The sequence below is a fragment of the Pocillopora damicornis genome, chromosome 5 (genome assembly GCF_964200805.1).
Source record: "Pocillopora damicornis chromosome 5, jaPocDami1.2, whole genome shotgun sequence".
In the NCBI taxonomy this organism is placed as follows: domain Eukaryota; kingdom Metazoa; phylum Cnidaria; class Anthozoa; order Scleractinia; family Pocilloporidae; genus Pocillopora; species Pocillopora damicornis.
The window spans coordinates 7,868,953-7,937,931 of NC_142674.1; the positions used below are offsets into that span (position 1 = coordinate 7,868,953).

The 68,979-nt window shown below is 37.6% G+C and overlaps 9 protein-coding genes and 1 pseudogene across 12 annotated transcripts in view; 8 read left to right on the plus strand and 2 right to left on the minus strand.

Annotated features, from left to right (window-relative positions):
• The first annotated feature begins 3,685 nt into the window (after positions 1 to 3,685).
• On the plus strand, positions 3,686 to 5,654 carry LOC113671971 (uncharacterized). Its single transcript, XM_089207361.1, has 3 exons — positions 3,686 to 4,260; positions 4,626 to 5,030; positions 5,235 to 5,654. Exons 1-3 carry the CDS (start codon positions 4,132 to 4,134, stop codon positions 5,589 to 5,591), a joined length of 891 nt encoding a protein of 296 aa, XP_089063487.1. The 5' UTR covers positions 3,686 to 4,131; the 3' UTR covers positions 5,592 to 5,654.
• A 6,945-nt stretch (positions 5,655 to 12,599) lies between these two features.
• On the plus strand, positions 12,600 to 15,682 carry LOC149044964 (uncharacterized). Its single transcript, XM_089207362.1, has 3 exons — positions 12,600 to 12,803; positions 13,132 to 13,536; positions 13,760 to 15,682. The coding sequence occupies exons 1-3, from the start codon at positions 12,675 to 12,677 to the stop codon at positions 14,114 to 14,116; spliced, it is 891 nt and encodes a 296-aa protein (XP_089063488.1). The 5' UTR covers positions 12,600 to 12,674; the 3' UTR covers positions 14,117 to 15,682.
• A 1,689-nt stretch (positions 15,683 to 17,371) lies between these two features.
• On the minus strand, positions 17,372 to 22,108 carry LOC149044965 (uncharacterized). The gene is made up of 3 exons (XM_089207898.1): positions 21,905 to 22,108; positions 18,005 to 18,352; positions 17,372 to 17,917 (listed from the first exon to the last, which is right to left on the minus strand). Exons 1-3 carry the CDS (start codon positions 22,106 to 22,108, stop codon positions 17,819 to 17,821), a joined length of 651 nt encoding a protein of 216 aa, XP_089064024.1. The 3' UTR covers positions 17,372 to 17,818.
• A 161-nt stretch (positions 22,109 to 22,269) lies between these two features.
• On the plus strand, positions 22,270 to 24,087 carry LOC149044966 (uncharacterized; annotated as a pseudogene). The gene is made up of 3 exons (XR_016186879.1): positions 22,270 to 22,397; positions 22,762 to 23,169; positions 23,406 to 24,087. The product of XR_016186879.1 is annotated as an uncharacterized LOC149044966 (transcript).
• A 7,745-nt stretch (positions 24,088 to 31,832) lies between these two features.
• LOC149044967 (uncharacterized) lies at positions 31,833 to 34,622 on the plus strand. The gene is made up of 3 exons (XM_089207364.1): positions 31,833 to 32,169; positions 32,592 to 32,999; positions 33,231 to 34,622. The coding sequence occupies exons 1-3, from the start codon at positions 32,041 to 32,043 to the stop codon at positions 33,588 to 33,590; spliced, it is 897 nt and encodes a 298-aa protein (XP_089063490.1). The 5' UTR covers positions 31,833 to 32,040; the 3' UTR covers positions 33,591 to 34,622.
• An 8,488-nt stretch (positions 34,623 to 43,110) lies between these two features.
• LOC149044968 (uncharacterized) lies at positions 43,111 to 45,868 on the plus strand. The gene is made up of 3 exons (XM_089207360.1): positions 43,111 to 44,009; positions 44,375 to 44,779; positions 45,241 to 45,868. Exons 1-3 carry the CDS (start codon positions 43,881 to 43,883, stop codon positions 45,595 to 45,597), a joined length of 891 nt encoding a protein of 296 aa, XP_089063486.1. The 5' UTR covers positions 43,111 to 43,880; the 3' UTR covers positions 45,598 to 45,868.
• A 9,635-nt stretch (positions 45,869 to 55,503) lies between these two features.
• On the plus strand, positions 55,504 to 57,927 carry LOC113671933 (uncharacterized). The gene is made up of 3 exons (XM_089207356.1): positions 55,504 to 55,678; positions 56,043 to 56,447; positions 56,661 to 57,927. Exons 1-3 carry the CDS (start codon positions 55,550 to 55,552, stop codon positions 57,018 to 57,020), a joined length of 894 nt encoding a protein of 297 aa, XP_089063482.1. The 5' UTR covers positions 55,504 to 55,549; the 3' UTR covers positions 57,021 to 57,927.
• Positions 57,149 to 59,555, minus strand: LOC149044969 (ubiquinol-cytochrome-c reductase complex assembly factor 6-like). 3 transcript variants are annotated; one of them, XM_089207357.1, is made up of 3 exons: positions 59,414 to 59,555; positions 58,386 to 58,597; positions 57,149 to 57,664 (listed from the first exon to the last, which is right to left on the minus strand). In XM_089207357.1, exons 2-3 carry the CDS (start codon positions 58,491 to 58,493, stop codon positions 57,581 to 57,583), a joined length of 192 nt encoding a protein of 63 aa, XP_089063483.1. In that variant the 5' UTR covers positions 58,494 to 58,597; positions 59,414 to 59,555; the 3' UTR covers positions 57,149 to 57,580. The 3 variants fall into 3 exon arrangements, with proteins under 3 accessions (XP_089063483.1, XP_089063484.1, XP_089063485.1); XM_089207358.1 differs by having other exon boundaries at positions 59,389 to 59,525; XM_089207359.1 differs by having other exon boundaries at positions 59,376 to 59,513.
• A 92-nt stretch (positions 59,556 to 59,647) lies between these two features.
• LOC113685282 (G/T mismatch-specific thymine DNA glycosylase) lies at positions 59,648 to 64,061 on the plus strand. The gene is made up of 7 exons (XM_089207366.1): positions 59,648 to 59,817; positions 59,971 to 60,157; positions 60,399 to 60,468; positions 60,944 to 61,076; positions 61,670 to 61,752; positions 62,229 to 62,302; positions 62,979 to 64,061. Exons 1-7 carry the CDS (start codon positions 59,717 to 59,719, stop codon positions 63,132 to 63,134), a joined length of 804 nt encoding a protein of 267 aa, XP_089063492.1. The 5' UTR covers positions 59,648 to 59,716; the 3' UTR covers positions 63,135 to 64,061.
• Positions 64,062 to 65,350: 1,289 nt separating this feature from the next.
• The window catches only part of LOC113685272 (unconventional myosin-If), an 11,805-nt gene continuing 8,176 nt past the window's right edge, over positions 65,351 to 68,979 (plus strand). The window contains exons 1-9 of the mRNA XM_089206658.1: positions 65,351 to 65,443; positions 65,660 to 65,796; positions 66,209 to 66,442; positions 66,988 to 67,076; positions 67,637 to 67,727; positions 67,825 to 67,914; positions 67,995 to 68,072; positions 68,184 to 68,268; positions 68,625 to 68,731. Of these exons, the coding sequence (XP_089062784.1) occupies positions 65,683 to 65,796; positions 66,209 to 66,442; positions 66,988 to 67,076; positions 67,637 to 67,727; positions 67,825 to 67,914; positions 67,995 to 68,072; positions 68,184 to 68,268; positions 68,625 to 68,731 (888 nt within the window). The 5' untranslated portion in view covers positions 65,351 to 65,443; positions 65,660 to 65,682. The remainder of the gene's footprint in view (positions 65,444 to 65,659; positions 65,797 to 66,208; positions 66,443 to 66,987; positions 67,077 to 67,636; positions 67,728 to 67,824; positions 67,915 to 67,994; positions 68,073 to 68,183; positions 68,269 to 68,624; positions 68,732 to 68,979) is intronic.

Sequence of the window (68,979 nt, forward strand, 5' to 3'; positions counted from 1 at the left end):
CAACTTTGCACGCGTGTTACAGGAGAATGCAATCGTTATCAGCTAATCAGAAGCGCGGAAATTTTTCAAGTACATTATTAATTGGATTAAACGCCGCGGCGTTTATTACATTTTTTGGGATTCGAGTGCGGCGTTTAATTTATACAAGGGCGGCGTTTATTGAAAAACCAATTCATTTCTTGCAATCAATAGTATGGTAACTGACCATTTTAATTTTTTAAAACAGAAACATGTTTTAGCGCTTTTCTCATATCCATGGGAGATATTGTTATGAAAATATTTGATACATGCTTAAGAATATATTGCACAAAGAACACAAAGTATGCGCGCAAAGAAAAAGGAAAAACAAGGCGTGCAACTTCCAGGGCCGTCTGGGCCGAAAGCCTCCAGAACTTCGTCGAATTTCTTCCGCTTCCAAACGTCGCTCACCTCCCAGCTTGGGGTGCGTTAAAAGTCGATAAACGTGTAAGATCCAAGCAAAAAATCAGTGCAATTGTCCGCCTCTAACTACCTGAAAAGCGTGCTCGATTTCCGACATACGCTTATCATCCACCGTCGACACATAATGTAGACCGAAGAGGTCGATCATAAATCTTCGATTAATCGTATTACAATTCAAATTAATCACTAACCAAGCTCACATTTCACCCGATCCTCCCCACACCAGTGCATAGTGTGTCGGTCGAAAGACAGTATAAACCAGCCCTCCCCTGAGGCTATTTTACCACCTTTATTCCGCAACCGGAAAAAAATTAGCCAATCAGAACGAAGCTGTCAGTAATAGCTTCGTTCCGATTGGCTAATGTTTCCTGCCTTTGAAGAGGCATCAGTGCAAAGTGGGGAATTAACCGTCTCAAAACCCTGCAAAATCACTCGAGACAACACAGAAAAAGGAAGGTAAGTGAATTTTATTTATCTGATTGTCATTAAGCGGATTTTAGGGAAGAAATGTTATGATTTGCGGCATTTCTGAAACATTTCTCGGGATCACTTGCGTCTTGCCGAGATCGACCGCTGCAAATTAAAAACAATGTAAGAGTCCAACTAGTGTATCAAATAACTGACGTCACGCGGCCTCAAACCCGCAGGGTTGTCTGCCTGTGGTAATATTGTGGGAATATTCACTGCTCCAAGGTGCATTCGTCAGGTGAAAAATTTATTTGTTCTGGCTAAAATATTTTGCATCATCATCCAACAGAAATTGCTGCTCTGTCTGAACAGACAAGCAAATATAGCAATGAACATCTAGTACGTACACCCAATCATTATATACACTTTTTTTCTTATCAGATATCCATCTTTGCTCAAGGATATTCTGGCATTCCAGGATCGAATGGCATGCTAGGAATGCAGTAATTCCTGGCGCCCCAGGGCCGCAACAACAACAAGGAAAAGATGGAGCTAAGGGGAAGGGACCGAGAGGCATGACGGGGAGGAGAGGGGAAAAAGGAAATGATAGGTCACGTGGTAATAATGGTGCACCTAGAATGAAAGGATTAAAATAAAGTAATCGTAATGTAGGTTGTTTTGGTGGTAGATGCTTTAGAAACTCTTTAAGGTGGCCAATTTACATTTTCAGTTCAGTGGATAAAACCAAATTATCTTGCAATACCCCTCACCGACGCAGTATCACAGTTACAAAATTACCCTTTTTGAACATCTAAAGGTCTGGCCGCCTCTCCCTACTGCATTTTGCTGCTTAAAACACAGGGGTCAAGCCAACGAATGCTATCACCTATTTCCTAAATCAAACACGTTATTACGCCAGTTTAATTAGATGCTCAGTTAGACAAGTATTTGAACGTTTGGGGGAATCTCTTGAGCAAACTGTGTGGAAGGCACCATAAATATTGGATCCCAAAATCTTCTTATTTTATGTAACATGTCTTCCTGCTACAACTTTAACCCTAACTAACTCTCACTAAATAATATCACCAAAAAGATATGCAAAGATATTCTCACTTAGTTGTGTTTTCTTAACCTTGGAAGATGACACCACACCTGTGCTCTATGCGAGATAGCGGCACATAAGACTATGTAAAGTAATCTGAAGCATTGAAGGCTTATATTCTGGAGTTAATTCCGTTATCCGTTAAAAGTAACAGATGTGACCCTTACGCTGATAAAAAACCCTGATAAAAAAAGTCTTTTAAATAAATCAAACACCTAAATTAGTGGTAATTATAAAAACATTAGTTCCGAGAACATACCAACAAGAGACAAAAATATCGCTCTTAATTTTAACTTCACAAAGGCAAATCTGCAATTTGCACCATTAATACACAAAAACAGATTTTGGAGATGAAAATATATCTCACTACCTCAATATAAGTATGAATACCGTAATCGACCATAGAACAAATAAACATGATATCAGGCGCTTCAGATTCCGCAGAAACGCTATCTAAATATCAAAGGGCTTGACCGCTTTTATCCTGCTGCAGTTTGTCAATTACAACGCTGTGATCTATGATATTTAAAAGTGTGAATAGTACATTGTCACAGATCAACTGGATACTGTATGTGTGGAAAAATCTGCATGATGACAGAGATAGAGGAACGATTTAGGTACAGAAATATCGAAAAAATGCAATAAAAAATAATGTAAGCGTTAGAGCCAGTTTGTCATGGCCATCTCTGAAAGAGACGTTTGAGAAATGCCGCTAAACTAAAAATACCAACTAACAATTCTGTGCATTCTTGCAGGCAGGAAGAGTACAAGGTCATCATCAAATTATTTCCTGTAACACCCTTATCAAACATTTTTCTGCATTAAGACTGTCTTCGGCATTTTTTATAGGATTATTCATTCAACAAGTTGCAGTCTGATAAAGCTATTAAAGTCTCATTCCAGCGAGATAGCGGTACATAACACTGTGTGAGAAATAATCTGAAGGATTAAAGGCTTACATTCCAGAGATAAATTCTGTTAGCCGAAGACAGTGACAGATATGACTCTTACGCTGTTTAAAAAACCTTTAAGTCTTGTAGAAAAATGAAACACCTAAAATAGTGGTAATTATGGTCTGCTATTTGTACCATTAATAAACAAAAACAGATTTTGGAGATGAGAATATATCTCACCGCCTCAATATGAGTAAAAAATACCGTAATCGACCATAGAAAAAATAAACATGATATCAGGCTCTTCGTTTTCAGACCCATTGCTAACAGAATTTGCCTTCCACTGTTGAAACTTTCTTCACTACGACACTGGCCTACGGTCTGTAAGGTCATGTCGGTATTTCTAGAACTGCAGATGACATCGATCGTCTTCCACTGACGATATCGGCACAGATTATAAGTGTTGCTTAGAATTTCTCTCAGCACTCACAGTCCGAAGATGAATTATCTAGCTTTACCACGCCTACTTAAGTCTAAAATAAAAAATTTCTCTTTCAAAGAGAAAAAAAGATGAAACGAAACATAGAAACTTCAGTAAAAATTGGCTTTACCAAAGTTTCTCTTGCTGCCCAAAAGATCTGAGTTGCCCAAAATTGGGAGAGGGAGGAGGAGGGGGGGTTTGGAACTGGGTGCTATCACCTGTTTCTTAAATCAAACACATCATAGTTTCAGTCAAATTTGATATCACTGAGACGGTCTGTAATTTGTACCACTATTAAATGTCGACAAATTTTGAACACACTCATCAGCTCATGATAAGTTTGAGTCTAACACGCGGCGTTCAAAAAGGTTTATACTGTTTTGGAATGGATCCAATAACATGAATACCAAATCGAGCTAAGGACAGCTGCACATATCATATCACAGACCATATCGAACTTTCCTTCTCAAAATTTCTTGTTTGATCAGAGTAGGTAGATTTTGTGGCCCAGATTTTTGTGCGTAATTCCTCTGAATCTGAGTGAAACATTGGTCTGTCGGTCAGTACGTGCTTCATTAGTGAACTGATAAGGATATCGCAGTCAAATTGTTTACCAGGTGTGTGGGTTCGAGTAGTTTCAGACATTCTTATCATTTAGCTCCAGCGCTCTTTAATTAAGGTTGTCATTTTAACATGATAACTAACAGTTTGTATTTAATGACATTCAGTAGGATATAAGTAGGCACGTACATAAGAAGATATTTTACAACAACCACAAAGCATTCGCGCGAAACAACCATCGAGGTATGGCGAAACTTCTGATCCTCGCTGCTTTGTTATTTTTCTCATCCAAAACAGGAGCAAGTTCCATGGGAACAACCACCAGTCCTCAACAACAGAATCCTCAAGCTGGCGCTGACAAAGACCCATGTGAGGTACTCTTAAGCATGCTTTATCCACGATTATTTACTACAAAATCGCATTTACTTTATGACGCGTTCATTTGTCATACCTCAGTTTACCATTCATGTCTACCAAGCAAAGCAAAAAAAAAAATCCCTTATCAATCATAAGTTTCAAAGACAAAGGAGAACATTGCTTGAAAAAGTTTTCTTTTAGGAATATCTTCACAACGGTAAGAGATCATTCAATGTTCCGAGCTGTTTCTCCTAAAACGAAGCTAAATTCTCAACATGATTAGCTTCTGAAGAAACTGCTGTGCTACTTCGGCGGACACGTAGATATCAATAAACATCAAGTACTTCCATTCAATGATTACATGTTCTTTCTTCTTTTTCAGAAATCCATTTTTGCTCACGGGTTTTCTGGGATTCCAGGATCGAATGGCATACCAGGAATGCCGGGAATTCCTGGCGCTCCAGGGCCGCAAGGACAACAAGGAAAAGATGGAGCCAAGGGGGAGCCTGGTGTCAAGGGACCGAGAGGTATGACGGGAACAAGAGGACAAAAAGGAAATCCAGGGTCACTTGGTAAAAATGGTGCACCTGGAATGATGGGAATGAAAGGAGATAAAGGTCATGAAGGGTCACGTGGCAGCAGTGGACCGCCAGGAATCAAGGGCGTGAAAGGAGAGCAGGGATCTAAAGGAGAGAAAGGAGAAATCGTGAATAGTGCAGTGTCACAGACCATCTGGAAACAGTGTGTGTGGAAAAATGGAGATGGTAGCGATAGTGGAAAGATTAAGGTACAGAAATATCTAGAAAATGCGATGAAAAACAAAATTGAGCGTTAGAGCCAATTTGTCATGGACATCTCTGAAAGAGACTTTTTTTCAATTCTGTTCAATCTTGAAGGCAGGAGAAGTACAAGGGCATTATTAAATAGTTTCCTATAATACTCTTTTATGCATTTTGTTGCACTAAGATTGTATTCATGGGATTTTATTTAGGATTGCTTATTCAACAAGCGGCAATCTGATACAGCTATTAAAGTCTCATTCCAGGGAAATATGAGAGTCATTGGTACAAGGAAATGCAACCGTTGGTTCTTCAAGTTTAATGGAAATGAATGCAGTGGACCAATGACAATTGAGGCTGTTGTGTACAACGTCTGGCCATCTGGGAGTCCTAATCTGCTTCATCACAGATCATTTGAGGGATACTGTGAAAACATTCCACAGGGCAGGGTTACTGTGGAGTTATGGGTAGGACAGTGTCACGGTGGTTATACACTGGGTGATGCTCACACTGGATGGGAATCAGTATTCCGGATAATGATAGAGGAAGTGTCTAGAGCCCAGTCCTGATTACTCCTGTCATTTTCATACAAGGAATGGTGCGCATTATTTAATTTTTCTATCATCCTAGCTTTTAAGATTTCCCCTACTATCGACATGCTAAAGTACGTAATGTTTTACTTTTTTCAACAAACATCTTATTCTTCTCTTTTCATTTCCCCTACTTTTTGTGTGCTCAAAAACTCACAAATATTTTCCAAAGTAGAGGTGGCTGGTGGAAGATATTTCCCGAGCTGCGAAGCGGCGAAGAAAATATTAACCCTTGCCACCCACACTAAGTTGAATAGCTGTTTTAGTAAATTAGTATATACCAAAGCAGTGAGGCAATATAGCACAAAAAGATCACTCATTTATTCTTGCAATGACTAAAATAAATTTCAGGTGCAAATTCGGCGCGCGTTACTTAGAGTTGAATAACAAAGGGAATTCGGAATTTAAGTAGCCAATCAGAGCGCGATTTCAACGCTATCCACTATTTTGGTACATACTAATAATAATTTTTTTTTAATTTTATCATTGTAATTATCGGTACTATTATTACCATTAATTTTAATATCGAAGAAGTTTTTCAAATAATTATCAAGAAGTGGGTGCCTATCATTAGCTTCAATTTGTTCGTGTTCAAATATTCTGCAGGTAAAACTGAATATTTCAGCCATTATTCATTGACTGGCTGACTTAGTCAAGTGACAAGTAATTAGCAGTTCCGTTTATTAATTAGAACTTACCTCAAAGCGTTTGTCACAGTGTGCTATCAACTTCTTGGAAGCTAGTTTTTGAAACATAGGCGGAGAGTTACTATGCTCATTTAAGAAAAAAGCGTTTATCATGGAATACATTTACCTTCAAGCTTCATCAGCCAAATCTGTAATTATCATTTCTCTGCTAAATTCATTATTTTCGTGGCACTGAGTAATGCTTATATATTTCACGGTAAGGAAATTTCTCTGAGTTCCAAATAAGAATTAGGCCACAGTAAATACTTTTCACCTCTAAAGAACATTGGTTAGGGTCAGATAACTTATACCGGCATAATGTTGGGCATAATGTCATAATAAATTACTTCATGAAAATCCCTTGATGTTACAGTTTACCAAGAAATTAATTCCATCCTGAGTGCTGTCAACAGAAAACCTGCTTTTCTTGCTTGCGCTTGAGGAATTTGTTCAGTAAAATGTTTGTTTTCTGAACCTCGGTAAGCATTTTATTGTTAGCAAGTGTTACCTGTTGGTGGTAGGAATACGGTGGGGAGGGACGTGAGGTCGAGGGGTTCTTAAAAGCTGTTATTTTGAATTATCGAATTGAACAGAAAGAAAAATTTAAGCATAATTTTCGGCACGATGCCATGGGTGACGGTCAGAACGATAATAATGATCAAGTTTTCGCGCATAATTTATGTGAAACTTACTCCAGCTAAAAAAGAACAAAAACACATTTCATCACACTCACTGGCAAATATGTTCATGTGACAATGCAATAATAGAAAGAAAAAAATAAATGTATACATGACGTTTTTTCTGTTGTTGTTTTTTATTTTACTGATAATGAAATTGACCCTTTTGTGAAACCAATTTAAAAGAAAAACAACCAAAAAAAAGCACAAAAGCACTCCGCCTTCGGTCTCTTGCTTTTACCAGTTTCCTCGTGTTTAGAAACCCTAATAAAACACTCCCTCGTTTATTAATTATCACATCGCAATCGAAAACGGACCAACAAGAACCAAATGCCGCTCTAAATTTAAACCACACAACTCAAGTCTACAATTTGCTTCATTAAAATGTATCAACAGATTTTGAACATGAAAATCTATCACGCCGCCTTATGGTAAGCACGGATCAAACAAACGCTTTTTAAAACATTTTGAGCAATTTTGGAGTCGATCGAGAATGTACATGAATATCATAATGGACCGGAGGACAAATGAACATCATATCACAGACCATATTAAACTTACTCTCCTTCTCAATATGGCAAGTTTGATCACAATACGAACATTTCGAGGCCCCGATTTTTCTGACTAATTTCTCTAAAATTACCTTTTTTATATATGTAATAACATGATTTCGAGTATACATTGAAATGATCGATAACTGTACTCAAATTCCTACCACGCTTCAGTGCGAAGACCATGTTAAATATCTTGGCGTCCTATTGGACAGCAACTTAAGCTGGAAATTTCAAATAAATAATGTTGCATTAAAAATAAGCAGAACTGTTGGTGTTGTTGCCCGTCTTAGGCACTTCGTCCCACGTACAACCCTTTTAAATATTTATCAATCATTGATCTTGCCTCATCTGACATATGGTTTGGCGGCTTGGGGTCAAGCTGCCAAAACCCATTTAAAAAAAATCCTCGTGCTTCAAAAACGAGCCCTTCGTTTGATGTACTTTTCTGAACCTAGAGCCCATGCTGTGCCTTTATTTATTTCCTCAAAAATTCTACCCCTACAAATGTTATATGCTGAAAAAGTATCTTCTATAATGTTTGACGTTTCCTGCATGAATGCTCCGTCTAACATCTGTGATTTCTTCACTAAAGCTAATTCAAAGCACAGGCATGAGACCAGGTTTTCTTCGTCTGGAAATTATTATGTTCAAACTTCAAGACTGAATTTAAATCAAGATTCTTTTTCCAGGTTTGGAGCTAAACTTTGGAACGCAATTCCTAACGAATTTCGTCAACTCTCCAAAGGAGCTTTTAAGAAAAATTTTCATGACTTTTTGCTCTCGATAATGGAAGCAGAGGACGATTATGTTGAAGTGCCCATTCTCCTACAAAAAATGGCAAATTCTGCATCCTCGACTCAATGTATATAATTGATAGTTCTGTTAGTAGTAAATTTGATTGTAATATCATTCTGTAAGACTATATATTTTGTAACTTTAGCTTGTTTTTTTTTTGTTTTTTTTTTGTTTTTTTGTTTTTTTTGTTTTTTTTTTTGTTTTTTTTTTTTCTCAGTAGTTCTTATTTATCCAGATAGTTTATTTAGTTACTTTACAATTATTATATTATCTGTTATGACTGCTGTAACCTTTCCTCTCCGCCTGCCTCGTCTAGCTTTTGCTATTTGCGGGTGGAGATGGCAAAATGATTTGCATGAAATAAAGTATAGTGTGTGTGTAGTTTGGTTGAAATAATTTGCAATTTGTAGTCTTTGAAACATATTGACACCAAATTGCAAGAAAAATCGTGTTATTACTTTTTAATAATGTACATGGAGAAAAAACGCAGAAAGTCAAGACAGACGAAATTTTGAAAGCGTGCGCGCTACTTGTAATTTGCACTCGTGTTACAACTTAGCAATCGTGTTACAACTTCACAGGCGTATTACATGAGAATGCACTCGTTTCCAGCTAATCAGTGCGTAATTTTTTTCTGTTTAAGAATTGATTCAAAATACATGAATACCGTAATCGACCAAAGAGGCAAAGAATGTTGGGAAGTTAGGGAGAAACTAGCTTAGGCAAACTCGCTGAGCTTATTGGCAATAAGATTCTTGGATCACAAAAGCTTTCGTCTTTGATGTATCATGCCTTGCTGCTGCATCGTTTACGGTATTTTCTCTCTAATTAACTCCAACTGTAACTGTCACTCTATCTTCAACTACTTTCGACTACAACTCTACCTACAACTTATTTCTATTAACCAAAAGCTACGTGCCTATATTCTAATTTAGTTATTATATTATAACCTTAGGAGTCATTATTAAGAAGATATTTCAAAGAGAACACAAAATATTCGCGCAAAGTAACCATCGGAGTATGGCGAAGCTTCTGATCCTCGCTGCTTTCTTTATTTTTCTTGTCCAAACCAGGAGTCAGTTCAGTGGGAACAACTACGAGTCCTTAACAACAGAATCCACAAACTGGCACTGACAAAGACCCATGTGAGGCACACTTGGCGCTTAAAGCTCGATTATTTATTTTAAAAAATCGCGGTTTTCCTATGTTTACATCACGAATCTTTCAATTGTAAAATCTTTACCACACATATCTGCCAAGCTAAATGCTATTAAAAGACAAAATTGGCATCTGACAAGAATTTTCTGTGTATGTGTATTAAACTTATTTAAGTGTTGGAAAATGGGTGGAAATAATATATCGTCATAAGCCATTCAGTAAAAAAGGGCATCATGAATCTTGGATCCCAAAATCTTATTTTATGTAACATGTCTTGCTGCCACAACTCTAACCCCAGCTAACTCTCACTAATTACTGTCACCAAACAGATATGCAAAGATATTCTCACTTGATTGTGTTTTCTTAACCTTGACACCACACGTGTGCCCTAGGCGAGTTAGCGGCACATAAGAGTGTGAAAAAATAATTTGAAACATTGAAGGTTTGCATTCTAGAGATAAATTCCGTTATCTGAAAAAAAAAACAGATGTGACGATCACGCTGATGGCCTTGTAGTAAAATAAAGCACCCAAAATAGTGGTAATTATAGAAACATCACTTTCGAGAACATACCAAAAAGAAACACAAAAATATCGTTCTTAATTTTAACTTCACAACACAAGTCTGCAATTTGTACCATTAATACACAAAAACAGATTTTGGAGATGAAAATATATCTCACCGCCTCAATATAAGTATGAATACAGTAATCGACCATAGAACAAATAAACATGATATCAGGCGTTTCAGAGTCCGCAGAAACGCTCCCTAAATATAAGAGGGCTTGGCCGCTTTTATCTTGCTGCAGTTTGTCAATTACAACGCTGTGATCTGTGATATTTAAAAGTGTGAATGGTACATCGTCACAAACCAACTGGAGACTGGATGTGTGTAAAAATCTGCATGATGATAGAGATTGTGGAAAGATTAAGGTACAGAAATATCTAGAAAATGCAATGAAAAATAAATCAAGTGTTAGAGCCAATTTGTCATGGCCATCTCTGAAAGAGTCTTTTGAGAAATGCCGCCAAACTAAAATATCAATTAACAGTTCTGTGCATTCTTGCAGGCGGGAAAAGTACAAGGTCATCATCAAATTATTTCTTACAACACTCTTATTATTAAACATTTTTCTGCATTAAGACTGTCCTCTCGGCATTTTTTATACCATTGCTCATTCAACAAGTTGCGGTCTGATAAAGCTAGGAAAGGCTCATTCAGCGAGATGGCGGCACATAAGACTGTGTGAAAAATAATCTGAAGCATTGAAGGCTTACATTCCAGAGATAAATTCTGTTATTCGAAAACAGTTACAGATGTGACCCTTACGCTGATTAAAAAAACCTTTGAGTGTTGAAGAAAAATGAAACACCTAAATAGTAGTTATTATGGTCTGCTATTTGTACCATCAATACGCAAAAACAGATTTTGGAAATGAAAATATATCTCACCGCCTCAATATAAGTAAAAAAACCGTTATCGACCACAGCAAAAATAAACATGATATCAAGTTGCTCAAATTTTTATGTAACAATCGTAGAGTAACAAGGGTCATACGATAAACTAGCATAGGCCTACATATGAAATAAATGTGTTCTTACATATAAATCTATCATATGAGCCTTTAAAGCACGCTAAAAAAGCAGCTGTCTCTGCCGTTTCGATGGCCGAAGATATCAATGATACCATCCATTGTTGACTACAGAGTTGGCATATTCCCTTTCAATGTTAATAAGTGTGATGTTACCCGAGTTATATTTAAACAGAAAGTTTTCAATCACCACAACGTACTGAATGATCAATCTTTGGAACACGATGTAGCAGGTATCACGGCAACAATATGTACCACTTTAGAACACTTTGGAAACGTACCAAATAGATCATTCTCGTACATTACGCTAAGCATTTCTGAAACAGTCTTGTGGCCTGATCCGCGCACACGACGAAAACTCGCGTACATTTTCTGCTCTGCTTCCAGAATCTCGCTGTCGATTTTGTTAAAACTTAGCAACGCGGGAGAAACTTTCCTTATTAGGTGTTTCACTGTGACAGAGTTCCCAAAGCACAGGTTATTTCATGTTCATTTCCATTGAACCTGAGCTCAAGTTCGGTTAGCACCTTGTCGATGGACACATAGTAAGTGTTCTTATGGTGGTGCAATTCCGATGTCAGCTGCGTTTGTCTTTGCACGTGATCATGTACAAGGTCTTAAGGGCTGCGCGATAGAGTTTGTCTGAGTACCCTGGCTTCTCGTAACTCAAACTGAAAATTGGTTAACCATTACTTAATTTTCAAGATCTATTGCTAACACTGTCTGCCATACGCTGTTGGAACTTTTTTCACTACGACACTGGCGTACGGTCTGTATGGTCACGTCGGCATTTCTACAGCCGGCAGATGACATCGACCGTCTTCCCCTGAAGATATCGGCACAGACTATAAGAGTTGCTCAGAATTACTCTCAGCACTCACAGTCCGAAGATGAATTATCTAGCTTTACCACACCTACTTAAGTTTAAATGAAAAAATGTCTCTTTCAAAGAAAGATGAAACGAAACATGGAAACTTTAGTAAAAATTAGCTTTGCCAAATTTCTCTGCCCAAAAATATCTGAGTTGCTCAGATTTTTTTTCACACTATAGTTTCAGTTAAATTTGATATCACTGAGACGGTCTACAATGTTGAAATGTCGACAAAATCTAACACACCACCTCATGATAAGTTTGAGTCTAACATGCGGCGCTTAAAAAGGTTTATACTATTTTGGAATGGATCCAATAACAGTGAATACCGAAATCGGGCTAAGGACAAATAAACATCCTACCAAAGACCATATCGAACTTTCCTTCTCAATATTTCTTGTTTGACTAGAATAGGTAGATTTTGTGGCCCAGTTTTTTCTGCGTAATTCCTCGGAATCTGACTGAAACATTGGTCCGTTGGTCAGTACGTGCTTCATTAGTGAACTGATATGGATATTACAGTCAAGTCGTTTGCCCGGTGTGTGAGTTCGAGCAGTTTCAGTCATCCTAATCATTTAGCTTTGTGCTTCTTAATTAAAATTGTTATTTAACATGAGAACTGACAGTTGCATTTGATGAAATTCAGTAGGATATAAATAGGCGCGTACATAATGAGATATATATTTCAGTCATAGAACACGAACTGTTCGCGCAAAGTAACCATCGAAGTATGGCGAAGCTTCAGATCCTTGCTACTTTGTTACTTGTCTCATTCAAAACAGGAGTAAGTTCCATTGGAACAACCACCAGTCCTCAACAACAGAATCCACAAACTGGCGCTGACAAAGACCCATGTGAGGTACTCTTAAGCATGATTTATCTGTCATACCTCAGTTTACCACTCATGTCTGCCAAGCTAAGCACAAAAAAATCCCTTATCAATCATAAGTTTTTAAAGACAAAGTAGAACATTGCTGAATTAAGTTTCTTTTAGGGATATCTCTACGTACATGTATAAGACGTTAAGAGATCATTCGATGTTCCGAGCTGTTTCTCCTAAAATGAAGCTAAATTCTCATCAAGATTAGTTTCTGAAGAAACTGCTGGGCTACTTCGGCAAACAAGTAAATTTCAATGAACATAAAGTACGTCCATCAAATTAAAATGTGTTCTTTTTGCTTCCTCAGAAATCCATTTTTGCTAACGGATTTTCTGGGATTCCAGGATCGAATGGCATACCTGGAATGCCTGGAATTCCTGGCGCCCCAGGGCCGCAAGGACAACAAGGAAAAGATGGAGCTAAGGGGGAGCCTGGTGTCAAGGGACCGAGAGGTATGACGGGAACAAGAGGACAAAAAGGAAATCCAGGGTCACTGGGTAAAAATGGTGCACCTGGAATGATGGGAATAAAAGGAGATAAAGGTCATGAAGGGTCACGTGGCAGCAGTGGACCGCCAGGAATCAAGGGCGTGAAAGGAGAGCAGGGATCTAAAGGAGAGAAAGGAGAAATCGTGAATAGTGCAGTGTCACAGACCAACTGGAAACAGTGTGTGTGGAAAAATGCAGATGGTAGAGATAGTGGAAAGATTAAGGTACAGAAATATCTATAAAATACAATGTAAAATAGAGCATTAAAGCCAATTTGTCATGACCATCTCTGAAAAAGGATTTTGAAATAAGCAGCCGAACTAGAAATATCAATTAACAATTCTGTGCATTCTTGCAGGCTGCAAGGTCATCATCAAATTATTTCCTGTAAAACTCTTATAAAACATTTTTTTGGCAGTAAGACTGTATTCGTGACATTTTTTATAGGATTGCTCCTTCAACAAGCTGCAGTCTGATACAGCTATTAAAGTCTCATTCCAGGGAAATACACAAGTCTATGGCACTTCAGCTAAATGCAACCGGTGGTTCTTCAAGTTTAATGGAAATGAATGCAGTGGACCAATGACAATTGAGGCTGTTGTGTACAGCATCTGGCCATCTGGGAGTCCTAGTCTGGTTCATCACAGATCATTTGAGGGATACTGTGAAAACATTCCACAGGGCAGGGTTACTGTGGAGTTATGGGTAGGAAGGTGTCCCAGTGTTACACTGGGTAATGCTTACACTGGATGGGAATCAGTATCCCGGATAATGATAGAGGAAGTGTCTAGAGCCCAATCCTAATCAGCCTTTTCATCCTCACCTATGGACTGGAGTAGAATATTCTCTTTTTCATTCATCCATTATTTTAGATTTCATGATTTTCTCACATTTTCCATACAGCCCAAAAATTTAAGTTACCATATGTCACAAGTACTATTTTCTATCACCTTTTTTTCAGTATCTTGAAAAATAGACTTGAAACCCTTTTAAAACATTTAATGAAAACAAGAGATTTGTTGCAAGATCACAATTTGAAGGAAGATTCTTTACCACTGAATCTCCCAACTGATTCAATATTTTTCAATTGAATTGTATTTACAACTAGTTTCTTTTTATGGAAATATATTTTCTCTATCCTTTTTGTTCTGGAAAGTCCTTTGGATCTGGGGGTACATCTGGAATTTCCTTCATATAAAATGTAAAAAGAAAATTTCAAAGGGTCAGTGAGCACAGATAGCCCAGGCTCATAACAAGAGTATCTATCATTTTTCTTTTAGTCAGGAGATGAGATTTATATTGGCGGTTTCATTAGGCAAACATAACTTTTGCCTTGAGGACGAAGCCTGTTATATTAGAGAGTTTTATAGAAATTTAAATGTGTTAGCGAGCAAAGTGAGGAATTATTGTGGATTGTAAGAATTCATGACTATAAAATAAACTCCCTTTGTTTAAACGCTTTGTAAATTGTCCTACACTTGAACTCACTCATCAAATTTGAATCCAATTTGGTAGGTTAATAACACATATTATTCCCATTTTCCTGTTTCATCCTTACTTATTTCCAGTCCTTAGTCACTTTTTATCACATAGGGTAGAGGAGAATTCAGTTGGAAGCTGATTGCATACTTTATTTGACAGAATCAAAACTTTTTCATAACAATTTTGCCCCCTTTCGATCAGGGTTTCCATGCCTGCAAGTGGAAAATTTCTACTAACAAAGAGCTTCATGCAAAAATGGCAGCTCTAATTAATTATTGACAATCAGTGAAACCTACATTCAATTCCAACAAGTGATTAATGTGAAATTTCTCTCCATAATTCCACTGCATCAATCAGTAAACAAATAGTCAGAATAATTTAACTCCTCAGATACAAGATACAACTCTTAATTCTCTTAGCTTTTAAACAAATATTTTATATAGCAGCTCAGGAGAATAAAAAAAACACAAATCTTGAAAATAAAGAGTCCAGACTCTGGACTGCAAACAAACAAAAATAACTCAGCTGATCTTTCAGACCAGTTTTTTTTAGAGGTGCAAAAAATTTAAAAAGGAACTTTGCTGAAATGTAGGTAAATCAAAGGGTAGTTTTTTCAGTCAGGATCTATTATCTCCTATGTTCATGAACCAGAAAATAAACACAACAAAACATTCTCGCCAGATTTGGTCTGTAGTACAGGTTCACCACTTACTTCCTGCCAGGCAACTTGCTGAACTGACTGCAAAGAAAGTTAAATATTGAGGCCAGGATACCCCAGCAGGCATCCTCAACATCTATGGTTCTATGCTCTGCTGTTTATTTGTGTTTTCTTGTTCTTGTTTTCTTCTTATAGACATCTTTCTGACTCATTTCTGACACAAACTTCATCTGTAGGACACAAGTAAGAGGTTTGATCTTCATTTGTCAACTTTTTTGTTAACATTTTCACTCCCAAGATCTCATTAGTAATTCTCCCTACTGTCTGCCATACAATTCCTGTGATGTGAGTTTGGAGAACTTGGTATTGGATCAACTACCAATTGCTAATTGATATTTTGATATATCTGCATCACTTTTCTGCTTCACATTGTAGTGATATTGTAGGGAGAAACTCTGTTTTGGTCACTCATGGAATTTAAAGGGTTAGCAAAGTATTTTAACAGAACTGATCATTTCCATTTATCCTTTTGCATCAGCTGATTTATTTTTTGACCAAATCTTTCTCAAAGATATTTTAAAATTGAAGGAGACACTTAAAAGATTTTTAGAAGATTTTCCCACCTAGCAATACCAATTAACGTTTCTGATGGTGGCTGGAGTCCTATACTTAAGAGGCTGTCTCTCTTATTTCCACCCAGTCAATTTTGTGTCAAAAATAATTTTTCCTGAAACTCTGTCAACAGAAAGACTTTACCTAGGAAAGAACTAAATTAGATTTGGTTTGATTCGAAATAATTTTCTGACTGCATTAGGGGCCATAATTATTTTCCAGTCCGTAGGGACCGTCGCAACGTCTCGAAAATTGAAAAATAGGCATATTTTGTAACATTGTAAAATATTTGATTCGCATAGTTAAGCCACAGAATTTATATCAGATTGCTTAAAAACCTTTCTAGTGTTCCAAGAAAGTTAGAATTTTCCCTCTCAATATATTTGAAAAGGCGAATTTTAGCATATTCTGATCACTAGAAATCGCCATCGGCCGATGGCCGTAAATAACCTTGATTTAGACGTTAAGTTTTGGGATTTGGGACCTGGCTGACGATTCTATCCTACACAGCCGTTAAGTTTAGACCTGTATCGGTAAAAATATGCAAAAATCCCTGTACGTTTTCGATTTTTCAAAAGTTATGGCCGTTTGAATCAGCACATGTACGAGCATTCGCGATTTTTTCGCCTACACCAAAACCGAACCACTGGAGCAGATTTCGTCATAAATACAGCTTACCCGCTTTGCAGCCCGGCTTCATGGCTCACTTCAGAATTTTTCTAATAACCAAATTAGCGAAATCCATGATAACTTCAACAAATAGCAAGGTATTGCCTTCGAAAAGTAGGCGGCATCCATCGTGATTCGTGGTATCAAAACAAATGTCGGAATTGGCCACATTTCGCGGTGAATCACCCATTTAACATCGCCACAGAGCTTAATTTTTTTCAAAATCAGAATATAAACTCTCCATGTCTGGAAGCTGAGGGAGAAATGAAGGTTTTAGGCTTCTGAAGTGAAGAAATAATCGCTTAAATTTAGGTCCAGTTCGATGTTATACTGTTCTCACAAAGGTCCGCACAAAAGAGAAGACCGCTGATAGCTTGTGCCGTACGTTGTGCCGTATGGTTTTGTTTTGTATCCCAATGTACAATTTTGGACGAAAAGAATAAAAGCTTTTACCTGGAGTTTGATATCATATAATTAATAAATCAATTTCAAATATCCTGAGCTTGCTTCTCTCGGTTCCGCGTCGATTGTGTCCACAGAACAGCAACCTGTCAATAGCCGGAGAAATCGGCTACCAACGTGTTAAAAACTTGACACATGCTTCGTATGAACAGATGTTATAAGTGTTGCTTTTGGTAAATTTTCAATCGATTTCATCAAAACATTTCACTGACTACTAGATATTATAATATAATACACTATAACAACGCCGTCAGAACTTGATGTCGGAAGTAAAGGTAGTTTGTACCTGTAGAGCATATTCTACACTTTCAGCCACCGTATAAGACATTGTTTACATAAGTCTACTGAGAAACACATTGAAAATCACTAATCACGTCCGACAGTTTGTTTAATCACTAATCACGTCCGACAGTTTGTCTCTCAATTTTACAGGGATCTCAAAATGACTACAGATGGCTCTCAACAAAACCACATTGAATTTCTGAAGTGTGTTACTGTGGTAACGTTCACAGAGGTCCTACGTATCGTAGCAGATTGGATGTGAGACTTTGATCTCTTTGTTAACTTTGTCTACCAGATCTTGTCTCTCGGAATTATCCTGGACGCATTGGATATCTTCCTCCTCATCCAGCGATATCCCGATCACACCCTGATCTTTTCGCCGCATTGCTGCTAGCCGGGAGAAAAAGCTCTGAACTTGGCTCTCTGTCAGCCACTGTTCTCTAGTGAACAAACGTGCATTTGATTCATTTTTCGCATTTCACATGTCCACTGCAACTTGTAAACCGTGCCGTTAGGTATTCTTTTACCTTCTCTGAAAATCTAACGCTGCCCCTTGGTTTGCTTACGGCCCATCCTGTTCGTAGAGACGAGTGGGGCGAAGTATCCACGGGAGAAGTGAGTGGTGTACTGGAATCTAACGAACAGCTCGAACACTCGATACCAGCGGTACCTATCGACGAGAACTTAAGGGCCCAGTCCCTTTTGATTGCGTCATACTGGCCTAACCTGCTGACTGTATGCTTTCCAACGTCCAGGTGCAGCTCCAGCTGCGAAAAGGTTTCGAACACTTCAACACATCCGAACACAGAGCATTCAAACAATTGCGTTGTACTCTCTGTTTCCTTGCTGCCCTTTGAACGACGCTTGACTACACGCTTTTCAGGAGGATCATAAAACCCTTGAGATTCTGATTATGCGGCGAAAAGATCAGGGTGTGATCGGGATATCGCTGGATGAGGAGGAAGATATCCAATGCGTCCAGGAAAATTCCGAGGAGCAAGATCTGGTAGACAAAGTTAACAAAGAGATCAAAGTCTCACATCCAATCTGCTACGATACGTAGGACCTCTGTGAACGTTACCACAGTAACACACTTCAGAAATTCAATGGCTTGTTAGCTCAGTTGGTAGAGCGCTGCAACGGTATCGCAGAGGTCATGGGAGAGGTATCGCAGAGGTCATCGCAGAGGTCATGGGTTCAAATCCCGTACAGGCCTGAATTTTTTTTTCAGGCCTTATTTTCACTACTGCCTAAGTAGTGCATATTACTGCGAGGATCACTTTCTTTCACGACTTATAACATCTGTTCATACGAAGCATGTGTCAAGTTTTTAACACGTTGGTAGCCGATTTCTCCGGCTATTGACAGGTTGCTGTTCTGTGGACACAATCGACGCGGAACCGAGAGAAGTAAGCTCAGGTTATTTGAAATTGATTTATTAATTATATGATATCAAACTCCAGGTAAAAGCTTTTATTCTTTTCGTCCAAAATTGTTCTCCCCAAATATTACATTGGGATACAAAACAAAACCATACGGCACAACGTACGGCACAAGCTATCAGCGGTCTTCTCTTTTGTGCGGACCTTTGTGAGAACAGTATAACATCGAACTGGACCTAAATTTAAGCGATTATTTCTTCACTTCAGAAGCCTAAAACCTTCATTTCTCCCTCAGCTTCCAGACATGGAGAGTTTATATTCTGATTTTGGAAAAAATTCAGCTCTGCAGCGATGTTAAATGGGTGATTCACCGCGAAATGTGGCCAATTCCGACATTTGTTTTGATACCACGAATCACGATGGATGCCGCCTACTTTTCGAAGGCAATACCTTGCTATTTGTTGAAGTTATCATGGATTTCGCTAATTTGGTTATTAGAAAAATTCTGAAGTGAGCCATGAAGCCGGGCTGCAAAGCGAGTAAGCCGTATTTATGACGAAATCTGCTCCAGTGGTTCGATTTTGGTGTAGGCGAAAAAATCGCGAATGCTCGTACATGTGCTGGTTCAAACGGCCATAACTTTTGAAAAATCGAAAACGTACAGGGATTTTTGCATATTTTTACCGATACAGGTCTAAACTTAACGGCTGTGTAGGATAGAATCGTCAACCAGGTCCCAAATCCTAAAACTTAACGTCTAAATCAAGGTTATTTACGGCCATCGGCCGATGGCGATTTCTAGTGATCAGAATATGCTAAAATTCGCCTTTTCAAATATATTGAGAGGGAAAATTCTAACTTTCTTGGAACACTAGAAAGGTTTTTAAGCAATCTGATATAAATTCTGTGGCTTAACTATGCGAATCAAATATTTTACAATGTTACAAAATATGCCTATTTTTCAATTTTCGAGACGTTGCGACGGTCCCTACGGACTGGAAAATAATTATGGCCCCTAATGCAGTCAGAAAATTATTTCGAATCAAACCAAATCTAATTTAGTTCTTTCCTAGGTAAAGTCTTTCTGTTGACAGAGTTTCAGGAAAAATTATTTTTGACGCAAAATTGACCGGGTGAAAATAAGAGAGACAGCCTCTTAAAAACAAAGCCGTAGTCCCAGAGACAATTTACTCTTTTCGCCATTATTTTCATTATCCAAGTACTGTATGCATAATGAAGCATGGAGCTGTGCACCAAACTAAAAATATCAATTAACAGTTCTGTGCATTCTAGCAGGCAGGAAAAGTACAAGGTCATCATCAAATTATTTCCTAAAACACTCTTATCAAACATTTTTTTGCGCTAAGACTGTCTTCCCAGCATTTTTTATAAGATTGCTCATTCAACAAGCTGCAGTCTGTTACTCATTCATTCCAGCGAGATAGCAGCACATAATACTGCGTGAAAAATAATCTGAACATTGAAGACTTACGCTCTAGAAATAAATTTGAAAAAAAAAAACAGATGTGACCCTTAAGCTAATAAAAAACCTTGAAGTCTTTTAGAAAAATAAAACGCCTAAAATAATGGTAATTATAAAAAGATCACTTCCAAGAACATACCAGAAAGAAATACAAAAATATCGTTGTTAATTTGAACTTCAAAACACAAGTCTGCAATTTGTACCATTTATACACAAAAACAGATTTAGGAGGTGAAAACAGATTTCACCGTCTCAATAAAAATTCTTGCAAGTTGCCCAAATTTTTATGAAACAGCCGAAGAGTGACAAGGGTCATATAATAAACTAACATAGGCCTACATCATACGGGCCCTTAAAACACGTTAAAAGAAATAGCGGTCTCTGCCATTTCGACGGCCGAAGATATCAATGATACGATCCATCCATGACTACTGAGTTGGCATATGCCCTTTTAATGTTAATAAGTACGATGTTACTCGAGTTATATTGAGACAGTAAGTTTTCAATCACGACAACGGACTGAATGATCGTTCTGTAGAACACGATGTAGCAGGTATCGCTGCAAGGATATGTACCACTTTAGAACACTCTGGAAACGTATCAAATAGATAATTCTCGTGCATTACCCTTAGCATTTCTGGAAAAGTTATGTGACCTAATCCGCGCACACGACGAAAACTGGCGTACATTTTCTCCTCGGCTTCCAAAATCTCGCCGTCTATTTTCTTAAAACTTAGCAACGCAGGAGAAGCTTTCTTTATCAGTTGTTTCACTGCGACAGAGAGTTCCCAAAGCACAGGTTATTTCATGTTCATTTCCACTGAACCTGGGCTCAAGCTCGGTCAGCACCTTGTCGATGGACGCATAGTAAGTGTTCATCCGGTGGTGCAATTCCGATGTCAGCTGCGTTTGAATTTGCGCGTTATCACCTACAAGGTGTTAAAGGCTGCGCGGTGGCGTTTGCCTGAGTGCCCTGGCTTCTCGTTATTCACACTGAAAATTGGTTAGCCACCTCTTAATTTTCAGACCTATTGCTAACAGTATTTGCCTTCCGCTGTTGAAACTTTCTTCATTACGACACTGGCGTACGGTCTGTAAGGTCATGTCGGCATTTCTAGAGCTGCAGATGACATCGACCGTCTTCCCCCGAAGATATCAGTACAGATTATAAGTGTTGCTAAGAATTACTCTCAGCACTCACAGTCCGAAAATGAATTATCTAGCTTTACCACGCCTACTTAAGTTTAAAATAAAAAAAGTCTCTTGCAAAGAGAAAAAGACGAAACGAAACATGGAGACTTTTGTAAAAATTGGCTTTGCCAAAGTTTCTCTTGCTGCCCAAAAAATCTGAGTTGCCCAAATTTGTTTCAGTTAAATTTCTTATCACTGCGACGGTCTGCAATTTGTACCATCACTAATTATAAATGTCGACAGATTTTGAACACACCACCTCATGATAAGTTTGAGTCTAACATGCGGCGTTTAAAAAGGTTTATACTATTTTGGAATGGATCCAATGACATGAATACCGAAATCGAGCCAAGGACAAATGAACATCCTACCATAGACTGTATCGAACTTTCCTTCTCAACATTCCTCATTTGATCAGAGTAGGTAGATTTTGTGGCCCAGATTTTTGTGCGTAATTCCTCTGAATCTGAGTGAAACATTGGTCTGTTGGTTAGTACGTGCTTCATTAGTGAACTGATAAGGATATCACAGTTAAGTTGTTTACCAGGTGTGTGGGTTCGAGTAGTTTCAGACATCCTTATCATTTAGCTCCAGCGCTGTTTGATTAAAGTTGTTATTTCAACGTGATAACTGACGGTTTGCATTAAATGACATTCAGTAGGATATAAATAGGCACGTACATAAGGAGATATTTTACAGCGACCACGAAGCATTCGCGCGAAACAACCATAGAAGTATGGCGAAGCTTCTGATCCTCGCTGCCTTGTTATTTTTCTCATCCAAACAGGAGTAAGTTCCGTGGGAACAACTACCAGTCCTCAACAACAGAATCCACAAACTGGCGCTGACAAAGACCCATGTGAGGTAATCTTAAGCATGCTTTATCTACGATTATTTACGACAAAATTGCATGTACTTCATGACGCGTCCATTTGTCATACCTCAGTTTACCACTCATGTCTGCCAAGTTAGGCGCAAAACAAATCCCTCATCAATCATAAGTTTTCAAAGAGAAAGTAGAACATTCCTGGAAAAAGTTTTCTCCTAGGAATATCTCCAGAACGGTATGAGATCATCCAATGTTCCGAGCTGTTTCTCCAAAAACGAAGCTTAATTCTTAACGTGATTAGTTTTCAAAGAAACTGCTGTGCTACTTCGGCGACCACGCAAATATCAATAAACATCAAGTATGTCCATTCAATAATTATGTTCTTTTTTTCTTTTCCAGAAATCCATTTTTGCTCACGGATTCTCTGGGATTCCAGGATCGAATGGCATACCAAGAATGCCGAGAATTCCTGGCGCTCCAGGGCCGCAAGGACAACAGGAAAAAGATGGAGCTAAGGGGGAGCTTGGTGTAAGGGGACCGAGAGGTATGACGGGAACAAGAGGACAGAAAGGAAATTCCGGGTCACTTGGTAAAACTGGTGCACCTGGAATGATGGGAATTAAAGGAGATAAAGGTCATGGAGGGTCACGTGGCAGCAGTGGACCGCCAGGAATCAAGGGTGTGAAAGGAGAGCAGGGATCTAAAGGAGAGAAAGGAGAGATCGTGAATAATGCAGCGTCACAGACCAACTGGAAACAGTGTGTGTGGAAAAATCTGAATGATGATAGAAATAGTGGAAAGATTAAGGTACCGAAATATCTAGAAAATTCAATGAAAATAAATTAAGTGTTAGAGCCAATTTGTCATGGTCATCTCAAAAAAGAGACTTAAGAGATATGCTATCAAACTGAAAATATCAATTAACAATTCTGTGCATTCTAGCAGACAGGAAAAGTACAAGGTCATCATCAAATTGTTTCCTATAATACTCTTATAAAGCATTTTTTTTTCCACTAAGACTGTCTTCTTGGCATTTGTTATAGGATTGCTCATTCAACAAGCTGCAGTCTGATACAGCCATTAAATTCTCATTCCAGGGAAATATGAGAGTACACAGCTCTTCTAAATGCAACAGGTGGTTCTTCAAGTTTAATGGAAATGAATGCAGTGGATCAATGACAATTGAGGCTGTTGTGCACAACTATTGGCCATCTGGGAATCCTAATTTGCTTCATCACAGATCATTTGAGGGATACTGTGAAAACATTCCACAGGGCAGGGTTACTGTGGAGTTATGGGTAGGAAAGTGTCCTGCTTATACACTGGGTGATGCTTACACTGGATGGAACTCAGTATCCCGGATAATGATTGAGGAAGTGTCTAGAGCCCAGTCCTAATCAGCCCTGTTAACTTCACCTAAGGACTGGAGTGGAATATTCTCTTTTTCATTTATCCATTATTTTAGATTCATAATTTTCTCACATTCTCCATACCACATAAAAATTGAAGTTGCTGTTTGTCACAAATACTATTTTGCCCTGATAATGTTGGATGTTATGAAGATTCCTTTAGTCCAATTTAAACCTTCGGCTTCTTTTCGATCACATGTACCTTTCTTTGTACTATTTAGTTTATTCTATGTACCGGTACATACCTACACCCCCTTAAAAATTTTTTACAGAATTATTTTAAGTTTGTCTCTGTATTACAATAAAACTGTTTGACATATGTGTGAGTCCACAAAATGATAGTTACTTTAATCATTAGTGATAAAACTGTATGTGCTTCTTATTATTTTTGGCTACATTACAAACCAGATATAATCTCTCACTTTTTTTCCATTATTTCTATCATCTTTTTCTCCGTATCTTGAAAAATAGTTTTGAAACCCTTTAAAAACATTAAATGAAGACAAAAGATTCATAGCATGATAACAAATTGAAGGGAAAATGTTTATCATTGAATTTTAAAATTAATTCAATATTTTTAAATTAGATTGTATTCACAGCTAGTTTCTTTTTATGGAAATATATTTTCTCCATCGTGTTTGTTCAGTGAGCACAGACAGCCCAAGCTCATAACAAGAGTATAAATATTACTCTTGCCTTTCAGATGTCTGTTGTATTACAGATTTTGAAATATTTTAAAGGGTTTGAAAAAAGTAAAAAGATTTATTGAGCAAAGTAAGGTTTTATTGTAGATTTTAAGAATACATGACCACAAAATAAACTCCCTTTGCTTTACATCACTTTGTATTGTCCTTTACTTGACCTCATTGAATGCAATTAGGTAAGTTAATAAAACATATTATTCCCATTTTCGTGTTTAATCCTTACTCTCTCTCAGTCCTCAGTCGCTTTTTGTAACATATGGCAGAGAAGAATTCATTCAGAAGCTAAATGTGTACTTCATGAATTATAGCTTGGAATAGGTTGGCTTTTCACAGAATCAAAACTTTTTCATAACAATTTTGCCCCCTTTTGATCAGGGTTTCCATGTCTGCAAGTGGAAAATTTCCACCAACGAAGAACTTCACCTAGAAATGGCGGCTCTGGTTAATTATTGACAATCAGTGAAACATACAACCAATCCCAAAAAGTGATTAATGTGGAATTTCTCTCCATAACTCCACTGCATCATTCAGTAAGCAAGTAGTACAAATGATTTAGCTTAATGGGTACAATTTTAATTCTCTAAGCTTTATAACAAATGTTAATATATACAGCAGCTCGGGAGAATTAAAAAAAGCAAATCTTAAGAATAGAGAGTCAAGTTTCTCCACTACAAACGAACACAACTAAGCTGATCTTTCAGACAAGTTTTGTTTTAGAGGTGCAAAAAATTACAAAGGAAACCTTGCCGAAATGTTGGTAAATCAAAGAGTAGTTTATCCAGCCAGGATCTCCTAAGTTCATGAATCACAAAACAAAGACAACAAAACAATCTCACCAGATTTCGTCTGTAGTACAAGTGCACCACATGACTACCTGCCGGGCAAGTTTCTAAACTGACTGCAAAGAAAGTTAAATATTGAGGCCACGATACCCCAGCAGGCATCCTCAAAATTTATGGTTCTACACTCTGCTGTTTATTTGTGCTTTTTTGTTCTTGTTTTCTTCTTTCTAGACATCTTTCTAACTCTTTTCTGAAATAAACTTCATCTGTAGGACATACAGGTGAGAGGTTTGATCTTCATTTGTCTACTTTTTGGTTAATGTTCTCACTCCCAAGATCTCATTAGTAATTCTCTTTACTGTCTGCCATACAATTCATGTGATGTGAGTTTGGAGAACTTGGTATTGGATCAACTAACAATTGCTTCTTGATATTTTGATATATCCTCATCACTTTTCTGCTTAATATTGTATTGATATTGTAAGGAGAAACTCTGTTTTGGTCACTCATGGGAGTAAAAGGGTTAACAAAGTATGACCGTCAGAAATGACAGTTTCTGTTTCTCCTTTTGCGTCAGCTGATTAATTTTTGTAGCAAATCTCTATCGAAGACAATTTAAAATTAAAGGAAACATTTAAAATTTAAAGATTTCAAAAAAATTTCAATTTTTCCCACTTTGCAAATGCCAACGTTTCTGATGGTGGCTGAAGTCCTATACTTTAAAACAAAGCCGTAGTCACAGCGACTGTCTAATCTTTACGCCATTATTTCCATTATCCAAGTACTGTATGCATAATGAAGTATGGAGCTGTGCGGAAATCTAAAGCAGTCATTTTGCGACTACGAAAGGAAAAATCAACAGCGCCCTTTCAAACAGTTTCAAAAATAGTTCATATGGAGAATTATACAAAAAATAATGACCCACTTAAATTAAAATTTGTTCGTACTGTTGATAACGCATTGATTAATTAAAAAATATATAAATAAAAGAAGACAGTACTTTTACCAGATCAACGTACAAGATTAATTATAGTTCAGCATACTCACAAAAACTTTCCTTTCCATTGCAAATCTTCATCATAAATGGCTCAATTCCAGCTACAGCAATGGGCCATTTAATGGTTTTTTTTCTTGAAACATGGAATGCTCAAAGGTAAAAAAAGCCTGCTGTAATTTCAAACGGCCGCTATGTTGAAAGACAGCATTTTGAGGTACTAAAAACCTGGAACTTTTAACCGCTGGTCTCTTTACTACTTACTACGCATAACGTTCTTGTAAACAAGAAAGAAGTCAAAGAACGATAAGCTTATGAGTCTGGTGGGTGTGTTTGTATGCTTCCCCTGATTCACGACTAAACCTTAACGCAATCGCGGATAACAGGATGCAGAATCAAGAGGAATCCCTTCGTTACAGCCCAAACTTGTGAGTGGTATTTATACTTCTGCCTTAACCAAACAAAAATTCAGGAGTTTATGATGAAGCCAAAGAGACAAATAATTTGAAAGACGAAGACAAAAACACCCGAAAAAGTCCTAAAAAGCCAAGACGTCCAGTAATAATAGTTAATATTGCCTCTCATTGGTTGGTGCCATGACTGCATCGACACAAACTTAAATGAGGAGCGAAAACTACAAATTTTTAGGTTAAAAAATTGAGTATTTTGTGGGGAGCTAAGGAAGAGCCCGATGTCAAGGTACCGTGAGGGATGATGGTAACAAGAAGAGAAAAAAAGAAATTAAGGGTTACTTGGCACCGTTGGTCAAACCTGACAAATGTATAACTAGATTAATGGTTCAACCGGAATAATGGGAATAAAAGGAGATATAGGCGATGAAGGATCACGTGGTATCAGTGAACCGCCAGAAATCAAGGGTGTGAAAGGAGAGCAGGGATCTAAAGGAGACAAATGAGAAATCGTGAATAGTGCAGCGTCACAGACCAACTGGAAACATTGCGCGTGGAAAGCAATGATAATTAATACAGTGGAACAATCAAAGAAAGGAAATACCGAAAATATCTTCAATTTATTCCCTAGTATCGTTATATGAAATTTATCTTCACTAAAACTGTTTTCTTTCGTTGTTGTTTTTTTTTTTTCCACCCAATCAGTATATGTTTTTCTGGTTCCAGATATCCATTTTTCCTCTCGGATTTCCTGGGATTCAAGGGTCGAATGCCATACCAGGAATGCTGGGAATTCCTGGCGTCCCAGGGCCGCAAGGACATCAAGGAAAAGATGGATCTAAGGGAGAGCCTGGTGTCAAGGGATCGTGGTGACCGGTGTGCCCCTGAAATGATGGGGTTAAAAGGATATAAAGGTAATGAAGGTTCACGTGGGAAATGCTTTAGAAACTCTTTACGATGGTCAATTTACATTATCAATTCAGTTGATAAAAACAAATTGTCTTGTAATACCCCTCACTGACGCAGTACCACAGTTATAAAATTACCCTCTTTGAATATCTAAGGGCTTGGCCGCCTTTTCCTGCTGCCTTTTGCTGATTAAAACACTGTTATCGGTGATATCTGAAAAAGGAGTCAAGCTGATGAGTGCTATCACCTATTTCCTAAATAAAGCACGTTATTACGCCAGTTTAATTAGATGCTAAGTTTGACAAGTATTTGAACGTTTGTGGGAAATAGGTTGAGCAAACTCGCTGCTACAACTCTAGCCCTAGCTTACTACAATCACCAAAAGATATGCAAAGATATTCTCACTTGGTTGTGTTTTCTTAACCTTGGAAGTTGACACCACACCCGTGCTTTCTGCGAGATAGCGGCATATAAGACTGTGTGAAAAATAATCTGAAGCATTCAAGGCTTACATTCTAGAGATAAATTCCATTCTCCGAAAAAAACAGATGTGACCCTGACGCTGATAAAAAACCATTAACTCTTTTCGAAAAGTGAAACACCTAAAATAGTCGTAATTATAGAAACATCACTTTCGGAGAACATACCAAAAGAGATACAAAAATATCGTTCTCGATTGTAACTTCTCGACACAGTTCTGGAATTTGTACAAATAATACAATATCACAGATTTTGGAGATGAAGATATATTTGACCGCCCCAATATAAGCATGAATACCGTAATCGACCATATCAGGCGCTTCAGAGTCTGCAGAAACGCTCTCCTGAACATCAAAGGGCTTGACCGCTTTTATCCTGAAGCATTTTGTTAATTACAACACTGTTATCTGTGATATTTAAACGACTTAATAGCGTGAATGGTACATTGTCACAGACCAACTGGGTGTGTGTGGAAAAATCTGAATGATGATAGAGATAGCGGAAAGATTAAGGTACAGAAATATCCAGAAAATGCAATAAAAAATAAATTAATTTGTCGTGGCCATATCTGAAAGAGACTTTCGAGAAATGCCGCCAAATATATCAATTAACATTTCTGTGCATTCTTGCAGGCAGGAAAAGTACAAGGTCATCGTCAAAATTTTTTTCCTACAACACTCTTATTTTGCACTAAGACTGTCTTCTCGGCATTTTTAACGGGCTTGCTTATTCAACAAGCTGCAGTCTGATACAGCTATTTAAGTCTCATTCCAGCGGCACATAAGACTGTGTGAAAAATAATCTGAAGCATTGAGGCTCACATTCTAGAGATAAATTCCGTTATCCGAAAACAGTAACAGATGTGACCCTTACGCTGATAAAAAAAACCTTTAAGTCTTGTAGATAAATGAAACGCCTAAAACAGTGGTAATTAGTAGAAACATCACTTCCGAGAACATACCAAAGAGAGACAAAAAAAAAAATCGTCTGTAATTTGTACCATTGATGCACAAAAACAGATTTTGGAGATGAAAATGTATCTCACCGCCTCAATGTAAGTATGAGTACAGTAATAGACCATAGAACAAATAAACATGATATCAGGCGCTTCATAGTCTCCTGAACATCTAAGGGTTTGAGCGCTTTTATCCTGCCGCAGTTTGTTAATTGTTTCTGTATCTGTGATATTAAATGACGGGTTAAACTAACCAATGATATCATAGGTGCAGGGGCCACTTCGTAATTTTCAGACCCATTACTGACACTATTTTCCCAAAATTTGGGGGGGGGTGAGGAGGGAGTGTTGCCAGCCCCCAATTCCCTCGGCGCCTATGGGTGCTATATCATCTGTTTCTTCAATCAAACACATTAAAGTTTTAGATAAATTTCATATCAGTCAGACGGCTGGTCAAAGCGTGAATGCTACTTTGTCACAGACCAACTGGAGACTGTATGCGTGGTACAAAGTCTTAATGATGATGGAGGTCGTGGAAAGATTAAGGAACAGAAATATCCAGAAAATGCAGTGAAATAAAATCAAGTGTTAGAGCCAATTTGTCATGGCCATCTCTGAAAGGGAATGTTGAGAAATGCCGCCAAAATAAAAATATCAATTAACAATTCTGCGCATTCAAGCAGACAGGAAAAGTACAAGGTCATCATCAAATTATTTCCTGTAACATTCTTATATAACATATTTTTTCCACTAAGACTGTCTTCTCGGCATATTTTATGGGATTTCTCATTTAACAAGCTGCAGTCTAATTATTCATTCCAGCGAGATAGCGGCACATAAGATTTTGTAAAAAATTATCTGAAGCATTGAAGACTTACATTCTAAAGATTAATTTCGTTATCCGATAACAGTAACAGATGTGACCCTAACGCTGATAAAAAAACCTTTAAGTCTCGTAGAAAATATCGTTCTTAATTTTAACTTCACAACACGAGTTTGCAACTTGTACCATTAATACACAAAAGTAGATTTTGGAGATGAAAATATATCTCATCGCCTCAATACAAGCATGAACACGGTAATCGACCACATGATATCAGGCGTTCAGAGTCCACAGAAACACTCTCCAGAACATCTAAAGGCTTGACTGCTTTTATTCCGCCGCAGTTTGTTAATTACAGCACTGTTATCTGTGATATTTAATGGTGGGTCAAACAAACCAATGCTATCGTGGGGCCGGTTCGTGCCATTTTTTGCCAGGAGGGGAGGAGAGGGAGTGAACCACTTGCACAAAAAAATTTTGAAAGTTGCCGAAATTTTTATGAAACAGTCGAAGAGGAAGAAGGGTCATATGATAAACTAACATAGGCCTACATACGAAATAAATATATTTTTTCCTATTAAAATATCACATGAGCCCAAAACACACGTCAAAAGAATTGTATAGCTGTCTCTGCCATTCCGACGGCTGGAGATATCCATAATACGATCTATTTTTGACTACAGAGTTGCCATATGCCCTTTTAATGTTAATAAGTGAGATGCTACTGACACGTTGTTGCTCCATGGTGCTACAGAGGTAAGTTTTCAATCAGCGCCGGCTACGGACTGAATGATAGATCTGTGGAACACGATGTAGCAGGTAGGGAATGTATCAAATAGATCATTCTCGTGCATTACCCTAAACATCTCTGAAACAGTCATGTGACCTTATCCGCGCACAAGACGAAAGCCGCGTACATTTTCTTCTCAACTTCCAGAATCTCGTCGTCGATTTTGTAAAATTTAGCATCGCGGAAGAAGCTTTCTTTATCCGGTGTTTCACTGTGACAGATATTTCCCAAAGCACAGATTATTTCCTGTTCTTTTGCACTGAACCTGGGCTCAAGCTCGGTCAGCACCTTGCCGATGGACGCATAGTAAGTGTTCATCCGGTGGTGCGATTACGGTGTCAGCTGCGTTTGCACGTGATCACCTACAAGGTCTTGAATGCTGCGCGATGGCGTTTGTCTGAGTGCCCTGGTTTCCCGTAATTCAAACTGAGAACTGGTTTACTAGTCCTTAATTGTAAGACTCATTGCTGACACTATCTGCCATACGCTGTTGGAACTTTCTTGACTACGACACTAGCGTAAGGTCTGAATGGTTATGTGTGCAGATGACATCGACCGTCATCCCCTAAAGATATCGGCACAGACTATAAGTGTTGCTCAGAATTACTCTCAGCACTCACAGTCCGCAGACGAATTTAACTGGCTTTACCACGTCTACTTAAGTTTAAATTAATAATTGTCTCTTTGAAAGAAAAAAAAAGACGAAAAGAAACATGGAAACTTTTGTAAAAATTGGCTTTGCCAAAATTTCTTTTGCTGCCCGAAAAATCTGAGTTGCCTAAAATTTGGGAGGCGGAGAGGTGGGGGGTTGACAGCCTCCCAGCTCCCCCGACCCGTTCGCTTATGGGTGCTATCACCTGTTTCTTCAATCAAACACATTAAAGTTTCAGTTAAATTTAATATCATTGAGACGGGTCTGCAATTTGTACTATCATTGAAATGTCGACAAAATATAACACACCACTTCATGATAAGTTTGAGTCTAACATGCGGCATTTGCAAATGTCTATACTATTTTAGAATGGATCCAATAACATGAATACCGAAATCGAGCTAAGGACTAATGAACATCATATCACAGACCATATCGACCTTTTATTCTCAATATTTCTTGTTTGATCCGAGTAGGTAGATTTTGTGGCCCAGATTTTTCTGCGTAATTTCCTGAACATGAGTGAAACATTGGTCTGTTGGTCAGTACGTGCTTCATTAGTGAACTGATAAGGATATCACAGTCAAGTTGTTGACCTGGTGTGCGAGTTCAAGTAGCTTCAGACATCCTTATCATTTAGCTCCAGCGCTTTTTAATTAAGGTTGTTATTTTATAATGAAATTCGGTAGGATATAAATAGGCGAGTACATAAGGAGATATATATTTCAGTCATAGAGCACGAACTATTCACGCAAAGTAACCATCGGAGTATGCCGAAACTTCTGATCCTCGCTGTATTGTTATTTTTCTCATCCAAAACAGGAGTAAGTTCCGTGGGAACAACCACCAGTCCTCAACAACAGAATCCTCAAGCTGGCGCTGACAAAGACCCATGTGAGGTATTCTTAAGCATACTTTATCCACGATTATTTACTACGAAATCGCATGTACTTGATGAAGCGTTCATTTGTCATACCTCAGTTTACAATTCATGTCTACCAAGCTAAGCAAAAAACAAATCCCTCATCAATCATGAGTCTCAAAGACAAAGGAGGAAATTGCTTGAAAAAGTTTTCTTTTAGGAATATCTCCACAACGGTATGAGATCATCCAATGTTCCGCGCTGTTTCTTCTAAAACGAAGCTAAATTCCCAACGTGATTAGCTTCTGAAGAAACTGCTGTGCTACTGAGGCGGACACGTAGATATCAATAAACATCACTGATGTTTATTGATATTTACATGTCCGCCGAAATAGCACAGCAGTTTCTTGATGTACGGTACATCCATTCAATAATTATATGTTCTTTCTTCTTTTTCAGAAATCCATTTTTGCTCCCGGATTTTCTGGGATTCCAGGATCGAATGGCATACCAGGAATGCCGGGAATTCCTGGCGCTCCAGGGCCGCAAGGACAACAAGGAAAAGGTGGAGCTAAGGGGGAGCCTGGTGTCAAGGGACTGAGAGGTATGACGGGAACAAGAGGACAAAAAGGAAATGCAGGGTCACTTGGTAAAAATGGTGCACCTGGAATGATGGGAATAAAAGGAGAGAAAGGTGACGAAGGATCACGTGGCAGCAGTGGACCGCCAGGAATCAAGGGCGTGAAAGGAGAGCAGGGATCTAAAGGAGAGAAAGGAGAAATCGTGAATAGTGCAGTGTCACAGACCAACTGGAAACAGTGTGTGTGGAAAAATCTGAATGATAATAGAGATAGTGGAAAGATTAAGGTACAGAAATATTTAGAAAATGCAATGAAAATAAATTAAGAGTTAGAGCCGAATTGTCATGGCCATCTCTGAAGGAGACTTCTGAGAAATGCAGCCAAACTAAAAATATCAATTAACAATTCTGTGCATGCTAGCAGCAGGAAAAGGTCATCATAAAATTGTTTCCTATAATATTATTATAGAACTTCTTTTTTTTTCGCACTAAGACTGTATTCATGGCATTTTTGATAGGATTGCTCATTCAACAAGCTGCAGTCTGATACAGCTATAAAAGTCTCATTCCAGGGAAATACAAGAGTCTATGGCAGTTCAACTAAATGCAATCGGTGGTTCTTTAAGTTTAATGGAAATGAATGCAGTGGACCAATGACAATTGAGGCTGTTGTGTACAATCACTGGCTATCGGGGAATCCTGATCTGCTTCATCACAGATCATTTGAGGGATACTGTGAAAACATTCCACAAGGCAGGGTTACTGTGGAGTTATGGGTAGGACAGTGTCCAAGTGGTAATAGACTGGGTGATGCTTTCACTGGATGGCAATCAGTATCACGGATAATGATAGAGGAAGTGTCTAGAGCCCAGTCCTGATTACTTCTGTCGTTTTAATAAAAGGAATGGTGAACAATGTTTTATTGTTTCATAACTGGCCTTGCTTTCTAACTTTTTGTCACAAACATCGTTTTCACTAAACATTTTCCCTACATTTTTTGTGATTGGGGTATGAGATAATAGGGTTTCAGCATCTGAGTTCATAAGGTTACTGATTTTTTTTAATTGCAAGTCAGACTTCACCGAGAAGGAGAGACTGTTCATAGCTAGTCTATCACTAACAAATATTTATCAAAGTGGAGGTTGCTGGTGGAAGATATTTTCCGAGCTACGAGACGGGGAAGAAAATATCCGCACTTGCCACCCACACTGAGTTGAATGGTTGTTTTAGTAAATTAGTATATACTAAAACATTGAGTTAATATAGCACAAAAAGAACACTCATTTATTCTTGCAATGACTACAATAATTTCTGGTGCAAATCCCGCGCGCGTTGCTTAGAGGTGAATAAGAAAGAAAATGCAGAATTTGAGTGTCCAATCAAGCACGATTTCAACGCTATCCTCTGTCTTAGTATATCCTAATAATTTTTTTTATCATCACTGTAATTGTTAGTACTATTATTACCATTAATGTTAATATAGAATTACTTTTTAAAAAAGTACAAAGAAGGCAGTGCCTATCACTAGCTTCAATTTGTTCGTGCTCAAACATTCTGAAGGTAAAATTGAGTATTTCAGCCACTATTCATTGATCGACCGACCTAGTCAAGTGACAGATAATTAGCGGTTCCGGTTATTAATTAGAACTTACCTCAAAGCGTTTGTCACAGTGTCCTTCTAACTTCCTAGAAGCTAGTTTTTGAAATGGGAGCGGAGGGTCACTATGCTCATTTATGAAAAAAGGGTTTACTCTGGTATACATGTATCTTCAAGCTTCATCGACCAAATCTGTAATTATCATTTCTCTGCTAAATTCCTTATTTTCGTGGCACTGAGTAATGCTCTATATATTTCAAGGTGAGTCCAGAGAAGATTTAGGCCACAATAAATATTTTCCCTCTCTAAAGAACACTGATTAGGGTCAGATGACTTATACCGGCATAATGTTATAGTAAGTGACTTCATAAAAATCCCTTGATGTCACAGTTTACCAAGAGATGAATTCTGTATCCTGAGTGTTTTCAACAATACGGCCTGCTTTTCCTGCTCTTCTTGCTCGGAATTTGTTAAGTAAAATGTTGTGTTCTGAACTTCGGTAAGCCTTTTATTGTTAGCAAGTGTTACCTGTTGGTGATAGGAATACGGTGGGGAGGGGCGGAAGGTCGAGGGGTTCTTAAAAGCTATTATTTTGAATTATCAAATTGAACAGAAAGAAAAATTTAAGCATAATTCTCGGCACGATGCCATGGGTGACGGTCATGATCAGAAGCATAATGATCAAATTTTCGCGCATAATTTATGTGAAACTTCCTTTGCTACACATGGGTTAATACCAACTTTTACTCGTGTACTAGCTGATCCATTTTGTAGGAGAAATAAAGTTCTTATTATTATTATTATTATTATTATTATTATTATTATTATTCATCACACTGACTGGCAAATATGCACAAGTGATAATGCAACAATAGAAAGCAAAAATTAATTATATGCGTGATGTTTTTTCTGTTTTGTTTTTTTTTTTTGTAATTTTTTTATTTTAGTGATGATGAATCAAACCCTTTTGATAGGCCAATTGAAAAAAACAACAACCAAAAATGTGAAAAAGCACTCCGCCTTCGGTCTCTTGCTTTCACCAACTTCCTCGTGTTTAGAAAACCTGATAAAACACTGCCTCGTTTATGAATTATTACACCACAATCGAGAACGGAGCAAAAAGAACCAAATTTAAATCTAATTCATTTATTGCAAACAATAGTATCATAACTATATCAAATGAATCAATATCATTCAATTTCAATCTTACTGTCCTCTTCAAACCGAGTCCAAAAGATGTAATGTCGGATATACTTCCTTGACATCAGAACTAGTTAGTTTAAAAGGACTTGTGTCTGGTTCACTAAGAATTTCCAACAGCTATGGAAGCAATGGTCGTCCACCGCTACAAGGACTGCAATTGCGTAAGTAATGCTATCTTCGATGTGACACTCGAAGGAGTCCCAGGTTGATAGCGATGAACCAAAAACCTGCATATCATTGCCTAATTATATAAGTAGTGATCGATCAATCTGCTAAGCGTTTGTTGAGTCTTTTATTCGAATAAACGCCGCATCATAATGCGGGGTTTATTCGAGGACGGCGTTCATTAATTTTTTTTGCCTTAAAATGCAGCGTTTATTGGAGGGCGGCGTTTAATCGAATAAATACGTATGAAACATTACTCGGTACGTGCTTCACTAGTGAACCGATAAGGATATCAGAGTGTTAACTCGTGTGTGATTGCGAGTATAGTATCATTTTGCTCGACAGTTTTCTTATTAAGATTCTTATTTAACATGGTAACTGACAATAAGTCTTACGAGGTTCTATAAAGGACGTTAATAGACTTGTCATTTTTTAAAGGAAGATATTTCATGGGGAACATAAAGCATTCGCGCAAAGTGACCATCGGTGTATGGCGAAGCTTCTCCATGATACTATCTTCCATTTCCTCAATGTAACACGTTATTGCTCCAATTCAGTTAGATACTCAGTGAGATAATTATTAGGACATTAGTGGAAACTATAGCTTCAACTAATTTGATGGGCGGAAGGCACGAAGAACCTTGGATCACAAAAGCGTCTTCTTTCATTATTATGCCTTGCTGCTAAAACATCTAAAGCATTCTGTCTCTGATAAAATTCACCTCTAACCCTATCTAACTCTCACGAACTACGATTGCAAAAAAAACATGCGCACTTATATGCTCAATCGGTAGGTTTTTCTTAACCTCGGAAGTTGACACCACACCTATGCTTTATAAGAGATAGCGGCACAGAGACCGCGTGATAAACAATCTGGAGCACTGAAGGATTAAATTAGACCCTGGATAAACTCCATAATCAGTAAAAACTCAATAAAAAGGCTTAAAGTCTCATGCAAACAAATCACATAAAATAATGATGATTATAGAAAAATCACATCTAGAGATCAACAAGAAATACAAAAATAATATTCTTAATTTTAACTACACAACACAAGTCTGCAATTTGCATCCTTCAAACACTTGAACAAATATTTGAAGATGAAAATCTATCACATCGCCTGATGATCAGTGTGCATCAAACAATTTTTAGAATCCATTTTGAATACATGGGTCAAATATCTTAATCGACCAAAGGACAAAAGAACGTTGAGACTTGAGGGAGAAATTAGCTTAAACAAACTCGCTGAGCGGAAAGTACCAGGTGTCTTGGATCACAAAAGCTTTCTTCTTTAATGTATTATACTGTGCAAAAATATCACTCTTAATTCAAACTGCTCAACACAAGTCTCAAATTCTGTGCCTTTAAAAGACATTAATAGAGTTTGGAGATGAAAATATTTTGCACCGCCTCATGATCAGTGATCAAACAAACCGTGTTTAAAAAGTTTTTTTCTATTTTAAAATTGATTCAAAATACATGAATACTATAATCAATCAAAGGAGCAAAGAATTTTGGGAAATTAGAAAGAAACTAGCTCAGGCAAACTCGCTGAGCGGAAGGCACTAAGATTCTTGGATCACAAAGCTTTCGTCTTTGATGTATGATGCCTTACTGCTGCATCGTCTACAGACAGTATTTTCTCTCTAACTCCAACTGTAACTGTCACTCTATCTGCAACTACTTTCGACTACAGCTCCACCTACAACTTTTTACTATTAACCAAAAGCTACGTGCCTATATTCTAATTTAGTTGTTTTCTTGGGAGTCATTATTTTAATAAAAGAAGAAGATATTTCATACATGCCTGCGAGGATTTTTACAAAGAACACAAAATTTTCGTGCAAAGTAACCATCGGAGTTTGGCGGACCTACCGCTCCTCGCTGCTTTCTTTATTTTTCTTGTCCAAACCAGGAGCCAGTTCAGTGGGAACAACTACGAGTCCTCAACAACAAAATTCACAAACTGGCGCTGACAAAGACCCATGTGAGGTACACTTGGTGATTAAAGATCGATTATTTATTTTAAAAAATCGCGGTTTTCCTATGTTTACATCACGAATCTTTCAATTGTGAAATCTTTACCACACGTGTCTGCCAAGCTAATTGCTATTAAAAGACAAAATTGGCATCTTTATTTTACGAGTAGAGGAATTGTTATCTTTTTATCTTTTCCTACTGTTTCTTGAATTTAACACGGAGAGAGATGTTCAGGTTTTCTAGTAACTGTAATGTGTAATAGAATATTCCCATTATCTTGCGACAAGCTCAGTACATTTCAATTATGTTTATCAGGTCGATAAAGAAGTAAATTGCTCCGGTTAAAGTTGATCTCTGTACACAAATTTCCGGGAAATTACCCTTCTTATATTTTCAATCCCACTTTAATTCTCGTTTTTAGGTTAAAGCGTAAATTGGCCTTCGTCAGAGAAACTACTGGAAATAGTTTTTCTTACGGGAATTTTATGCAACATTAGGGAAATATTCACTGCTCGGTGATTTTTTTCCTTCCAGAAATCCATATTTGCTCGAGGATATTCTGGCATTCCAGGAACGAATGCATACCACGAATGCCGGGAATTCCAGACGCCCCAGGGTCGCAAGGACAACATGGAAAAGAAGTCGCTAAGGGGGAGGGACCGAGAGGCATGACGGGGACAAGAAGAGAAAAGGTCACGCGGTAATAATGGCGTACCTGGAATGAAAGGATTTTAAAAAAAAATGTAATAAAGGTTGTTCACGTGGCAGATACATAGAAACTCTTTACACTGGTCAATTTACATCATCAATTCAGTTATAAAACCAAATTGTCTTGTAAGACGTATGATGATCAGTAGAGCTTTTTCTGTAGTTGCTCCTAGGCTATGGAATCAATTTCCCCTGAACTCAGGAGTGTTACCTCTGTTGACCAGTTCAAAATGCAGTTGAAGACATACTTACTTAAATTCGCTTATGATGATTAGTTTTTAGTAGTGTAGTTTAGTTCATTTCTTTATAATAGCTATTCTCTTTCGTATTTTATAGTTTGATCATTGTTGTACAGCGCTTTAAGCAATTAGTGGATTATTATAATAATAATTATTATTATTATTATTGTTTTTATCATTATTAATACCTCTTACCGACGCAAGGGTCAACTAACGAATGCTATCAGCTATTTCCTAGATAAAACACGTTATTACGTCAGTTTAATTAGATGCTAAGTGAGACAAGTATTTGAATGTAAGGGGGAAATAGCTTGAGCAAACTGGGTGGAAGGCACCATGAATATTGGATCCCAAAATCTTCTTATTTTATATAACATGTCTTGCTGCTACAACTCTCGCCCAAGCTAACCACAATCACCAAAAGAAATGCAAAGATATTCTCACCTGTTTCCTTAACCTTGGAAGTTGACACCACACCTGTGCTTTATACGAGATCGCGGCACATAAGACTGTGTGAAAAATAATCTGTAGCATTGAAAGCTTAAATTCTAGAGATGAATTCTGCTATCCGATAACACTAACAGATGCGACCCTTACGCTGATAAAAAACCTTTAAGTCTTGTAGAAAACTGAAACACCTACAATATGGGTAATTAGTAGAAACATCACTTTCGAGAAAAATAACAAAGAGACACAAAAATATCGTTGTTCATTTTAACTTCACAACACAAGTCCGCAAATAGCGCCATTAATACACAAATACAGATTTTGGAGATAAAAATATATCTCACCGCCTCAGTATGAGCATGAATGGCGTAATCGACCACAGAAAGCTTTCTTTATCAGGTGTTTTACTGGGACAGATGTTTCCCAAAGCACAGATTATTTCTACTTAACCTGGGCTCAAGCTCGGGCAGCACCTTGGTGATGGATGTATAGTAATTGTTCATACTGTGGTGCGATTCCGGTGTCAGCTGCGTTTGTCTTTGAGCGTGATCACTTTCAAGGTCTTCAAGGCTGCGTGATGGCGTTTGCCTGAGTGCCCTGACTTCTCGTAATTCAAACTGAGAACTGGTTAACCGCCTCTTAATTTTCAGAACTCTTACGGACACTAAAACTACTGACACTAAAACTTTCCTCACTAGGACACTGGCGTAGGGTCTCAATGGTCATATCGGCATTTCTACGAGTGGAAATGATGTCGACCGTCTTCCCCTGAAGATATCGGCACAGACTATCAGTGTTGCTCAGCACGCACAGTCCGGAGATGAATTTAATTGGCTTTACCACACCGACTTAAGCTTAAAATAAAAAACATCTCTTTCGATGACAAAAAACAAAAGAAAGGAAACATGGAAACTTTTGTAAAAATTGGCCTCGCCCAAATTTCCCTTGCTGCCCAAAAATTCTCAGCTGCCCAGACACATATAGTTTCAGTTAAATTTTATATCAGTCAGAGGGGTTTGCAATTTGTACCATCATTAAAAAAAGCCAACAAACCTAGAACACGCAAATCTAACACACCACCTCACGATAAGTTTAGATCAAACATGCGGCGTTTAAAAAGGTTTATACTATTTTGGAATGGATCCAATGACATGAATACCGAAATTGAGCTAAGGACAAATGAACATCACATCACAGACAACATCGAATTTTCCTTCTCAACATGTCACGTTTGATTAAAATAGGAAAATTTTGTGGCCAAGGTTTTTTTGCCTAATTTCTCTCAATCTGAGTGAAACATTGGTCTGTTGGTCAGTACGTGCTTCATTAGTGAAATGATAAGGATAACACAGTCAAGTTGTTTACCCGGTGTGTGAAAGCAGAAATCCTTATCAATTAGCTCCAGGCTTCTTTATTAAGATTGTTATTTTAACATGGGAACTGACAGTTTGCATTTAATGAAATTCAGTAGGATATAAATAAGCACGTACATAAGGAGATATGTTACAGCGACCACAAAGCATTCGCGCGAAACAACCATCGAAGTATGGCGAAACTTCTGATCCTCGCTGCTTTGTTATCTTTCTCATGCAAAACAGGAGTAAGTTCCATGGGAACAACCACCAGTCCTCAACAACAGAATCCACAAGCTGGCGCTGACAAAGACCCATTGGGGTACTCTTAAGCATGCTTTGTCCACGATTATTTATTACAAAAATCGCATGTACTTCATGACGCGTCCATTTGTCATAACTCAGTTTACCACTCATGTCTACCAAGCTAAGCCCAAGCAAATCCCTCATCAATCATAAGTTTTCAAATTAAAAAATAGATTCCAAGTTGTCGGGCGTCTGTTCAGTAATAGATCACAGATGACGTCAAAATGTGGTAAGAACAAAAAAGTGGCACACGAGGCGCAGCCGTGTGTCACTGATTTATATAATAAAGAATTAAAAAAGTTTTAATGATGACGTCATCTATACGTCTTTCCTCCAGTAGATCATAAGTGAGAACTTTTTTTCTTTGATGAAAAGCAATCCCATTGGTCATGGGATTTTTCTCGTTAGTTAAAAATATCGTTTGACTAATCAGAAGGGTGATACGGTTTTTCTTCACAAGTGGGAAAATTGTATCGGTTTTCCCGCCTTTTGGAACGGCATGCGAAATAATGGAATGTCTGCAACGCTCCTGAAGGTAAGATTAAATTTTTCACCCGTGTTCAGTGCATAATTTTGATAGCATAACTGCATTATTATAATAGCAAGAGCACCGAAGATAATGCCGAAATAATGACATAAGTTAAAAAAAATCCCTATGGTGTTACACTTTGACAAAAAATGAATGCTGTAGCCTGAGTAATGGCCATAATGAAACTGCTTTTCTTCCTCCCACATAAAGAATTTGCAAGTTTTTCCTTCTGATAGTAGGAATGGGGAGGGAAGAGGGATGGGGAGGAGAGAGGGAGGGGGAGGGAGGGAGAGTGCACGCGCTTATTCAACTGATTACGTGATATCTATGCGCAGTGCATGATGCGCAGTGCATGATGTGCAGTGCATGGCGCGTAGTGCAATACTAAAGAATCATGAGCTAATACATTGTTATTTTGAGCTTATTGAAAAATTCTTCAGGGGGAGACACTCGAAAACAATGTTACTCGAAACTAATCTGAAACTAAATGCCACTTTCAATGAGCATACGCTGATCATACATGAGCGTGTGTACAGGAAGACGGATAATTCAGGTCTTCAAGAACGCCATACTGAACATCTAAGCTAATTAAAGTGTTGACATGTCTTAAAAGTATTGTCCAATAGGAGATTTTGTTTTAAATCGCACAAAATTTTCAGAATTTTCAACACAAAGCTAAGCAATTTCAGGCCGTGAATTCGAGTAAACAACGATTCAAGCATAGTAAATCTATTACGCGAATCTTTTACATGCAAGAAATTGGTACGTTTTTTTCGCTTCTAAGCAGTAAATTTAGCTTTCCTTTAAAAGTAGCTTTAGTCTGGAAAATTTTCTTGGTCTAGAAGCTTAGGATGATCTTAGCTTCGTCTCGAACAACTCACGAGTCTCTCGTGCTCTCCAAAACTCCCGCATGTATCCATGGCATATCTGGATATACGCACGCTAAGCATGAAGAACATGACACATCCTGCACTGCAACTGAGGCGAGCTCGTGACCGATCATCTTCCTCAGATGCCAAGTCATAAACACGGCCATGCTGGTTGTCTTCTGATGATCTTCATGGATGATCATGGATAATCACAACTTCTGGGAAGCTCTAGGAAATTCACCCAATAAGGAAACAAGGAGAGGAAATAAAGCTGTTTTCGATAACACCGTACCTTATCACATCCCTTCTGAAATCACTGGTCATTTGGTCATTTGGTCAAAGGCCAAACGGAAATCATGTCACTGACCATATCAAATATCTCTTCCTCCTTAATATGTCACGTTTGATCAGAGAAGGGATCCTACGTGGCCCGGATTTTCCGGGTAATTTCTCTGAATTTATGTAGATTACGTGCTTCATTAATGAACGTGATAAGGATATCATAGTCAAGTTATTTACCCGTGTATGATTTCGAGTAGTTTCAGACTTCCTTTCCATTTGATTAGCTCCATCGCTTCCTTGTTAAAATTCTTATTTTAGAATGGTAGCTGAGAGTTTACATTTAAAGGAAATTCTTTAGGATACAAAAAGGCACGTACAGAAGGAAATGCTTCACAACGAACAAAGTCAGAGTGTAAACATTCGATTATGGCCGTCATTCATCTGTATTCATTAACACGCCAGCCAGATACTTAACAGTTTCGTTTACTAAATTGAAAGATTTTGTTAAACTTCTTTGAGGTTAAATTTTGTAAAATAAACAAAAGGTCAATATGCTTAATTAAGAACTAAGGTTGTACTAAGAAATGTTCAATATATTTCAGAGAAAAATTTACCTCTGTTCCAGAGGAGATCTAACAAAGCAGTCATGAGGTACTGTAATAGTTCTTGACTGACAAATGATAACTCGCCCCTTCAAAAAAGCGTAAGCTAATTTAAAAAAAAAACCTCGACAATTTTCAATGAGCATGCGTTATCTATACGTGAGTTTATGTACAGGAAGATAGACAATTCATGCAGTTTTCTAATTCTCTGAAATGAGCTTGAGGTCTCCAGGAACACCATACTGAACATCTGACGGCTTGGCCGCTTTAATACTGCCGCATTTTTCTAATTACAACACGGTTTTCTGTGATACTAACGACTGGCCGGGTCAAAATAACTAAACATATCCCGCATTTCCTCAATCAAAAACATTATTGTTTCAGTTTAACAAGATTTGCAGCATGACGCGTCTGAAATTTGCACCGTTAATACATATGGTTAAGTTTGAAGATGAAAATCTATCACACTGCGTCAGAAAGGTCTAACACTCGGTATTTAGAACGTTTAATAATTAATGCAGAATACGTGAGTACCGTCCAATGGCCAAACGAAGATCACGTCAGTCACAGACTTTATCAAATTTCTATGCCTCCTCAATATGTCGCGTTTGATCAGAAAGGAACATTTCATTGCGCAGATGTTTCCGGGAAATTCTATGTATTTGTAGGGGGTACGTGCTTCATTAAAAACGCGATAAGGATATCAGAGTTAAGTTGTTTACACGTGTGTGATCTCGAGTAGCTTGAGACTTCCTTATCATTTAGCTCCATCGCTTCCTGCAGTTTACATTTCAAGGAAATTCTCTAGGATATAAATAGGCGCGAATATAAGGAGATATATATTTCATTCATAGAACACGAACTGCTCGTGTGAAGCAACTATCGAAGAATGGCGAAGCTTCTGATCCTCGCTGCTTTGTTGATTTTCTCATCCAAAACAGAAGTAAGTTCCGTGGGAACAACCACCAGTCCTCAACAACAGAATCCGCAAGCTGGCGCTGACAAAGACCCATGTGAGGTACACTTAAGCATGCTTTATCCGCGGTTCTTTACTGTAAAATTGCATGTACTTCATGAAGCGTTCATCTGTCACACCTAAGTTTACTACCCATGTCTACCAAGCTGAGCGCAAAACAAATCCCTCATCAATCATAAGTTTTCAAATACAAAGTAGAACATTACTGGAAAAAGTTTTCTTTTAGGGATATCTCGACAAGGTTATGATATCATTCAATGTTCTGAGCTGTTTCTCATAAAACGAAGTTACATTCTCAACGTGATTAGCTTCTGAAGAAACTGCTGTGCTACTTCGGCGGACAATTAAATAGCAATGAACATCAAGTACGTCCATCCAATTACTATACGTTCTTTTTTCTTTCTCAGAAATCCGTTTTTGCTCCCGGATTTTCTGGGATTCCAGGTTCGAATGGCATACCAGGAATGCCGGGAGTTCCCGGCGCCCCAGGGCCGCAAGGACAACAAGGAAAAGAAGGAGCTAAGGGGGAGCCTGGTGTCAAGGGACCGAGAGGTATGACGGGAACTAGAGGACAAAAGGGAAATCCAGGGTCACTTGGTAAAAATGGTGCACCTGGAATGATGGGAATAAAAGGAAATAAAGGTCATGAAGGGTCACGTGGCAGCAGTGGACCGCCAGGAATCAAGGGTGTGAAAGGAGAGCAGGGATCTAAAGGAGAAAGAGGAGAAATCGTGAATGGTGCAGTGTCACAAACCAACTGGAAACAGTGTGTGTGGAAAAATGATGATGGTAGAGATAGTGGAAAGATTAAGGTACAGAAATATCTACAAAATGCAATGAAAAATGAATAAAGCGTTAGAGCCAATTTGTCATAACCATCTCTGAAAGAGACCTTAGAGAAATGCTATTAAACTGAAAATAGCAAGTTGCAAATCTGTGCAAAGGAGAGAAAGGAGAAATCGTGAATAGTGCAGTGTTACAGACCAACTGGAAACAGCGTGTGTGGAAAAATGATGATGATAGAGATAGTGGAAAGATTAAGGTACAGAAATATCTAGAAAATGCAATGAAAAATGAATTGAGTGTTAGAGAAAATTTGTTAGGCCATCCTTGAAATAGACTTGAGAAATGCCGCCGAACTAAAAATAGCAATTAACGAATTTGTGCATTTTAGCAGGCAGGAAAAGCACAAGGTCATCATCAAATTATTTCCTATAACACTCTTGTAAATCATTTTTTTGCACTATGACTGTCTTCATGGCATTTTTTATAGGATTGTTCATTCAACAAGGTGCAGTCTGAGACAGCTATTAAAGTCTCATTCCAGGGAAACATGAGAGTCGCTGGCACTTCTTCTAAATGCAACCGGTGGTTCTTCAAGTTTAATGGAAATGAATGCAGTGGACCAATGACAATTGAGGCTGTTGTGTTGAACCATTGGCCATCTGGGAGTCCTAATCTGCTTCATCACAGATCATTTGAGGGATACTGTGAAAACATTCCACAGGGCAGGGTTTCTGTGGAGTTGTGGGTAGGAAAGTGTCCCAGTTATCCACTGGGTGATGCTCACACTGGATGGAACTCAGTATCCCGCATAATGATAGAGGAAGTGTCTAGAGCCCAGTCCTAATGTCCCAGTCCAGTCCCTGTTATCTTCACCTAACGACTGGAGTAGAATATTCTCTTTTCATTCATCCATTATTTTAGATTCATAATTTTCTCACATTCCCATACCGCCCAAAAATTGAAGTTGCTGTTTGTCACAAGTACTATTTTGCCCTGACAGTGTTGGATGTTATGAGGATTCCTTTATTACGATGTAAACCTTTTGATTCTTTTTAATTACATGTACTTTTCTTTGTACTGTTTAGTCTATGCTATGTACTGGTAGATACCTTCGTCCCCTCTGTTGAAGTCCTAAATGTAATAACTGTCCTAAATGTAATAAAGTCCTAAATGTAATAAAGTCCTAAATGTAATAACATTTGGTCCTAAATGTAATAAAGCCCTAAATGTAATAACGTTAGGTCCTAAATGTAATAAGCCTCCAATGCAATCGTTATGAGATGTTAAAGTGACAGCTATTGCACCAAAGAATCCTCTGACCTGTATTCATGGCATATTGCGGGCTCGCTGATATTAATCAGGGTCTTTTTATTTGCTAAAGACGTAGGTTGAGAAGCATTGGCTACAAAACCTTATACTGATGTGCTTTTGGCATCAAATTGACGGACGCAAAAGCAATGACAACGCTGATCAATAGCTCTCTTTATATCATGGGCTCAGACTCTTAATTAAGTGTAACAGATTTTGACGATATACTTGTGTGATCAGTGCTGGAGTTAACACTTCATGAACCAAATTACAAGGAAAAGGAAGTCCACTGACCTATACGTTAGACAAATTCCGGGCTCGTAAGTGCATTTTTTGTACTGTCTTTCCTTACCAGATTTGTATGGGTCTGCATAAAACATATTCATAAGTGTTATTGACCAAGCGTGAGGTCAAAATGGCTGGATATTGGGCGAGTTCTTTTTTTTTTTTTTTTTGCGTTTTTATGGCTGAGACGAAGTCTCGGTCCGTAAAAAAGGTAAAAAAAAGAACGAGGCTAACATCCAGTCATCTTGACCGAACAAGCTTGGTCAAGAGAGTTTGTATTCTCTTGGCTTGATCATTAAAGGATTCATTGTATAGAAAAAGATCTCGCTTTGATAAGAATCAAGAATGGCTTGTTTATTTCGAGAATCGATAGTGAAAGCCAACTGTGTTTGCAACACAATAAACCCAAGAGGGTCGTTTATTTTTTTTCTATGTATATGCCGACATTGTCCAAAAGTTACGAACTTTGTAAGTTTTCTTGCGTGGGGTCAATACGGGGAATCCAAAGCGGGTGAGGGTAGGCCCATCATTCCCGCTCAGGTAGCCAGTCAGAACACAGGATTCACTTCATCTTGCCCGCGCGCGCTGCTAGCTATATGATAAAGTGACTTACAGAGCAAGATATCTACTGACCAATCATATATTATTCCATTTCACGATCACAGGTCTCGACATGTTGCCTTTTTTCCACGCAAGAGCATTGAGCTACAACATTCAACGCATGATGGTCAGTTGATGGTCTGATAAACCATTCATTTTTTTCCTTTATCCCCTTATTACAGGTACATCTGTTCCCGAACCGAAATATTGGGAAAACATATATTTTACAGTTGATCTCAAGTCTACATTTCATTTTCTCTTCTCCCTGCCGTGAGGGGAGAAAATGAATAGATAAATAGATGAATGAAAAAGGAAAGCTCAACAGTTTCCATTTATAGTCATATGGTACATGAACTGATTACTGAGGTGGAGTAAAGCCATAGAGGGCTACAAATGCAATATCCCAGGTTCAAAATTGAATAAATCAAGGTAGTCATTCTTAAAAACGAACTCAAATGCTTCATTAAAATCAATTGACACTGAATAACATAGATGTGCAAAATTTCAGTAACACTATTGATGATAACACTTTTCTTTTGGATTAACATGTGACAGCGAAATCATTCAGACTGCTCTAAAATGGTGCATCAGTACTTAGGACTTTCACACGAACGATAACATCAACAATAACATGCTAGTTCATCATCAATTGTGGTAAATTTCTTTTCCAAAAAGTCCTAATGATTACGTACCAATCGATTCCATCCTATTGAGCTTCCAGCCAAGCACAAGCCTACTTTAGGCTGGAAATAATTTTTTCCAACTCGATCAATAAACCGCTCAAAGGACCATACTTCGACTGCTGATATTTCTTATGGTGAAACAGAGAATTAACTCTGAAGTGTAAATTAAAGTGCTATTTAAACCCATGAATAACCCATTGGGCGTTAGCCCTAATAAAGGGAAACAGGGAACCACACGAGGCAAAGAAAAAATCTTTTGACCTCGGTGGGAATCGAACCCACGACCTCCGGATAGATCTACCGTTACTCTGCCGACTGAGCTACGAGGTCGCACAGAGAAAGTCGGGGACGATTTAGGATGGTGAATCGCGGCGAAGAGAAAGTAAGGGTACATATGAATGTTGTGCCGCGTAGCACTGGGAACACAAATGGTGAAACAGAGAATTAACTCTGAAGTGTAAATTAAAGTGCTATTTAAACCCATGAATAACCCATTGGGCGTTAGCCCTAATAAAGGGAAACAGGGAACCACACGAGGCAAAGAAAAAATCTTTTGACCTCGGTGGGAATCGAACCCACGACCTCCGGATTTACACTTCACGACCTCCGGATTTACACTTCAGAGTTAATTCTCTGTTTCACCATTTGTGTTCCCAGTGCTACGCGGCACAACATTCATATGATATTTCTTAAGTAAAAGGACGCCCATTGATATCAGCGAGCCCGTAGTGTGATATGTATACTGGTCAGCGGTTTTTTGGTGCAACAGCTGCCACTTTAACATCTCAAGGTGGATGTCCGCCATAACAATAATGCACTGAAGGAGTTAAACGATTGCATTAGAGGCTTATTACATTTAGGACTAAATGTTATTACATTTAGGACTTTATTACATTTAGGACCAAATGTTATTACATTTAGGACTTTATTACATTTAGGACAGTTATTACATTTAGGCCTTCAACACCCTCCTGAAAATTTTTTCCTGAATTATTTTAAGTTTGTCTCTGCATTACAATAAAACTGTTTGACATGTGTTAGTCAACAAAATGATAGTTTCTTTAATCATTAGTGATACAACTGTATGTGCCTCTTTGCACTTTTGGTTACATTACAAACCAGATATGATCTTTCACTTTTTTTCCATTATTTCTATCATCTTTTTCTCAGTATCTTGAAAAATAGTCTTGAAACACTTTAAAAACATTAAATGAAGACGAGATCTGCTGTGTGATCACAAATTAAAGGGAAAATGTTTATCATGGAATCTCACAACTGATTCAATATTTTTCAATTAGATTGTATTCATTTGTCTCTATTCATGGAAATATATTTTCTCCGTCCTGTTTGTTCTGGAAAGTCCTTTGGATTTGGTGGTACATCTGGAATTTCCTTAAAATAAAAAGTACATACAAAATGTCAAAGGGTCAGTGAGCACAGACAGCCCAAGCTCATAACAATAGTATCTATCATTTTTCTTTTAGTCAAAGATGAGATGTAAAGTTGCAGTTTCATTAAGCAAAACATTACTCTTGTCTTGCTGAAGAAGTCTGTTGTAGTACATATTTTGAAATATTTTGAAGAGTTTGGAAGAAAGTAAAAAGTTTTAGTGACCAAAGTAAGGTTTTATTGTAAATGTTAAGAATTCATGACTATAAAATAAACTCCCTTTGTTTAACAGCTTTGTATCGTACTTTACTTGATCTCACTGAATGTAATTAGGTAAGTTAATAAAACATATTATTTCCATTTTCCTGTTTAATCCTTCCTCATTCCCAGTCCTTAGACACTTTTTGTAACATAGGGCAGAGGAGATTCAGTTGGAAGCTGATTATCTACTTCATGAATGACAACTTGGAATAGGTCAGCTTTAGACAGAATTAAAACTTTTTCATGGCAATTTTGCCCCATTTCGATCAGGGTTTCCATGCATGAAAGGGGAAAATTTCCGTTAACAAAGAGCTTCACCTAAAAATTGCAGCTCTAGTTAATTATTGAGAATCATTGAAACCTACAATCAATTCCGGGACGTGATTAATTAAAAAAAGAGAAATTTCGGTCCATAATTCAACTGCATCATTCAGTAAACAATTTGTAAGAATACTTTACTTTAACCTAATCAGATACAAGATACATCTCTTCATTCTCCGAGATTTATAACAAGGTGATTCTTTAGCATTGCACTGCGCACCATGCACTGCGCATAGATATGACGTAATCAGTTGAATAGGCGCGTGCATTCCGAGAACAGTATTGGTTTTCAGTCAATGGCCGAGGTAAACAGCTACTTTGATCTTTTGCTCTTGAAAAAGCACGTTGACTTATATTTTTTTATTGGATAATATTTTTGGGAGTAGAAATTATCTCATTTAAATAGGAGACACTAATAAAAATTATTATAGGAAAAAAGATATGGCTAAAAACGTACAGGAAGCCCGTTACTCGAAGATGCAAATCATGACCTTTAATGCAACGACTCGAGGAACATTTTGAGTCGATGTCGTTTAAAGTCGTTGATTTTTTTTCAATAAATTAAAAAACAAGCATAACGACCTATCTCTTTCAGTGCACTTTTCGAAATACACTTTGGTAGGGAACACTTGAGGAGAGTTTAATTTTTTTTGTTCATTCTTCCATCATCGTGACTTCCTTAGATTTTCTCCAATTTTCAATATCGTAAGATATTTATGTCTAACTTTGTGTTACTAAAAATTTCTGCTCTAGAAATATTTCCTGTTACTATTCTGTCACTCCACAAAAAAACTGATACTTTTTGCAACCTTGGCAATTTCGTCCCCTCTTTAAGTTTTTCCTGTGTTATTTGCAATCCGTTTGTTTTTGTATTAAACCTGATATGTGCAGTGTTCCACCCTATCGTATGCATAACAAGTAAAATAAATTTCTTAAACGGTGAAGTAATCCTTTCACCTGATGAATTTTCAAGAATTGAGAGGAATTTAAGGCCTCAATATGACATACTGCAGGCCGTAAATTTTACCCTGTAATTACCGCCTGTGAAGGACTACATTGCATGTTTTAATTTAAAAAATGACAGTTTTTTAATCATTAGTGATACAGCTGTATATGCTTCTTTTCATGTTGGATACATTGCCAACCAGAAAGGATCTCTCACTGTTTACCATCATTTCCTTCGTCTTTTTCTCAATTGTTACAAAATAGTCTTGAAACCCTTCAAACAAATTGATGAAGAAGAAAGAGTTGTCCGCTAAAAACAAAGGGAAAATCTTTATCACAGTCTCGCAACTTAGTTAGCATGTTTTCACTAGTCTCTCTGTAAAGAGATATATTTCCTCCATCCTGTCACTCTTGCCATGCAGAAGGAGTCTGCGGTATTAAACAAATGTGCATGGCGTAATCTAGTGTATTAAATACTGAGATTTATTCAGTGCAAACTCACGTAACGAATAAAAATCGTCTCTCTTTGATGAGAAGCAATCCCATTGGTCATACGATTTTCTCAGCTGTTAAAAATATCGTATGACTAATCACAAGGGTAACACATTTTTTTTCTACAAGTGGGAAAAATCGTATCGGTTTTTCCAGCCTTTCGGAGCGACATGCGAAGTAATTGAGGGTGAATATTTGCAACGCACTCTGCAGGTAAGATTAAATTTTCCATCTGTATTCAGTGAATAATTTTGATAGCATAATTGTATTATCATAATAGCAAGAGCATCGAGAATAATGACGTAGGTTCTAAAAAAATCCCTTTGGTGAAACACTTCAACAAGAGATGAATTCTGTAGCCTGAGTAACGGCCACAGTCAACGTGCTTTTCTTGTTCCCACTTTTGGAATTTGATCTAGTATTGTGCTCTGAACTTCGGTAAGCCTTTCACTCTTTGCAAGTTTTACCTGCCCATATTAGGAATGGAGGGGGAGGGGGGAGGGGGAGGAAGGAGGGGGGAAGGTTGAAGGGCTCTTAAAGGCTATCATTTTCAATTATTATTTTGAACTTATTGAAAAATTCTGGGCATGATGTTGAGCATAACGTCATGTTTTCTGGGGAGGCACTCAAAACCAATGTTACTCGAAACTAATCTGAAACTAAATGTCACTTTTAATGAGCATACGCTGACCATACATGAGCGCGTGTGCAGGAAGACGGATAATTACATCACTTCACCCTACAATGCGCTCGCTTCAAGTCTTCAAGAACACTATTGTGAACATCCAAGCTAATTTGGATTTACTGATCACCTGAGTTCATAAGGCAAATTGGCCACCGAGTTTATAAGACTTACGTACCGATCATTAGCCCTTCGTCAGAGCTTACACTCGTGTTGATAAAACCAAATTGTCTTCTTATACCCCTCACCAACGCAGTATCACAGTTACAAAATTACTCTTTTTGAACATCTCAGGGCTTGGCCGCCTTTTCCTACCGCATTTTTCTGATTAAAGCACTGTTATCTGTGATATTTGGAAAAGGAGTCAAGCTAACGAATGCTATCATCTATTTCCTAAATCAAACACATCATTACTCCAGTTTGATGAGATACTCAGTGAACCAAGTATTGGGACGTTAGGGGGGACACTAGCTTGAGCAAACTCGTTGAGCGAAAGGCAGGAAGAACCTTGGAACACATAAACTTCTTCTTTAATGTATCATGCCTTGCTGCTGCAACGTACATAACATTCTGTCCCTGATCAACTCCAACTCTAACCCTAATTAACCAACTCTCCCTAACTTCTATTGCCAAAAACATACGCACTTATGTTCTCACTTGGCTGTGTTTCCTTAATCTTGGAAGTTGACGCCACATCTGTGCTCTATACGAGATAGTAACACATATGACCACGTGATAAAAATTCTGAAGCACTTATGTCTGATTAAAAATAACCTCAATAATCAGAAAACAATCACAGATGTGGACCTCACGACGATAAAAAGGCTTAAGGTCTTATGCAAACAAAACACATAAAAAAGTGCCTATTATGGAAACATCACATCAGACAACAGATCAACAAGAACCACAAAAATATCACTATTAATTTAAACTACACAAAACAAGTTTGCACCATTAAACACATCAACATATTTTGGAGACGAAAGCATGGATAAGCATGGTTCAAACACACGGTGTTTAATTATTTTAATGGTATTTTAGAATCGATTCAGAATGCATGAGTACGGTAATCGACCAAAGGAAAAATAAATTTTGGGACGTCGACGGTAGGGAGAAACTAGCTCAAGGAAACTCGCGTCTCTCTTGCTCTCTAAACTTCCCGCAGAACGGAAACATAGAGTTTCATGTTTCCGTGATGTTTCCGAATTACGGAATCGTTCTATTTTGTCCTGTGGGCCATCTGATGGCATATCTGAAAATACGCACGCTGAGCATAGAGAGCACGATACACCCTGCACTGAAACAGGAGAGGCGAACTCGTCAGCGATATTCTTCTTCAGATGCCAAGTCATAAACACGACCATGTTGGGTGTCTTCTAATGATCTTCGTGGATGATCATGGATGACCAGAACTTCTAGGAGGGCAGCTAAGATTTGGTCTGGGAAATTCACCTAATAAGGAAACAAGGAAAGGAAATAAAGCTGTTTTCGATAACACCGTACACCATCACATCCATTCTGAAAACACTGGTGATTTTTGCAATCTGATTGGCTGTCATCAGCAGTGATATTTTTTCACTAATCGCACTTTTTCTTTGCTCTAAAAGGCATCTTTTTTCAGGCAATGTGGAATCATCTAAAATCAAAGCAAACAATAAGTTTCTTTGACAAAAATCCAAAAATTCGAGGTCAGCGTGCTATATATATGTTATGACTTTACTTTCTCAACCATTAAAAAATTGAATTTGATCTAGAGAAAAAGCAAAACATACACGTACACAGTTATCATACGGTAACTTTTTTATCATGGAAATATTTAAGTAATATTCGCTTCAAGAGTTAAAAGAATAGCGTCAGATCTATGGATCAGCCCAAAAAAAAGCATGGATCAGCCAAAAAAAAGCATGGATCAGTGGAAGTCCATCGCATTGTTTACCCTCGCTAGGAAGAGTCAAAACAAAATACCCAATCCTTCACGTGAGGTTCCTTACGCAACGAATTTATATCCCTCAATAGTAACGTTGTTTTTTTGTTCATTTCTTTTAGAACTGATGCAGAATATCTCATCACCGTCCAAAGGCTCGGGAAACGAACATCATGTCACTGACAGTAATAAATATCTCTTCCTCCCCATATGTCCGTTTGATTAGAAAAGGGATGCTACGTGGCCTGGATTTTCTGGTAATTTCTCTGAATTTATGAAAGTTGCGTGCTTCATTAATAAACGTGATAAGAAGGTCATAGTTAAGTTATTTACCAGTGTGTGATTTCGAGTAGTTTCTGACTTCCTTTTCATTTAATTAACTCCATCGCTTCCCTTGTTTGGTCAGAAAAGGGTTGCTACCTGGCATGGATTTTCCGCGTAATTTCTCGGCTGAATTTATGTAGATTACGTGCTTTATTAATGAACTTGATAAGAATATCAGAGTCAAGTTGTTAACCCGTGTGTGATTTCAAGTAGTTTCAGACTTCCTTCTCATTTAATTAGCTCATCGCTTCCTTTTTTTGATCAGAAAAGGGATGCTACGTGGCCTGGATTTTCCGGGTAATTTCTCTGAATTTATGTAGATTACGTGCTTCATTAATGAACGTGATAAGGATATCACAGTTAAGTTATTTATCCGAGTGTGATTTCGAGTATTTTCAGACTTCCTTTCTATTTAATTAGCTCCATTGTTTCCTTCTTAAAATTCTTATTTATGAACGGTAACTGAGAGTTTACATTTGAAGAAATTCTTTAGGATACAAAAAGGCCGGCACGTATATAAGGAGATGCTTCAAAGGACCATAATGTATCTGCGCAAAGTAAATATCCGATTATGGCCGTCATTCACCTATGTTCATTGACTGACCAGCTGGATCAAGTAATAGATACTTACCAGTTCCGTTTGCTACATTGAAAGATTTTGTTTAACTTCTCTTCTTGGAGGTTAGATTTTGTAAAATAAGCAGGTCACTATACTCATTTAAGAACTAAGGTGGTACAGAGAAATGTTGAATATAGTTCAGAGAGAGTTTTATCTCCGTTCTAGAGGAGATCTAGAAAAGCAGTCATGAGGCACTTACTTGTTATAGTTCTCGAACGAATGACAACTCGCCCCTTCTAAACCTATGTACAGGAAGATAGACATTGCACTTTTCTACTTCTCTGAAATGTGCTTCAGGTCCCCAGGAACACCATACTGAACATCTGAACGGCTTGGCCGCTCTTATACTGCCGCATTTTTTTAATTACAACACGGTTATCTTTGATATCGATAACGAGCTGAGTCAAACGAAGGATATCACCTATTTTCTCAATCAAACACATTAATGATATTCATCGAGACGTGTCTGAAAATTGTACCATCAGTGAAACGTATGAATGGAATTTGAAGATGAAAATTTATCACACTGCCTCAGCAAGGATCTAACACTCGGAACGTTTTCTAACGTTTTAGAACCTTTAAGAATTGATGCAGATTACGTGAGTACCGTCCAAAGGCAAAACGAAGACCACGTCAGTCACAGACTATATCAAATTTCTATTCCTCCTCAATATGTCACGTTTGATCAAAATAGGAACATTTCGTCGCCCAGATTTTTCCGGGGAATTCTCTGTATTTGCAGGGGTACGTGCTTCATTGAAAAACGTGATAAGGATATCAGAGTTAAGTTGTTTATCCGTGTGTGACCTCGAGTAGCTTGAGACTTCCTGATCATTTAGCTCCATCGTTTCCTACAGTTTACATTTCAAGGAAATTCTCTAGGATATAAATAGGCGCGTATATAACAAGACATATATTTCAGTCATAGAACACGAACCAGTCGCGCGAAGTAAACATTGGAGTATGGCGAAGCTTCCGAACCTCGCTGCTCTGTTACTTTTCTCATTCATAACAGGAGTAAGTTCCATGGGAACAACCACCAGTCCTCAACAACAGAATCCACAAACTAGGGCTGACAAAGACCCATGTGAGGTACTCTTAAACATGCTTTATCCACGATTATTTTTGACAAAATTGCATGAACCTCATGATGCGTTCATTTGTCATACCTCAGTTTACCACTCATGTCTGCCAAGCTAAGCGCAAAACAAATCCCTCATCGATCATAAGTTTTTAAATACAAAGTAGAACATTGCTGGAAAAAGTTTTCTTTAGGGAATATCTCTACAATGTTATTAGATCATTCAATGTTCCGAACTCTTTCTATGAAATCGAGGCTAAATTCTCAACGTGATTAGTTTCTGAAGAAACTGCTGTGCTACTTCGGCGGACAGGTAAATATCAATGAACATCAAGAACGTCTATCCAATCACTATATGATCTTTTTTCCTTCTAGAAATCCATTTTTGCCCACGGATCCTCTGGGATTCCAGGATCGAATGGCATACCAGGAATGCCGGGAATTCCTGGCGCCCCGGGGCCGCAAGGACAACAAGGAAAAGATGGAGCCAAGGGGGAGCCTGGTGTCAAGGGACCGAGAGGTATGACGGGAATAAGAGGACAAAAAGGAAACTCAGGGTCACTTGGTAAAAATGGTGCACCTGGAATGATGGGAATAAAAGGAAATAAAGGTGATGAAGGGTCACGTGGCAACAGTGGACCACCAGGAATCAAGGGTGTGAAAGGAGAGCAGGGATCTAAAGGAGAGAAAGGAGAAATCGTGAATAGTGCAGTGTCACAGACCAACTGGAAACAGTGTGTGTGGAAAAATGATGATGGTAGAGATAGTGGAAAGATTAAGGTACAGAAATATCTAGAAAATGCAATGAAAAATGAAGTAAGCGTTAGAGCCAATTTGTCATGGCCATCTCTGAGGAATGCCGTTGAACTAAAAATATCAATTGACAATTCTGTGCATTCAGGCAGGCAGGAAAAGTACAAGGTCATCATCAAATTGTTTCCCATAACACTTATATTTTCTCACTAAGACTGTATTCATGGCATTTTTTTATAGGATTGCCCATTCAACAAGCTGCAGTCTGATACAGCTATTAAAGTCTCATTCCAGGGAAATACAAGAGTACAAGGTACTTCAACTAAATGCAACCGTTGGTTCTTCAAGTTTAATGGAAATGAATGCAGTGGACCAATGACAATTGAAGCTGTTGTGTACAACAGTTGGTCATCCGAGAATCCTGAGCTGCTTCATCACAGATCATTTGAGGGATACTGTGAAAACATTCCACGGGGCTGGGTTACTGTGGAGTTATGGATAGGAAAGTGTCCCAGTGGTCATACACTGGGTAATGCTTACACTGGATGGCAATCAGTATCCCACATAATGATAGAGGAAATGTCTAGAGCCCAGTCCTAATCAGCCCTGTCATCTTCCCCTAGGGACTGGAGTAAAATATTCTCTTTTTCATTTATCCATTATTTTAGATTTCATTATTTTCTCACATTTCCCATACTAAAGTATTAGTTTGCTCTGAAAATGTTGGATGTTATGAGGATTCCTTTATTCCAATTTAAACCTTCTGCTTCTTTTTAATAACAATTGCTTTTCCTTGTACTTTTTAGTTTATGCCATGTACCAGTAGATACCTTCATCCCTTCCTGAAAATCCTTTCCTGAATTAGTTTAAGTTTGTCTCTGCATTACAATAAAACTGTTTGAATGATAGTTTCTTTAATCATTAGTGATACAACTGTATATGCTTTTTTGCATTTTTGGTTACATTACAAACCAGATATAATTTCTCACTTTTTTCCATTCTATCATCTTTTTCTCAGTATCTCGCAAATTAGTCTTGAAACCCTTTAAAAACATTAAATGAAGAGAAAAGATTTGTTGCATGATCACAAACTGAAGGAAAATGTTTATCATGGAATCTTACAACTGATTCAATATTTTTCAATTGAATTGTAATTACAACTAATCTCTTTTGATGGAAATATATTTTCTCCATCCTGTTTGTTCTGGAAAGTCCTTTGGATTTGGTGGTACATCTGGAATTTCCTTAAAATAAAAAGTAAATACAAAAGGTCAGTGAGCTCATAACAAGAGTATCTATCATTTTTCTTTTGGTCAAAAGATGAGATGTAAATTGGAAGTTTCATTGAGCAAAATATTAGTCTTGCCTTGCAGAAAAAGTCTGTTGTATTAGAGAGTTTGAAACGTTTTAGAGAGTTTGAAAGAAGTAAAATGTTTTAGTGAGAAGAGTAAGGAATTATTGCAGATGTTAAAAATTCATGGCTATAAAATAAACTCCCTTTGCTCAATTGCTTTGTATTATCCTTTACTTGATCTTATTCATTCCCCTAAAGCTAAAAATGGTAGCTCTACTTAATTATTGACAATCAATGAAACCTAAAATCAATTCCAAAAAGTGATTCATTAAAAAAAAAGAGAAATTTCTCTCCTAATTCCACTGTAACATTCAGTAAGCAAGTACTAAGAGTAATTTAACTTATCAGATACAAGATAAAACTCTTAATTCTCTGAGCTTTATTACAAATTTTATAGATAGCAGCTTGGGAGAATAAAAAAACAAATATTAAGAATAAAGAGTTAAGTTTGTAGACTGCAAACAATCAAATATACCTCAGCTTATCTTTCAGAATTAACATTAAAAGGAAACCTTGCTGAAATGTAGGTAAATCAAAGGGTAGTATTTTCAGTCAGAATCTACTATCTTCTATGTTCATGAATCATAAAATCAACACAAAAACATTCTCACCAGATTTGGTCTGTAGTACAAGTGAACCACCTGACTTCCTGCCAGGCAAGTTGCTAAACTGACTGCAAAGAAAGTTAAATATCGAGGCCAGGATACCCCAGCAGGCATCCTCAAAGTTTATGGTCCTACACTTTGCTATTTATTTGTGTTTTCTTGTTCTTGTTTTCTTCTTTCTAGACGTCTTTCTGACTCTTTTCTGACATAAACTTCATCTGTAGGACATACAAGTAAGAGGTTTGATCTTCATTTGTCTACTTTTTGGTTGACATTTTCACTTCCAAGATCTCATTAGTGATTCTCCCTACTGTCTACCACACAGTTCTCGTGATGTAAGTTTGGAGAACTTGTTATTGGATCCACTAATGATAGCTTCTTGATATTTTGATATATCCTCATCACTTTTTTGCTTAATATTGTATTGATATTGTGAGGAGAAACTCTCTCTTGGACACTCATGGGAGTCAAGGGTTAGCAAAGATTTTTAACAGAACTTATTGTTTCCATTTATCCTTTTGCATCAGCTGATTCATTTTTGTACCAAATCTCTCTTCGAGATAATTTAAACTTAAAGGAAACACTTTTTTGTTTTTCAAAAACATTTCAATATTCCCACTTAGCAAATGCCAGTGTTTCTGTTGGTGGATGGAGTCCTATACTTTAACGCAAAGCCGTAGTCATAGGGACTATCTACTCTTTTCACCATTGTTTTCTTTATCCAAGAACTGTATGCATAATGAATAGAGGGCTGTGCGGAAATCTAACCCAGTCATTTTGCGACTACAAAAGGAAAAATCAACAGCGCCCTTTCAAAACTGCAGGCGATCTTCCTGCGGCAAACAAAGTCTTATTATTCAAAGTGGTCGTAAATAGTTCATATGGAAAATTAAACATACAAAAATGACCCACTTAAAGTAAAAGTTGTTCGTCCTATTGATAAAGCTTTGATTCATAAAAAACATATACATAAATAAAAGAAGACAATACTTTTACCAGATCAACGTACAGGATTGATAGTTGGGCTCACTTACAAAAAGTTTCCTTTCCAATGCGAACCTTTATCATAAAAAGCTCAATCCCAGCTCCAGCAATGAAAAACAGCGGCAAGAATCTATAGACACCGAGGCGCCGTTTAATTGTTCTTATTTTTTCATGAAACATGGAATTCTCAAAGGGTTAAAAGGCCTGTTTTCTGCAGTTTCAAAGGGCCGCCATGTTGAAGGTCTTCATATCTGATTTACGTAATTCCTTGAATTTTTACCGCTGGTCTGTTTACTACGGGCACATATCTTTCTTGTAAACAGAAAAGAACGATAAGCTTATGTGTTTGGTGGATGTGTATGTTTGTATGCCCTGGTTCACGACTGAAACTTAACGCGATCACAGATAAAAGGATGCAGAATCAAGAGGACTCCCTTCGTTACAGCCCATACTTGTGAGTGGTGTTTATATTTCTGCCTTAACCAAACTAGATCACTTGTTTGCCACTCTGCGTTAGAATCAGCTTTCAGGAAAGCATGCATGTCAGCTGTTGATATACACTTTGATGGATTAGGCATCTTAACCAATTGATTATTTTGTTTTGCAGCACAAAAAAATCAGGAGTTTATGATGAAGCTAAAGAAACAAATGGTTTGAAAGACGAAGGCAAAAGCGCCGGGAAAAGTCCAAAAAAGCCAAGACGTCCAGTCAAAAGATTTGGAGAAATGTCTGAAGAAGATGTGTTGAAACTAAAGCTTCCAGAACATCTTGACTATAATCTGGATATTCTGTTTGTAAGCATATTGATGTTTCTTATATGGCAGTCTTGAGCTTCAGAAAAAAAAAAAAGAAGCGGATCTGAAACATTTTCATTTCACCACGAGAGAGTCTCTGACATTAATTTTCCTAGACTAGTGTTAGAGTTGGAGAATTAGTTGGACGTTTTGTTTCAGGTAGTGGTTGCTAGATTGATAAAACTCATTAACTAATATGTGTATCTATTTTGGACAAATTTATGGCTCAATTCTCGTACAGGTTGGAATAAATCCAGGATTGATGGCGGCCTACAAGGGACACCACTATGCGGGAGCAAATAATCACTTCTGTGGGTAATTTATTTATTTGCTCACATTTTATGTATCCATTTTCGGAAATTCATCACTAGTTAATCTAAATAAATATAAAAGTTACAGTGAGGCTCAATTCTAAGATTCCCATAAATGGTTCATAATTTTGTAGGAGATTAATTAACCCCAGTCCTTCATGCTGCTCCTGGCTAGCTCTTGGTTGACATTTGTTTGTCATATGATCACTTCATTTTGTCGATTCGATCATTCGGATTACTTCTTGACTTTACTTCTTACTCCCTGTCCTGGGACTCTCCATAGGTGCCAAGAAAAAATTAATTTTAACCTACCTGTACATACCATACCAACCCTTTATGTACCGTAAACTCTCTGTAAAATTTAGGAAAGTGTTTTCACTACATAAAATACATGTAAATGAAATATAGGAGAATCAAGAGATGATGTTAAGAAAATGAAAAGCAGTACCATGAAGTACAAATGTTTATGTTGTAGGGCCTTGTTTATATGAATCAGGACTGGTTCCTGAGAGGCTGACATACCTGGATGATGTAAGATGTCCATCGTATGGAATAGGATTAACAAATATGGTGGAGCGAACAACAAGAGGAAGTGCTGACCTTTCCAGGTTAACAAAGCTTGATTGATAAGTGAATGGTTAATAGGTCTTGTTTACAGTATATTGATTGCAATAGACAGTCCTTTTTCATTTAGCATGACTTGCCACACCCTAACATCTGTATGCATATTCTCCATATTGTTCTCTATACTTTTCATAGGGTGTTGACAGGGAGAATTTGTTTGACAATCAAGGGCTTCTTTAGTTGGTGATCATTTCCTTTATCGTGGTAACTTAAATGTTTTATGAAGGGATTCAGTGTGGAATTACACACCAGTCACTTTAGGGGTCTTAGAGTGGAGAAATATTTTGGGTAAAGTTGAATCCTGACACTTTCCTTAAAAATTGATAAAATGTTAGAATTACACAGCTCTAAAACAAATTCATTCCCATTCATATAATTCCTTCACCTGCAGAGAAATTAGTTTTGCTTCAGACCCTTCATCAAAGTATGAAAAAAATATAATTGTTTTCACACCAAGAAATTATTTACTTCATTTTTTCATGTGGATTTCTACATTAACCTCTCTTACGGTCACATAAGATCATCCACAGAAATATTCATTGCTGTCAAATATTCAATGAATTGCATTGTTTCACAGACAGGAAATGAGAGATGGTAAAGATGGGCTCATACGGAAAGTGGAGCTATACAAACCATTGATAGTCTGTTTTAATGGAAAAGGTTGGTACATGAATGGCAGTAAAGAAGGCAATCTCTGCATGGAACTCCTTCATCTGTTCAAGAGTCTTGGTGTAAACTTTTAGGAATTATCTGTGTTAAAAAGTTAGTTCTGAACCTAGTTATTTGAAGGCCAATTGGCACTAACCCAAGGTTTAATTTTCATCTTCATTTCTTTATTTCTTTGTTCTAAAGCCTTTTTCTGGGATAATTTTCTCCATTATTTTTAGGGCATCCAGTCTTCAAATTGTATGCAAAAAGAGTTACTGGTATACTGAATTTATCTTAAAGCTTTCTTATCTGAAATTATGATTCACACTAACCCTAGGTTATCTTAACCCAGCTTTGAACAAACCTGCCTTGTAGAAAATGGATAGGCAGTGTTTCAAAACTGAGGAAAAAGTGGGCTGTCTTTAGTGGATAGGTAGGCAATTCCAAGAACTTTACTTAATTTGATTTATTTTTTTACATTCCTTCAGTTATATACGAGTTATTTTCTGGATCCAAGTGTACAGTTGGTCGACAAAAAGATCCTATACCAGGAACCAATACAGTGAGTTTGTTTCTGATTTTGTCTCATCTTCATATTAACCCCAAAGGCCTTCCTTTGAGTTTTGTAAATTGACTGGTCTGCATGCAATAAGGAAGTGTCGGGTGGGGGTGTCGGGTGGGGGTGACCTTTAACATATTTTAAATAAATGTTGTCTTCTATCTTATGGAGTACTTCAGATTATTAATTTGTCTTAGATCCAGTGTGGTTGTGATTAGCTCAAAAATAGATGTGGTCTTGCTGAAGTTTTGAAAGTTCTTGGGCAAACTTTGGGATCACTGTCAGTAGCTGAGTAACTGTACACCTACCTCTTCCCTAACCCTACAACAGTCCACTGGGTTAGGGGAGGGGTAGGTGAGCAGTTGCTCAGATACTGACATCAATCCAAACTTTGTACCTGGTTTTTGAAAATGATTACAAAAATAATCAGTAGCTAATTGGTATCTGATGATGGCAATTTCATTGGCCAAAGACTATAAACATAGTTGATAAGGTTTCAAGCTGCTAAAAGGGAAACATCGCTGAAAAGGTCTTTGTTTCCTTCGTCTTCATAACTCCCCATGGCATTTCACATGAATTGTGTGGGTAGCTCATGTGATACAAGGGCCATCCTGAGTAGTGCTATAGAACAACTTTTCAACTTTACTTATTGTCTTGTTTTAATTCTTGTCATCTGAAGGTCGTGTATGTGATGCCTTCCACATCTGGTAGAACACAAACATATCCTCGGGCCAGTGACAAAGTTCCCTTTTTCTTGGAGCTCAAAGCTCTTCGTGAAGAAGTGAAACAGAAGTCTGCGGATACATCTTGTTCAGATGGACAGCAAAAATATTGAGGAAAATTTTATATTACATTTATTTTTTTCCGGACGGGGGAATGGGGTATTTAGGTAATTTTATTTTGAACAAATGTCTGAGAACATAAGTCATTCGGGTAACCGGTCGAGTCGTCCAAAATTGATCTCACCAGAAGTCATGTCCCCGAAACTAGATTCATGTAACTTAAAATTTTTAGTCATGTCGCCCGAAATATGAAGTCCTGTAGCCCGAAGAAACAATTAATTTTAAGATCAGACTTATAGACTGTAAATAGGCAATACAGTCGAAAAACCTTTATCACTCAAGCAGAACTCGTTTCCTACAACACCATGAAGACTTTGACTACACAGAAAACGATAAGATGGTCAGTATTGAAATATGTTTGAGTAACGACTCTAAAGGTGTCGTTCGTTTCTAACAAAAAAGTGAAGCATTGTTCGTTTGGTATGCAGTCGTTTCGTACCCACGAACGTGATTAACAAAAATCGGGCGATATGACTTAATATCTCGACTTTCGGGCGGCTTGACTGTAAACTGCTATTAGACGTTACCTGTTCAGTGTAGTAATAATCTCAAAATCACCGATCGCTGTTTGCTTTTGTCTCATTACGTATTCAAAATCACTCCGGTTATCATAATTTATCTGTTGTAAACAAATAAGTGTAAAAGTCGTTTTAGTTTCAAGGTTTGTTACAAGTTTCAGTCGTGTCAAATTTTCCGATTTATCTTTATTAAAATTATTTCCTTACATTTTTAAACAAAAAGCGATGTCAGCATGGAATTCTATTTATAGTCAAAACTATTTGTTGTAAATTTTCTTATTTCAAATTTATGATAACACATGTAAGGTCTTGTGACACCAAATAACCAAAAATCTGCATTGTATAACATCAGGAGTTTCAATAAAACCCGGTTACCGGCGGTCTACCGCTGGCCGTAATACCTCTTACCGCCGTCTGTTTAAGCCCTGAGCAGGCTCTCGCGTTTGGATTTCACCACGTGATCACCTACAGTATTACGCCATCGGCCCCCGCTTACGGAAAAAGTTATTGGAAGCCTTGTCTAAGATAACGGATTCGCTCTGGCGAAGGGCTAACGCCCGAAATGTTATAATTAGCTTTAGAAACTCTTTGCGGTGGCTAATTTACATTATCAAATCAGTTGATAAAACAAATTTCTCTTGTTATACTCCTTCACCGAACTTACTGCCTTTACACTGAATTTGTGTCGACCACTCATTTGTTTCGATAGAAACCCTTGTTCTTTCAAGTAAACTTCTTCAGATTAAGTCGCTCAGGAGGTTTTTATTAATCAGTCAAATGGCGCACCTGTGTGTTCAGCGAGATGCTAGCCGTCCACTAAGCACGTCGTAAATAAAAGAATGTAACAGTGACGTGCATATCCGACCTAAGCAGATTGGAACAAATTTGTGATTAAAAATTTTATTACCAAGGAACGAAAAGGGTTCCTATATTCTAATTTGCTACCCCGCTCAAACGAATATAAAGCATTTACATGTAATAGGCAACCGTATTTGGGGTGTGTCAACACGAGCCGTGTGCGACTCTTTTTTGTTATGTCTTGCAAGCAAAATTACAGAAACTCTGAAAGGCTCAAAATATAACATGCAAACAACTAATAATACAAAAACGCACTAACTCACGCAAATTCTTTGTAAATATGTATATGAAAAACTGACAGCAAAATTACAGAAACTCTGAGAGGTTCAAAATACAGCAAGCAACCGACTGTTAGTACAGTAAACGCACTGAGTCTTACGCATGCTCTTTTTAAAGATGTATATGAAAAACTGACAGCCCTCACTCGTTGGTTATTTAATTTTGAGGGCGCAGAGACGTTCGTATGACGTGAATGAGTACGAACGAAAGCATCGCAGTATATATACCAGCTCTCTGCAGATCTGCTATTGAAGCAATTGTAACGACATACGGTGCAACACTCCACATAATAGATAACGTAACCCATGATAACTTTATTTGCAAGCGTTTTATCGGTACAATCAAGATTACGAGCAGGCACCATATTGCACGAATTTATTGCGCGACCAGTTGTGCGAAATGCTTAAAAATACAGGCGAATTATTTCTTAGTTTAAGCATCAACACACAAAACAGCAAAAAAAATTCACAAGTAATGACGCTATTTTCCAAACTTGAAACATGCCCTCGCTGCAGTCCATGCGCGTGCAGTATTGTGAGGCAAGTCCTCAGTGACATCATATACGCAAGTCTTCATTTCCAAAGCTGTGAAGACGCGGAAGACTGTGCGGAATCTTGACAACAAATTTGTGAAAGTTCTCGCATCAGGTAAACATTTGATTTTATATAGTTATGATGGTTGTTATTTGTAAACAAATGGCCTTTCTCTCTGGTTAAAATTCAAAATCCGTCGCTCTTAGTGATGGCGCGTTTCGCTTTTGTTTTCCATTTGACGACTCCAACGTTTTCCAGAAAAAAGTTAATGTCACGTTTACTCTTTATTAAAGGTATAAAGCTTTTTCTTCCTTTTTTCCTATTTGTTAGATACAAGTGTATATCTAGTTTTTATGAAAATGTGGTCCAAACCAGTTGGTCAGGATGATATGACCATGTTGAGAGATGTTTCAGATGAAGCTGTCGCTGAAAACCTAAAACATCGCTTAAATGCTGGAATTATTTACGTAAGTATTCAATTCAACATTTTACTTACGAGGTGCTTTTCTTGATTCGCGTTTCTCTTTACTGGGAAAAAAGGTGTTTCAACGTACTATTCTTTTCAAAACATTCAAAACCTTAAACACACCAGTCGATTAAAAATGAATTTGTATTTTCTTGAGGATTTCGCGAATGCGGCTAGAGGCAAGAAAATGTTGATGACATTCTCTTGCCAGAGGTATGTTTACCATCTACAACGGCGCCAAACCGGCGTTAAGTTCCAGACCACGCAATTTTTTATGTTCTCGCGTTGTTGCTTTGCAGAGGACGGCTGGAAAATGTAAAGTTATAGTGACGCTTTCGTTGTCTTTGCTGTATTGGATAGCTTAATGTCACTGTTAAAACTTTAACACATTATAGGGGGAATTTGTTTTTCAGACATACATTGGTCGAGTGTTGATTGCCGTCAATCCATACAAAGCCCTGGATATTTATGGCGCAGACACTCTTGAAGTTTATTGTAAAGATGGAAGTAAAGTTGATGAGCTTGAGTGTGAAATGAGAGGAATCACTGTACCTCTTCATAGAGATCGAGTATCACGCTGCTCCACAGCTAAGCTGCCAGCTTTTGAGCCTCACACAAAATATTTAGAAAATCTTAATACACACAAGGTAAAAAGGCATCCATGTATTGAAACTTTAATCGATACAAATTAAGGATTTCACCATTTTTAGCTACTAATTAAATCAAGAATCACGATCATATTACTTAAATTCTTTCCATTGGCTTGCAATAAATTACCGTATTATCTTTAAAATTTTACCCAAAACTCACGATGGCTCTTAAAAGTTTGGCACCTTCGTATATACGCGATACTCTTACACCTTCCACCTTTTGCTTAAAAAAACGTACGGTGCAAGATCCTTTTCCGAGGCAGCCCCAACACCGTGGAATGCTTTGCCATATAACGTCAGAAACAGTTCGTCACTGTGTACTTTTAAAAGTGGACTTAAAACGCTTCTTTTCAAAAAAGCATTTTTAAAACGTTTTTTTCAGTTTTTACATCTTTTTAATATTGAAAAGCACTTTGAACATTCGGATACCGGCGCTAAATATATATCTTTACCATCGTCATGATAATTTATAGATTATTTTAGTTTATTTTTGACTAAGCAGGAAGATAGCTAATTGTTATCGCTCTTTTTTTTGTTTACAGGGACCTAAGCCTCCTCATATTTACGGACTGACAACTGATATGTATCACAATATGATGATAGAGAAAGAAAACCAATGTGTCATAATAAGGTGTGAGGGTTGATAAATGAATAACTATAGCTCAGTTTTAGGAATTATTCCTGGAGAATTAGCTTGTTATAAGAATGGGACAGAGTTAGTATGATCCTGATAAGGATACGAAGCACAGACCTACTACAGACTGTCAACACGGGTCTGGCCAATCAGCCTGTATATTGTGAGAGAATGAAATAATTTCAGTTTAAATTTTCGTTTTTTCAGTTTAAAGACTAATGTAAGTTGTGCTAGATGATAAAGTTTGAACCAGCTAACCATGATCGAGCTCAGAGCGGTACAATCTTTTTTCATGTGATAGGATTTTGAGTTTGACCAACAGGCTCAGTTGGTCAAAGGGCGGATAAATCTATCCAACGAATAAATCCATCGGATAGTGATTTATCCAATGGATAGCGTTATCCACTCTTCGAACAACCGTGGTCAGTACAGACACTACATCTGATTACTGCGTTCATATCGTGTCGCCGACCACTTTATCACTTATTTGTCGTTTGGGAAGAGGAGGCTCATTCTCCTTTAACTTCAACATGGTTTGTTGATTTCTCAAATTGCAGTGGTGAAAGTGGAGCTGGTAAGACTACATCTGCACGGCACATACTCAGTTGTATCAACAAAGTTTCTGGCCGAGGATCCGATAGAATACAGGTAAATATGCCTCGCTCTGTGAGTACTGATTATTTTCTTTTTCCCCTCTAAGTAATCACAGATACTAAAGAACTTGTTTTATTTGTTTCCTGTTCAGCATATTAAGGACATTATAGCTCAGTCTCAAGTTGTACTGGAAGCGTTTGGGAATGCAAAAACCATAAGGAACAATAACTCAAGTAGATTTGTAAGTTAATTTTGTACTCTCAAAAAAAGACAGAGACAGGAATGACGCAAAAAAAATTAGATTGTTTCCTCAATTGACAGGGAAAATACCTTGAGATACAGTTCAACCAGAACGGGCAACCAACTGGAGGAAAAATCTACAAATTTTTGCTAGAAAAGGTCAGCTATCCACTAATCACTAGTTCTGTTTACCATTATGAGTGCGTTGCTCTTAAAAGTTATCTGACTTATTTTTTGCTTTGTTGCAATTACTTTTACATTAATTTTCAGTGTCGTGTAACTCACTTGACACAAGGCGAACGTAACTTCCACGTGTTTTACCAGCTGTTGTCCGGCTGTACGAGCCAGGAAAAAGGTAACTAAACTTTCGTTTTTATAGACATTTTATATGCTGCTTTACACCGATGCATTTCCGTAAGTATGGGAAAATAGCTAGGAATCTTCTCGATTGAGTGTCGTAAAAAACAAAATTAAAGAAACCACAAAGGCCGATCAGAAGAATGGAGAATACATGTACCTTGAAGAGCTAATGAGAACATAAAGTAGAAACAACCAAACTGCCTGAAACGCGGGAAAATGCGAGCGATCAAGTCATATTTGGTTCTAGTTTTGCATCTGATTGGTTGAGAGAGTAGCTGGAGTTTTTCTGACCAATCACAGAGCGAAGTTAAGCAAGAGTACAATGATGTTAAGTTAATTTTTGTTTTTCAGATCAGTATGGCCTTCAAGGAAACGCGGAGAATTTTTTCTATTTAAATCAAAGTGAAGTGTACACTACTGACAATAAAGATGACAAGAACGACTTTTTAGCAACAAGGGTGCGTTGATAAGAAAGTTCTACATACTTTGTGAAGGATAGCGCAACTGTTTTTAGATTTTCAATGACAATTGACAATGACAATGCCCATAAAAGGATTAAAAAATCGTGCCATTGTTAGCAAAATCCCAACCCAAAGTTTGATATGCTATGTGGTAAAAACAGGCTAAAACACGGCTTACGCCCGAACGGACTTTTTTTGATTAAATAATGTTTACGATAAGATGAAGCCAAATTGATATGGGAGAC

What these genes read in the sequence shown, in the direction of transcription:
- LOC113671971 (XM_089207361.1), top strand. Translation starts at nt 4,132, where the DNA reads ATGGCGAAACTTCTGATCCTCGCTGCTTTGTTATTTTTCTCATCCAAA. An exon ending in CTGACAAAGACCCATGTGAG is followed by an intron (nt 4,261 to 4,625) that starts GTACTCTTAAGC and finishes CTTCTTTTTCAG; the next exon opens with AAATCCATTTTTGCTCACGG. An exon ending in GCGATAGTGGAAAGATTAAG is followed by an intron (nt 5,031 to 5,234) that starts GTACAGAAATAT and finishes GATTTTATTTAG; the next exon opens with GATTGCTTATTCAACAAGCG.
- LOC149044964 (XM_089207362.1), top strand. Translation starts at nt 12,675, where the DNA reads ATGGCGAAGCTTCAGATCCTTGCTACTTTGTTACTTGTCTCATTCAAA. An exon ending in CTGACAAAGACCCATGTGAG is followed by an intron (nt 12,804 to 13,131) that starts GTACTCTTAAGC and finishes TTGCTTCCTCAG; the next exon opens with AAATCCATTTTTGCTAACGG. An exon ending in GAGATAGTGGAAAGATTAAG is followed by an intron (nt 13,537 to 13,759) that starts GTACAGAAATAT and finishes CATTTTTTATAG; the next exon opens with GATTGCTCCTTCAACAAGCT.
- LOC149044965 (XM_089207898.1), bottom strand. Translation starts at nt 22,108, where the DNA reads ATGTCTGAAACTACTCGAACCCACACACCTGGTAAACAACTTAACTGT. An exon ending in AAAGTTCGATACAGTCTATG is followed by an intron (nt 18,353 to 21,904) that starts GTAGGATGTTCA and finishes CCTCCTGAAAAG; the next exon opens with CGTGTAGTCAAGCGTCGTTC. An exon ending in GCGTTAGATTTTCAGAGAAG is followed by an intron (nt 17,918 to 18,004) that starts GTAAAAGAATAC and finishes TTTGTTCACTAG; the next exon opens with AGAACAGTGGCTGACAGAGA.
- LOC149044967 (XM_089207364.1), top strand. Translation starts at nt 32,041, where the DNA reads ATGCCGAAACTTCTGATCCTCGCTGTATTGTTATTTTTCTCATCCAAA. An exon ending in CTGACAAAGACCCATGTGAG is followed by an intron (nt 32,170 to 32,591) that starts GTATTCTTAAGC and finishes CTTCTTTTTCAG; the next exon opens with AAATCCATTTTTGCTCCCGG. An exon ending in GAGATAGTGGAAAGATTAAG is followed by an intron (nt 33,000 to 33,230) that starts GTACAGAAATAT and finishes CATTTTTGATAG; the next exon opens with GATTGCTCATTCAACAAGCT.
- LOC149044968 (XM_089207360.1), top strand. Translation starts at nt 43,881, where the DNA reads ATGGCGAAGCTTCTGATCCTCGCTGCTTTGTTGATTTTCTCATCCAAA. An exon ending in CTGACAAAGACCCATGTGAG is followed by an intron (nt 44,010 to 44,374) that starts GTACACTTAAGC and finishes TTTCTTTCTCAG; the next exon opens with AAATCCGTTTTTGCTCCCGG. An exon ending in GAGATAGTGGAAAGATTAAG is followed by an intron (nt 44,780 to 45,240) that starts GTACAGAAATAT and finishes CATTTTTTATAG; the next exon opens with GATTGTTCATTCAACAAGGT.
- LOC113671933 (XM_089207356.1), top strand. Translation starts at nt 55,550, where the DNA reads ATGGCGAAGCTTCCGAACCTCGCTGCTCTGTTACTTTTCTCATTCATA. An exon ending in CTGACAAAGACCCATGTGAG is followed by an intron (nt 55,679 to 56,042) that starts GTACTCTTAAAC and finishes TTTTCCTTCTAG; the next exon opens with AAATCCATTTTTGCCCACGG. An exon ending in GAGATAGTGGAAAGATTAAG is followed by an intron (nt 56,448 to 56,660) that starts GTACAGAAATAT and finishes ATTTTTTTATAG; the next exon opens with GATTGCCCATTCAACAAGCT.
- LOC149044969 (XM_089207357.1), bottom strand. Translation starts at nt 58,493, where the DNA reads ATGCCTGCTGGGGTATCCTGGCCTCGATATTTAACTTTCTTTGCAGTC. An exon ending in TGTACTACAGACCAAATCTG is followed by an intron (nt 57,665 to 58,385) that starts GTGAGAATGTTT and finishes TTTTATTTTAAG; the next exon opens with GAAATTCCAGATGTACCACC.
- LOC113685282 (XM_089207366.1), top strand. Translation starts at nt 59,717, where the DNA reads ATGTGTATGTTTGTATGCCCTGGTTCACGACTGAAACTTAACGCGATC. An exon ending in CTTCGTTACAGCCCATACTT is followed by an intron (nt 59,818 to 59,970) that starts GTGAGTGGTGTT and finishes TTTGTTTTGCAG; the next exon opens with CACAAAAAAATCAGGAGTTT. An exon ending in GGAAGTGCTGACCTTTCCAG is followed by an intron (nt 61,077 to 61,669) that starts GTTAACAAAGCT and finishes ATTGTTTCACAG; the next exon opens with ACAGGAAATGAGAGATGGTA.